The sequence below is a fragment of the Gossypium arboreum genome, chromosome 12 (genome assembly GCF_025698485.1).
Source record: "Gossypium arboreum isolate Shixiya-1 chromosome 12, ASM2569848v2, whole genome shotgun sequence".
Taxonomy (NCBI): Eukaryota; Viridiplantae; Streptophyta; class Magnoliopsida; order Malvales; family Malvaceae; genus Gossypium; species Gossypium arboreum.
The window spans coordinates 7365684-7437772 of record NC_069081.1 but is presented as its reverse complement, the minus strand read 5'-3'; the positions used below and the strand labels follow the sequence as shown (position 1 = coordinate 7437772).

Below are 72089 nucleotides of genomic sequence, written 5' to 3'. Positions count from 1 at the left end.
GAGTCTCTTGTGCCCATTGTTTCATACGCATATACAAGAATTATTGGCATTACCCCTAAAGGAGTTACTCAAGTTGATGAAGAAGCCTCTATCAATCTTGTCCCTTATGAAACCTCTAACAATACTAAGAAAATAGAGGATCTCGTTATCCAAGAAGATGAGGAAAAAGGGAAAAAATGCATTCATAAATACTGTTGAAAATTATTGACTTCCTACCAACCTTGTTTCAAATGTTCAACCATTTGAAAAGGTTACAAGTGTTGTGGAAAAAATTGATGATGTACTTGACGATACACCCTTTCAAGAGAGCATACCCATGCCTGTAGATTGATTGGAGACCCTAACTGATACAATAATCCAACAAAGTAATATCAAATCTACCACTAGTCATGAATCTATTATTGATGCTACTATTGATGTGATAGTCCATCAAATCTTTTTAATGATTTTGTAACTAATATTTTTGAACCTAGTGTTAATGTCTATATTTTTATTATTGCAATTGAGGGACCTAATGTCCCTGTTGAGGGTTTTTAAGGAGATAATAGTGAATTTGTCATTGTTGGAGTTGTCACTATGACCATCATTACTCTAGTTGAGAAGAGAAATGTTCACTCTTACTCTACTAAAGAAATATAAGAGATTTATTCCTCAGTAAATGGAAAATAAAGAACAAGAACAAAATTAGGGGGAAGATAAAGAAAATATCATTTGATCCCATCAAAACCAAAAAACAAGCGTAATGGATGAGGAATTGATTCATTTGCCACTGAGATGGATGAAAGCATAAAAGAGAATGTTCCCTTGAGAGAACTAGTCATTAGGAGAAAGTTGAGAACAAAATGACCAAATGTTCTATTGTCTATGAAGCAAAGAGAAAGAAAGAGAAGGAAGTTAGAGTTCTTTTCATGTTATAAGATGCTGCTAAGAAGGCTAGAGAAAATAGGGAGGAGCTTTCCAATATACAGAATCAAGCATTCCTCACATCTTCTTGTGCTAATAGATACAAGGATTTTGCCAAGAAAGCTTTTATTAAGGAGAAGAATATTTAGAGAAAGGGCTTCTATGGTCATGACATAGACGTTTTCCTTTAAAATAAGTGATTTGTTGGGATCAACTAAATTTATAAAGCCGTATGTCAGGTATGTGGTTTAGGAGTTTTTCACCAATCTTCTAAAGTCTATTGGTGATCACAAAAGCAAGTATTTTCAAAAATATTTTGTATGATGGAGATAATATGATTTCAATCCTACAAGAATTAGTGCCCTACTGAATTATCATTGTATGGATTATGTATAACTGATAGTATCTTCTGATGAAATTGTCAAAACCATCACTATGGAGTATGACCAACTTAGCCACAAGGTGTTAAGTTCAAGGAACCGACTTATGTAGCCCTGTTCACTATTGTTACACGGAACTGGATTCGTAATGATTAAAGGAATACAGTGATGAAGAAGTTGGTTGTATTACTTAGAAAGATTGTTTCCTTTGTTTAATTTAACCTTGGGGAGATCATATTTGAGGAGATCACCAAACATGTAGAGTTTCTACATACTAGACTATGTTTACCTTTTCCTTCATTAATGTTTTAGCTTTTGTTTAAACAAAATTCTAGAATTGTTAATGCTACTAAAATATATGAAAAATTGTCTCAAGAGTTAACATACTTACTCAAGTGGCATGAAGGAAAACATGCTTCAACTAATCTTCAAACCAAGAAAAGGATGATATAGATACACTTGGAACTATAGCTTGCACTACTAGTTCAAACTTAGCCTTTTATCAAAGATTGCTCAAACACTTGAGGCTGAGATAGTTGGGCATGGAAAAGCACTCATCCAACTAAATGCTCAAAAGAAGATTGTTCAGTTGTTGAATAATCGCGTTGGAAACCTTAAGCTTGATCTTCTTGCCAAGAAGAATCAATAGTCTTTTGACAAGACTTTTGAACAAAAAAGGGGTGTGATATGGATGCTTGATGTTGGTACTATTTGATGATGTTGATTTTCTTAAATTTTATTTTTCTATTTATTCTTTTTACATTTGGACTATAGAGAAATTTTTTTATGTTTTGGATTGTACATTTTGATTGGTTTTACATTCTGGTGTTTTATTGTTAATACATTCTTTTGCCAAAGCATTAATGGTTGAATTGTTTGATTTTGTTGTTAGCTAAGTTTGATGGTTTTTGGGGGAGATATTGAGTGATATCATTCGTTAACTTCTTTGTTGTATTTGTTTCCATGTATTAGTTTTGTTCAAAAATTGCAAAAGGGAAGAATTGTTAAGGCAATTTTAAGAACAGTACCACTAGCAGTTACAACTGCACTTGGCACTGCATAGATTACATAACTTACATTATTTAGAATTGGCTATCTTTTGATACAAAACATTTAGGTCATGACCTTTGTTATTTTTGGAACATTTTCAAAATATATATAGTGTTCTAATAATTGCAAATGAAAAGTTATAAATAACCCAAAGTTATGTCACTTAGTTATTAACCAAAAGTTGTTACTATTTATAATGATGAGTTATGTCTCTTAAATTCAAAAGTTATATCACTTGATTATTAACAAATAGTAATGATTATTCAAGTAGATATTTATTGAATAATTATGTTTATTTCTAGAGATATGACTATCTATCTGGGTAGTTATGTCCCTATGAAGATACATCAGACCTCCTATAAATAAGAGTGAACTTTCATTTGTATGACATACCTAAAAACATAGAAACAAAGTTTCTTTCTATTTCTCTCACTATCTTTTATATTCCTCAATTGTTTTAAAATTAATTATTGCAAAAAAAAAATTCTAGAAATTTGTATCTTGCTATGCTTCTCTCAATGCTCAATGGATTGTTTTCATCAATACAAAACGTGGACAACCATTAGGCTTCTTTATATCCTCAAGGTTCATTTGTCAGTAACTCTTTTGTACACCACAATATAAGTGGAGACAAATAGAACCTTAAAGAAAGTGACATTGATACATGCCTTGAAGCCTTTGTTAATTTCTCATAAGTTCACTTTTATCCCTTTTATCCCAATGCACCAAAAATTGTTACTTTGGACAGGTGTTGGCCCATCCTTGAAGATCAACCACTTGGAGCAATAAGTCATTGTATATTGGATTAAATCAATCAATTAGATCATCTACTTTAAAGAGATTGGATTAGATGTTTCGAAAGTCTTATCTTGGATATGTATGACTTATCTTAAGATTTATTAGGATATTCTCAATGTTGATTTACTATTTTGGTGGGATTGAAATTGTAATTGATCTAGTATGTTAACAAGTCAAAATAACATATATTCATAATACTTGTATAGGTTTTGTATAGAGAGTTTGGCACTTAACTTGTTCATTAGGAACTCATTATTGTCAATGCAATTTATAAGTAAGTAAGTGAATCACTTGATTTACAAACCAAGTTTTTGAAGGTTTAAACAAAGAAGATGAGGGAGAATAGAATTATTGGAGATAAGAAAGTTTTAATTTTTCTAGAGTGAAAAGATTGCAGGAATGAGTACTTAACTTTATTCAATATTCAGCTCTTTAAATAGCTGAAATACAAGCTAAATTTAAATAGTAACTACTTCCTAAACATTAGCAAAACTAATTAACAATTCCTTTTAGAATAGGGACATGTTTTAACTACCAAACAATTTATTGAATTTCAAAATAATGAACTAACATTCCTTAAAGCAAACATTTAACACTCCTCATTGCTTAAGGAACTACAAACTCCAATTCTTTGCCTTAGAATCTCAAACTTGCTGACTGGAAGTGGTTTTGTAAATAAATCTGCAACTTGTTCTTTAGACTTGCAGTAAACTAAAGTGACTTCTCCTTATTGTTGTACTTCCCTCAAGAAGTAGAGCTTAATGTTGAAATGTTTGGTCTTTCCATGAAACACTGGGTTGTTTGATATTGCAATAGTTACCTGATTGTCGACAAAAATCTCAGTGCTATTTTCCTGCTCCATATGTAAATCACGCATCATCTTTTTCAGCCATAAGGTTTGATTTGCTGCTGCAGTTACTGCTATGAACTCTGCTTCTGTAGTGGATTGTGCTACAATCTCCTACTTCTTAGAGGACCATGAGAAGATTCCTGAGCCTAAGCTGAAACAATATCCTGGCATACTTTTCATATCATCAATAGACCCAGCCCAGTCACTATCCGAAAAACCATACAGCTTTAAGTTTTGGTATATCTCAAACTTGACACCGTAATCAATAGTACCTTTGATGTACCTTAATAATCTTTTTGCTACTCTTAAATGCATTTCACTAGCACAGTGCATAAATTAAGATAAAAGGCTTACAGCAAACATGATGTCAAGCCTTGTTGCAGTAAGGTACATTAAACACCCAATCAAGCTTCTATAATAACCCTTATCAACTTTATCAATTCATCTTCTTTACTCAACTTTTCCTTTTGATTCATGGGTGTGCTCGTCGCTTTACATTCGTCTATCTGAAATTTCTTCAATATCTCCTTTATATATTTCTTCTGGCAGATGAGCATCTTGTTCTTGCTTTGCTTGATCTCCATTCCCAAAAAAAAATTCATAAGACTAAGATCTGTCATTTCAAATACTTGCATCATTTCTTGTTTAAATTCTTCAACCAACCTTGTATTATTTCCTGTCACCAGGAGATTATCAACATAGAGTGACACAATGAGAATATAATTATTTTTATGTTTCACATAAAGAGTGGATTCTGAAAGACTTTTAACAAATCCAAGGCTTAAAAAATGGGCATCTATCTTACTGTACCAAGCTCTTGGTGCTTGCTTTAGGCCATAGAGAGCCTTTTTGAGCAAATAAACTTTTCCTTCTTCGCCTTTCTTCACAAATCCCTCAGGTTGCTTTACATATATCTCCTCTTGCAATTCGTCATTTAAAAAAATTAATTTGACATCTAATTGAAACACTTTCCAGCCTTTTTGTGCTGATATTGTGAGCAGTAATCTGATTGTATCTAATCTTGCAACAGGAACAAAAGTGTCAGAATAATCAACACCATAAAATTGAGCATACCCTTTAACAATAAGTCTGGCCTTGTATTTGTTGATGGAACTGTCTGCATTAAGCTTTGTTTTGAACACCCATTTGACTCCAATAACTTTTCTTCCTTCAAGCTTTTCAACCAACTCCTAAGTCTTATTCTTTTTTATCATTGACATCTCCTCCTCCATTGCTTTCTTCTATTTTGGATCTTTTAATGCTTCTTCATGGTTAGCAGGTTCGCATATCGCTACATTACATCTTTGATAGATATCTGAAAGTAGCCTTGTACCTCTAACTTAAGGACCATCTTCCAACTCATTTAGCCATTCATCTGTTGTTTCAAAAAATTCACCTTTTGATTTTTGCAACATTCTTTTTTTCTGCGAAATCATCCAGTTCCACTGCTCATCCTCGTTGAATTGCACATCTCTACTGATGGTTATTTTTCCTGTTTGAGAATGGTACACCTTGTAAGCTTTGGAAACTAAACTATATCCCACGATGATACCTGGAATTGCTTTCGTATCGAGTTTTTCACGCTTAACCTATAGAACATGAGTAATACATACGCAACCAAATACTTTAAGAAAGCTAAGTGAAGGTTTATACCCATACCAAGCTTTAAATGGAGTCTTATCTTTCAAAACCTTGGTTGGAAGATGATTTTGCAAGAAAACTGTTGTGGTTATGTTTTAGCCAACTCCTTTTCATGCAACATACATCTAGCCATCTCTATTATTGATCCGTTTCTTCTCTCACTAATCCCATTTTGTTCTGGAGTGTGTGGAACAGTAAGCTGATGTTTAATGCCAGCTTCTTCACAAAATAAATCAAATTTTGTCGAAGTGTACTCCTTTCCATTATCGGATCTCAACACTTGAATTTTGCAGTTGTTTTGAATTTCTACCATGTTCTTGAACTTCCAAAACACCCCAGCCACTTCTGACTTGAATTTCAAGAAAAAAAATCTAGCACATTCTTGTAAAATCATCAATGAAAATGATATAATAAATGCTACCTTGTAGCGATGGCGTTCTTTGAGGTCCGGCTACATCTGTGTGAATTAGATGCAATTTTTGAGTAGCTCTCCAAGTTGAATTTGGAAATGGCAGTCTGTTTTGTTTACCAAAGTGACAGGCAACACAATTTGGAATATGAACGTCAAGCTCTGGGATTCCTCTTATCATGTCTATTTTCTTCATTTTCAGCATTCTTTGAAGATGACAATGGCCAAGCCTTTTGTGCCAAATTTCTGTGGTGCAAGCTTTGTTGAAAAAGGCTATTTGCTCCTCTTCCGTTGGATTATATGAGAAACTTTTGCCTCTCATTTTAGCTCGCAAAGTCTCTTTTCCAATAGCATCATAAATGAGACAATAGGAATCTTCAAAGATTGCTTTAAATCCCTTTTCTAACAACTGTCCAACACTTAATAAATTTTGATCAATTTCAAGTACATAAAGAACATCTGAGATTGATTTTGTACCTGAACTTGTTGTAATTGCCACTGTTCCTGATCCTTTTGCAGAGATATAATCACTGTTCCCTATTCTAACCTTTGTGACTTTATAAGACTTCAAATTCTTGTAGAGAGTTTTGTCCGGAGTCATGTGGTTTGTACAACCGCTATCAATTAACCAGCTTTCTGAAGAACTTTTAGTTGATAAACATGCTGCTACAAACATCCGATCTTCCTCGTCTTGATCAGCTATATGGACTTCTTCAAGCTTTTCCAAGTTTCTTCTGCAGATTACAGCTTCATGTCCAAGTTGATTGCATTTACTGTATTTTGCATCTAGTCTCTTCCAACATTTGAATGATGGATGACCTATTTTACCACAGTGCTAACAAGATGGACAGTTTTTCTTTGAATTTCTACCCTTACCTCGAGTGTGGTAGTTTGTAGAATTTGCTACAGATGTCACATGTTCTTTTCTATCAGTCTTCTTCTTATGCTTTCCAACTTTATGGTGCTTGGCTGGTAAAGCTCCTTCAACGACTTGCTCTTGCCTCATGAGGCTTCACTACTCTTCAGCTTGCAATGCATTTATCAATTCTGCCAAACTGATTCTAGACAAATCTTTTGTGTTTTCCAATGTGGTTATCGAAGCTTCATATCTTGCAGGCACTGTTACAAGAATCTTTTCAACAATTCTAGACTCTAAAAATTTAATGCCAAGTAACCTTACCTTGTTGACAATTTCAAACAATCTGTTTGAATATTCTTTGATTGTGTCTGATTCTTTCATTCTCTGCAACTCAAATTCTCTTATTAAATTTAGCACCTGCATGCCTTGTATCCTTTCATCTCCTTCGTATTCTTCTTTGAGATAGTCTCACACTTCTTTTGCTGATCGGAGAGACATAATTTTCATAAAAATTGTTGTTGAAACAATAGCGAACAGAGTTGCTTTTACCTTGGCCTTTCGAGTTTTCTTTTCCTTGTGAGTTTTGAGTTGGGCCATGGTAGGATTAGTTGGCAGTGGAAGAACTTCATAATCCTCTTCCACGGCCTCCCAAAGATCCAAAGCTTCAAGGTAAGCCTCCATTCTCACTGCCCAAAGTTGATAATTCTCACCATCAAAGATAGAAGGGGATATTTGAGAAAAACTGGTTTCAATCTCCATTACACTCACAGATCCCTTAAAAAAACTAAGCTCTAATACCAATTGAAGGTTTAAACAAAGAAGATGAGGGAGAATAGAATTACTAGAGATAAGAAAGTTTTAATTTTTCTAGAGAGGAAAGATTGCAGGAATAGGTACTTAACTTTATTCAATATTCAGCTCTTTAAATAGCTGAAATACAAGCTAAATTTAGATAGTAACTACTTCCTAAACATTAGCAAAACTAATTAACAATTCCCTTTAGAATAGGGATATGCTTTGACTACTAAAAAATTTATTGAATTTCAAAATAATGAACTAACGTTCCTTAAAGCAAACATTTAATAGTTTTCAAGGGGAAAACTTAGTAGGAAGATCTAAATCTTTGGTGCAAAAGTGAATTTGTTAAACTAGTGTGTGATAATACTTGCATCATTACTTGTATGTGGTTAAAAATAGTATATTATCTATTTGGGGAAGGCCTTGCAGATGTAAGAAAATCGAACTGTGTAATAATTGCATTATGTTCAATGTTGTTCTTTTGCAATTCTACTCGCAATTGTAACTTCTCCTTATGCTTGTAACCATCGACAATGTTATTTCAAAATGAAACATGAAAGGTGATGGTTATGTTTAGGAGAGTGAAGTAAGTGAATGCAGGTTATCTAGGAGTTGGGTTTTTGTTGGAATTATGATGATAAGAAAGAGAATTGTAGAGAAGAAACGAGAGATTTTGCAGCAAAATTGTCTGCAAAGTTTTATATATTTTCACTCTATTTTGAACAATGAAGAACAATGGTATTTATAACTAAAAAAAAAAGCTCCAAACTAAAGAAGGAAACAATAAAGATTTTATGCTAATAAATAACAAATATATTATACTAATAATTTCTAAATCTTTTAAAAAAGGAAAACATAATTTGTAAACTTAATTCACACACAAGCTCTTCAAATCCAGTTGCTTCATAGCTACATGGTTCTTCAAACAACTCGCATCTTTTCTCGTGACCATAATTCGCATTTGTCCTGCGACCCCAGTTCACCAAAAGAAGGAGCTCGCCACTTTGTGGTAGCTCACCAAGAGGATTTGCCAATATTGGTGTGTTCGCCATTCTGGGGAAGTTCGCCAATATTGGTGAGTTTGCCAATCATAGAGAGTTCGTCAACCTTAAAGGGCATGCCAACTTTGCATGCTACATGAATGGTCATCTCGCAACAGTCGTGCATTAATAACTAAGGAATAGGGTTGTTGATACTTTTAATAGAGTGGGCACTTGTGACACAAAAGACTTAATGATATTGACAAGGCCAAAAATAGATGGGACAGTTAATGATGGGACAATAAGTTGTGATAATGAACTCATACTTCAGAGAGTTCAGTAATAATCAAAATGTGGTTTTGATATCCGGTTCGTGACTAATACTAAGGTTTGAAGATATTAGAAGTAATATCTTAAAAGAGGAAGCTTGGGAAGCATCCATAGAAGATGATGTCAAGAGGGAGCTTGGGAAGCGTACATAGTTGAGAGTAGCTTAGATATCTTTCAGTTTAGTTCTCATAGATGACACCAATTGTTTGTCTCTTTGGTGGTAAAGTGAGCGCTTGAGAAAGGTCTCTTTATGTAGGTCAATTAGGTTAGGAAGTTGGATATTCCTATAAGATGAAAGTGAGATTTGGAGGCATTGGAGCTTTAAGTCTAAGGTGCACTTGGACATTTAAGTTAGTAAGAGGTGAAGTTGAGATAGGAACCCAAAGTGGTTTAAGGTGGTACAAGTAATCATATGTGGGTATTTGGACTGCTCGAAAGATTGTACCGGTGTTGGTGCGTTGGCCTCGTAGATATTAGTTAGTGCAAGCTCGATTTCTGAGACATAATATTTAGGAAGTTAAAAGATAATAGAATTGCGAAGGGTCAGTTGGTTTTATGCAGAAAAAAGAAAAGCAAGTGGCTCTCAAAAATCCGGGAGGCCGTGAATTTTTGAACGGCCTCTCCTCTCTCATGTCATGTTTTGTTCACGAGTAGCCGCATCCAAGCAATGTATTAGCCAAAGATTTAATATTAAGTATGAGTTAGTTAAAGTGATATGATAGAGTTGGGTGAAATCCTCCTGTGGTGATTCCATATCCCTTAAATCTCATTGCTTTAGCAAAAGAAGTAGGCCCTACCCTTGTTGCTTTTCAGGAAACAATCACATTTTTATTCTACCCACACTTCAGCTGCAACCTTAAATAATCAAAATTGGCAGGCTCCATTGATGACTTCATCTTCGATTTATATTATTTTTTCTTCCATTTTCCAACTTAGTTGCCCCTCCCCACTTTGTTTTTTAAATTACAATAATTAAATATTACAAACATCCATCTCATCATATATAGACACATGCTATATATCACATTATGATAATTTCATTTAATATCTTCTACAAAAATATAATTACGTTGAAATTTAATATTTAAAACATGAGTTTACAGAAATATCTTTTATTATTAATTATATTACTAAATTGACATTATAATAATATATATGAGTATTATTATGTGATAATAATAAAAATAATATTAATTAATATGATAATATATTAATGTGAAATTAATTAATTTGGTCATATCTTTTAATAGTTTCACTTAAAAATAACATAATATATTATTAATTAATAAAATTATAAATCTATAAAATTGGATAAATTAAAATAATAAAATCCAAAATTTTAATTAAATAAATATAATTTTTATACATATGATTTTATTTTGAATATGATAATAAATAAAGTAGATTTATTGTAAATTCTTTTACTCACTTATCATAATTTAAAACTTAATGTGTTGTTTGGTTACTAGTTTAATAATACGAGAAAAAATTTATTTATTACGATAGTTAAACATATAATAAAGAATAGTTACCATAAATTTTAACTTAAAATTAGAAATATGAGCAACAACTCTTGTAAAAAATAAGACTTCTTCAAAATAGAAAAAAATTCCTTTCTCTTTGCTAAAAATAAGTCGTGGGAGTGACAAAATTTTACCAATTGAATTAGTTTATTACTAACTCATATACTAAAACATGTGTAAAAAATAATACTCTTACAAAACATAGCATAATGTTTAATCATATTTGTATACTGAAAATGATTATGTTCTACCAACAAGTGTTGGATGCAATAATAAAGCGCACTACACTCCTAATGATAGATCTCAAGTTCAAATATTAGAAATGACATTATTGTGAAAGGCATCCACTAATCTTAAAAGGATTAGTTTTCATAGGTTGTGCAATGGACAAGGGTTTCTCTATTTAGCTTCTTTAAGATGCGCCCTTAAGCTCTCTTTAGAGCTAGGGGACAAAACCATGAGGATGAGTTGGTTCTTCAATAGCTTCTTAAGAGGACAATTGTTGATAACGCAAAGATATTATCTTTTTTGAGTGTCGTTGAAGAACCAACACACTCTCAAAGTTTTGTCTCTCAATTCTAAAAAGAGTCTAAGGGCGCCTTTAAAAATCGATGAAGAGCAAAAACCATGGCTATTGAAGGGTAAGAGTGCATGGTGCCTTAGTTGTAAAAAAGTTAACGCATGCCCGCTTTGGGTACTCTTGAAGAATTAACACATTATAAAAATTTTAGGCATAATGATAAATTTGGCCTTTAACTTTTTCTTATTTTGTCATTTTGGCCCTCCACCTTTAAATTTTAGTCAAATTGCATATTTTTTACTAAAAAATTGATTAAACTGTTAAAATTTTAATGGCATTGATGTGGCCACTAGCGTGGCAATCCATGTATAATTCATAAAATTTCAAACAAATTAATAAAAATATTTTAAAAATCAATAAATTTTAAAAAAAAAAAGTGTGTATAAAAACTTTTAGAAAATTCATCAATGTTATCAGAAAAGTATAAGTAAAGTATCACATGAGCTGCCATATCGTTGCCATTAAAATTATAACAGTTCAGTCAGTTTTTCCCCAAAAAAAAGCAATTAGGCTAAAATTTAAAGGTTGAAGGGAAAAATGACCCAAAGAAAATAATAAAGGCCAAAATGACAAAAACAAGTAAACGTTAAGGGCTAAACTGTAGGAAATAAACACGTGTATGCAATGAACAAGTAAATATAATAAAACCAAAAGGATCGAACACAAAAATTTTATATAAAAAAACTCTTCAAAATATGATAAAAAACTACAGACAAAAGGAGATTTCACTATAATAAAGGAGAGTACAAAAGATGGAGAGAATTAAAGAAAAGCCAGAAACCTCACAAGAAAAACCCTTCAAAAAAAGAACATAATTCTCTCAATATAAATATTTCTATTGTGTAAAACCTAGAGTAACTAAGTCCTATTTATAGGCTGAAATTCGTAACATATATGACTACAACAACTCTATGTTAGTCAAAGTTTAAATTGGAAACTAGAAATAGAGTTTAACTAGGAGAAGAAAGCCTAAAAACTTAAAGTGAATGTTGTGACATGGCATCGTGTCGTCGGGATGAAGGAGGATCGCGTCATTGGGACGAAAGCTTTCTTCTCATCGTGAAGTCTGTTGCTCGTCATGACAAAGAACATTTCCTCGTTGTGACATCACACACTGTTTATCCAAAATACGAGGCATAATTCCATAAATATCTAACTTGACTCATATTTGACTTAACTCCCTTGCCAAAACCCTATTATCGGCCTAATTTGATTTTCGTTGGATATTCACCAAGTCCAAGCAATGCTCAAACTTTCAAACTGGAAGACTTTTCATTAACATATAGGTTAGATTGTGTTTTGTGCCAATTTTAAGAATCTGAACATCCCCTTGAATGATCAACTCTTGAACAAAGTGGTAACGAATGTCTATGCGCTTCGTTCTCTCGTAATGCATTTGATCATTGGTGAGATGTATGACACTTTGACTATCACAATATACGACAATTGCCCCTTCTTCACTTACTAGCTCACTAAACATGCCCCTTAACCAAATTGTTTCTTTTACTGCTTCAGTAATTACCATGTATTCCACTTCAGTAGTCGACAAAGCTACTGTAGCTTGAAGTGTTGCCTTCCAACTAATGGCACAATTCCCAAAATCAAATAGGTAACCTGTAAGAGACCTTCTTTTATCTAAGTCTCTTGCATAATCAGAATCAACATATTTGACTAAACCCTTTTGAGTTCTTCCGAACTCTCAGCACATGTTAGAAGTACCTCACAAATATCTAAAATCCTACTTAACTGCACGTCAGTGTAACTTCCTAGGATTGACCATGTATTGACTAACAACACTAAAAACATGTGAAATATCGAGACGAGTACATACCATTACACACATCAAACTTTCAACTTTGCTTGAATAAGATATTTTTGACATGTACCTTTCATCTTCTTCATTCTGTGGGGAATTTAAAATTGAGAGTTTAAAAGGTGCAGCTAAATGATTACTTACCGATTTTGCATCTTGCATCTCAAACCACTCAAGGATTTTCTTGATGTACCTTTTTTGTTATAAAAATAATTTTCCAAAATATCTATCTCTCAAAATTTTCATCCCTAAAATTTTATTTGTCGTACCTAAATCCTTTATCTCAAACTTAACGTTAAGCATGGTTTTAAGATGATTAATTTCAGATGGATTCTTAACTGGAATCAACATATCATCAACATAAAGAAACAAATATATAAAAGAGTCATCATCAAGACATTGTACATAAACACAACTTGTTGGGAAAAAAATCAGTTTGAAAATTATTTTCTTGCACAGCGAAAAATTAAAATTTTGAAAACTGGCCCAGTTTGTGATATTTATAGCAATAAATCTTAACCAAATTAGTATATGTGTTTTTCGATAAGCGGATCCTTAATGTTTTTCGGCTTTCAACCAAACGATCTTCTACGCTATTCTTGTACCACTATCTGCTTCGAGTGTGGGTTTGAACCAATTGAATCAAAATATAAAACTAGAAAAAGTTTTCTTTTTGGGGTGAAAAAGGAAATTCTATCTTCTTTCAAAGAAACAGATAAAATTATTATTTTGGAAAAATGTATTTAAAAGTTGAGAATAAATTCTCTCTATTTTTCGATGGAATAACAATCTCTCAAAAGTTGTGTTAATAGTTCTATCTGTGCCATCTATTTATTGGAAGAGAAGGTAAAACTCTTGTAGAGTTATAGATGTTTATTTTAAATAGAAAAACAACATCCCACTTAGAGTAGGAGAGGGATGAAAGGTCACCCTTGTATTTCTAATAGGTTTTCACCCCATTCATGTTCTGTGAGGGGTTTGGGTCACTCTCACATTGAGTCCAATTACGAGTACTTCTTGGGCCTTTTTAACCTAATACTCTATAATGTGATCCAACTTGATTCAATTTTTCTATTTCCCAAAATAAAATTTAATATTTACATATTAAATAATTTTCTCATCTCAATTTTACTCCAATAAAATTTTGACGATTTTAGCCCTAGTAAAATTTCAAGAAAGTTCGTTCAATGTCTCACAACTCAACATGTTCACTATGACCGAATGGTTTATTTTCATTTTTGAGCTTCAAAACAGTCCAAAAATATAAACTCATTATTCCATCATTTTTTAAGTAATCATACATAGGATTGCAAATTTTCATTTCTATTTCCATTTACATTTCCATTTTTGGAAACTTATATTCATTTCTAAATGATTCAATTTCTCTATTTCGGAGAAAACGATAATCATTCCTGAATGTTTTCCATTTCTCTTTTTCTATTCATTATGTTCATTTTTATTCAAACACACAATTCATTTCTGGTTTCAATGAGCTAGCAAAGAGACAGATTGGACATATGAAGTTGAGGCTCAAATGATTTATAATTAAGCTCCGACTTTTCGCCTATTAATTATAAACTCATTTAGTCATGAAGTCTTTCCACTATAGTATTGAGACTGGGCTCTCCCCAACGACATACCATTACAAAAACAACTACTTAGTGCTCGTCCAATAACCTTGTCATTAGTGTGTTATCATCATGGGATATTATTGATCTTTTTGGGATTATATCCGTTCTCCCAATATGATCCTATTTTATCTCATGGTAACCGTTACATCTTCCTTCATGAAAAGTCAATCACTATCAATTAGTGATCAAGTCATCCATTACAAAGACAAACAACCCGTGGTCACGTTTACTTTTCATCAACCATGTAATACCAATGAGAGGATATCATTTACCCATGTTTTGAACTATGAATTCCGCTATTGTGAATGATGCTACATACTACAGAAGTTGTACACACAACACACCAGCTTTCGATTCCTTATCTATTTGAACTCAAGCTTTTACTTACATCAAAGTGTATGAATCACGCATACATAACCCACCATCCATTCGGGATTTAGGTATGCCACACTACGAACGCCACAAGTAAATAAATCCATATCTTAAATGTCATGAGTTCGATACATGCCTAGCATTCTTCAACATCATTGATTTTCATGATATGTCGGTTATATAAATATATATGATATAATATATGTTGCATATTTACGAATCAACATCAAGGGTGATAAGTAATACCCAAATATTTAGATAATACACCAATTATATATGAAAAATATGGTTGTATATATGAATGTTATAGCTTAATAACTGAGTTAAAAGTAATTAATTAGTGTTGTATGATTATTGCTGATATATTATTATTATGCATATATGAACAATTATATCAAAAGATGGTGCAAGGTTATATTATAATGGATGAGGGGATTTGCAGAATGCATCCATGAGACGTCTATGATTTATTGGTGTGAGGATTCGAATCAAGAAAACTGTGATGGTGAATTGAAGAAATGATAAATTATTTATTTATTTGTTAAATACATTAATGTGAAATTTAAGCTGGTTATGCAACATGAAAACGATGTTTAATATATTTTAATGACTTTGATTAGTCATCGAAAGTGAAATAAAATGTTAATCAAATATCCAACCTATGACTGCATCTAAAAGTATAATTGCTGATTCCAGTCACTACAGTATTTTGCTTTTGGGTTGCTTTCACCCATAATTTTATGTCACTTTGATATGGTGTAAACCTTTCACAATTCTAATTAATTTATCAATCAGTCAATCAAAATGGCGATTAGTATATTTGACGAGTACTGCTATTTTTAAGGGTTTTCTTACGTGCTTTCCATAATTTTCTTGTGAAAGGCAGATTATTCTTTACTTTTTTTTTCTTTTTTTATAAATGTATTAGTATATGTTTTAATTATGGATCTGTTGAGGCTGAACTCATCCCCCACTTGTTACTTCCTTCATGTTATTTAATCTTTGACTGGGGAAAAAAATAATCGTTTAAGTACATATAAATTCACTTTGTTATAACAGCAACAGTGCTAACTGAATTAAGTCTCGATTAATTTTTATTCTCGAGTTAAATTATAATTTTTATAGGATTTGAGATGGATTTTTGGGTTTGATTAAATCTAAATACAAGAGAAAGAAGAAATTGGAATAGGATGAAGAGTGAGTAATTGCGTGAGGTAATGGGAATGGGGATTCATAAGTCAGCTCAATTATTTGAAATATAGGTAGGCATGTGGAATTGAGGGGCGAATAGAATCAAAGCAGATACTGAAAGAGGATTCATGGTGGATATCCTCACCCCTTATTTTATTACTTGAATTGGAGATTCTTGTGTTTAATTTAATTACTACTCTTTATTTGTTTAATGTGTTGAACTGTTGATGATGATGAAAAGGTAGAGAGAGAGAGAGAGAGATAATGTGAAATGGGTTTGAGTTGCAGATGAAGATTCCCCATCGCAAATGTGTTTTTTTTTTAAACCATAGGCAGCAGTTGTTGGGGTTAGATGGAGGCAGCTGATTAGTTTGAATTCTTCCCTTTTAAAACATTCCACGTCACAGTTATGAAAACATATTGAGGTCTTGAAATCTGAAAGAATAAAATGAGAAATAAGTTTAGATGTAGTGTCAATGAAAGAATGGCTATTGGATTGAAATAAAGGGCAGATGGTAGTGGATACCAAGAATCACATGGAATACTGATTGGATCGAGGAAGGAGTGGGGAATCAGACAAGAATCATTGACCTCAACTTAAGCAAAAACTGGAAGAATTCCAAAGGATTAGATGATGAGCTTTGCACTTTGTTATTTATTTAAAAGCAGATTGTAGATGGACAGGTGGTGGATGAGTGACGACATGTCTCTTAATAAACAAAAGAATGGCGAATGATGTCAGAGTGAGCTTAGCTAAGTAAGATGCAACCCACAAGTATCCAATTACTATTTCACTGATGCTGCTTCATCAATAACTTGGAAATAATTATCAAGTCTTTCCTTTAATTAAAATCCTCCTAACCTTTCTGTCCTTTTTAAATTGATATGTTTTTGCAGGATGGTGTGGTGGATGCTGGCATCATCAGCATGCAGGTATAAAATAAGAGAATGAAAATTTTCCAAGGCAAGTGTACGTATAAAATATATTATACAGAAAGTGCAAAGCATTTGTTTATAGTAAACACCAACCGCCCATAAGAATATAAAAAAAAAGGAATTGAAAATTCAGTTTGGGTTATTTATATAATTAATGGTGGACATTTAATATTCTTTCACCTAAAAACATCCATTCACCCTTATTCAAATCAATATTTACTAATCCAAAAAACCTACATAATCCATCAAATTTCTCTGTGAATCAATAGGAAGATTGTGTTCAAGACTGTTTTATGTTGAAATTTTGATTGATCTGTATGCTTACGTAATGTGTGAGTTGATTATTTTAATTTGCTATAAAAGCTACAAATTAATGTGGTCCTCCCATATTAAACTGTTTTAGAGAGGATGTTTAGATTAGGAGGGGTTAATCTCTATCTTCTAGATCCTAAATCAATTAAATAGAGTTTTGCAAACAGATTAGCCAATGTCACTTTGCCTTAAAAGTCGATTTGCCGCATATATTCATGCTCTGCTTCCACCAAAAAGAGGGGACCATCTTCCCACATATTCTAATCATGGAAGCCATCGAATTGCCCTCGCGCACATGACTTCACCACATTGCTAATAATTCGGTTTATTGTCGGATCATAATCAATGTTCATTCCTTCTCAGAAAACAAAACATTAGTAAAGAGTTAAGTGGAGGGGTAAGCGTAAAAAATGGTGGATGATTTGCATTGGGCAGCTCTTTTGATGGTGGTTATCTTGGCCTTACCCATCACGCTTATGATGCTTTCATTGAATGTAACCTGCAATGCATGGACACAGTTGAATAGCCAAATTCCTACTTAAATCATGTACTTGTAAAATTTCCATAAAATTGAAAAACAACCAAGGAAACAAGCCACATTGCCACGAGCATCCTTTTTAAGCTTAAAATTGGAAAGCAATAATCCAAAGTGTATGTACATAAGCAAGTGCGTGGGTGAAATATGGGATGATCCAAGTATTGCATAAGCCTATATCAACACGGTCTCGGGTATATCATCGTGTTTAGTAACTTATTAAACACGCCCAAAAAAGGAATCAGCATGTATACCCCATAATCTGTGGTTTTGCTAAGGCACCAGGCCACTCATCTTACATGTCTTACATGAGAGCTCTTTGCTAAAAGTTTAAAAGCATCAAGTTGTGATGAATTACTGCCCAGAATTTCCCAGGAGTCTCTCAACTGCAGCATGGACGTTTCCCGCAGTAGCACGAAGTGCTCTGATATTCTCTTGTGTATCATAGAAGCCCATTTCTTGCAGTTGTGATAATTGCGTGGCATACAGTTCTTCTGGGGGAACTGGGAAAACAATCAACATGAAATTAGTAGTGAACCACAAGAAAGCAAAGTCTTCATATAATAGATGTGGAAACATTAAAGAATGCTAACCATCAGGTTGGTTGGGAACACTGAGGCCGCCAGCACCTAGACCACCAAACATATTCATCAACAAATCCAGACTAGCAGTAGGGGGTGCTCCTGAAACCGCAATTAAACAAAATGTAAGTGCAAAATATAAAGATGGATGAAAGAAGAGCTGCTAAAGGGAGGTGGCAAAGCAATTTAGAGTTCAATGTTAGCGCCCTTGACAGTTCAAGTACTTTTGATGCGGCTCCTAGAGAATATTCATAACTATAGTTTGGACTGGTTTTTATTCCGTACCTGTAGTACCACTTGTCTGTGTTGAATCTCTGCAAGAAAAGCCATTTATGGTTTTAAAAACTAAGCAATGAATCATAAAGGCCCGTTTAATATCCATGAATATTTTTAGAAAAATGCCAAGACTAATCAAATCTAGTTACAAATAATTATATAATACAGTTGTACATAGGCACAAAAAGATCTATGTTTGACAGATCTAAATTTTACCATGGTCACATTTTCAGTTGCGGTTGCAGTCATGAAATCTTTTTCCCCAAATTTGCAGAATCTCTTACAGGAAATAATAAATGTTCTAAGAATAAATTTTATTTTTAATGATTTTTAAAGTGTTTATAACATCCTATGATATTGTATTTTTATGGAAAATATATATTCACAATCTTTCATCATTAAAAATCAAATCTACATTAAATTTAGTGAGTTTTATTTTATAATTAATTAATATCTTTATCACAAATTCCTTTTAATTATTATATGATAGATCACATTTTTAACTGCAAAACTTTAATTATTTTCTTTGAATTATACAAATTTCATCTGTAACTTATTAATTTTGCCCTTACTAAAGTTTTATACAGAAGTATCTATAAAAATTTCCTAAAATTTCTTCTAAGAATTTGTGTAAAAGAATACTTGGGTCTGGTCCATTCGAATGACTTGACCATCACTCAAATGAAAACCCACCTCCCAAACAAATCTCACTCACCCAACCATAAGTTACAATTTCCTTGACCCTGCCATGCCATTCTCTCTTCTTCAAAATCATCCAAAGTAAAAACACCCTAACCCAGTCTGAACAGTAGAAAGTGTCATTAAAAAAAAAAAGTAAAGCGACTTGATTGAATCTAAATGAGACATGTTCAAGCCAGGACGATCAAAGACTTATTGTTAAACAAAAGAGAGAAGCTGTAAGTGTAGAGAGAGAGAACAAAAACCAGAGGTTTGTTTCCTTTCTCTTGTTTGTTTAGTTACTTTTCCTTTTATTCTTTAATTTTTTACTTTCCTTTCTCACATCTGATCTCTAGTCCACACCTCCCTTCTCTCCCTGTCTCATCTCTCTCTCTTTGTTTAACCAATGAATTCTTTCAAAATGTAACGGGGTAGTGGGAATAACAGGTTACAGCCACTATTTGCCATTAGACTGCTTTTCATGGGCAACTAATTGCATGTTATTGGCGTGAAATTTTTTCACAACACTATTTAAGGTTTTATTGTTGGCAGATGGTGTTGCAACCACAACATAGTGGCTGCAACACTGTGACGCCATTGCTATTTGAAACCCTGATGTTTGATCAAGAAATCAGACATTAATTAACTTCAGAAAATTATTCTGATATTTGGAACAGCAGCATGCACACTTAGGACAACCTTAAAAGCATGAAGAGAAAAAGGCAACTGAGATTTTAGTCACCAGTTAGGTACTATCACTTACTGGGATGTTTGCTGTCGATTGAGCTGAGACATAAGAGACTGCTGTAAAGATAGCATTTGCTGCAAGAAATAAAAGAAGAAAACTAGGTAAAGTAGAACATAGGTGACTTTTTTGTCAAAACATTCCTTGAAAAATATCAAATAATCTGATATTACCCAGTGGGGTAGCATTAACTTCCCAATAAGACCATATCAGCTAGGATCCCATATAAAAGAAAGAAAGATACAAAACCATAAAGTCATGTAAGCATTTTAAGAGAACTCAGAGATGTATATATATGGAGAAGAATATACCTGCATTGTATCAGGGGAAAACAACTGACGAAGTACTTCTGGGTTTTGCATCATTTCTCTCAATTGAGGATTCAAATCAAACATTTCACGAAGTTGGGGGTTGAGGTTCATAATCTAAAAAGTAGAAACGGATTATAAACATATGGAAATCAGCAAATAAAAATTCCTTGACAGAAGTGATTCTTCAATGACCTGATTCATATATTGGGGATTAGACATTATGCTCTGCATCATCTGTGATATAGCTGGATTTTGCAACAATTGAGTCAACTGAGAAGCATCTGGCATTCCATTCAACATGGGTGGCATGTCTGGAAGCCCGGGACCTCCCAGACCACCAATACCTGGTGTCCTAGCATCCCCAGCAGGATTTGACCTCGCAGTAGTATTGGTCTGGGTTACACCTGACAATTTGCAGCATGCAGCATTTCATCAGGAAATCTGGATTTAAAACAAATACACAACAGTAGTAAATTGCATTTAAAGAAAACAAAAGATTTAGATATTCTAGTTCACTCTATTAGTTTTCACGCCACAACTCTGGTAAGACATTATTTTTCTTTTCTTAAATATAAATGAATCCCATATGTTGGAAAACACCAAAACATAAGATATAATAAATTCATAATCATGCAACAGTAAACATGGACAACAAGCTACGATTAGGTTAGTCTCAAACAATCATTCATCCCACAAGTGCACAAACCTAGTATAATATTCCATTTTGAACATTTAAGATATTCTAGTTTTACGGAGCAACTGTAGTAAAATATTCTAGGTCACATCACTTTAGCTTACTGTGAAACTTTTATATATGTGAAAGAACCCCACTCATATTGCAAACCGTCAAAAGAAAAGGTTATATAATTCATAATCATGAAAAATTAAACATTGCATCAATATATACTTGGAGAATCTAAATCAAATCATTCAACCCACAATAATATGAACTTAGTTTAAAGGTTTATTTGTCCATTGATCAAATAGATATAACAAAATTACTTAGACCATCAGCTTTCAGCATCATTCTTTTTTCCAGCAAACACAATTGTGTTATTGTTAATCAGTAACATTCTGGATTCAAGGAGCCTACCTTTCTTATCTGCAATAGGACTAGCATGCACACAGTTAAAAAAATATGCATGTTTTACCAAAGAGTATGGCTAGACAGAGAAAATGTATTAATGAAATTCCCACCTCTAACAGTGTTGTTCCAAGGGTTAGGAAGAGGATTTGTGTTTGGGGAAGTTTGTCCTTGAATGCTTTCAGAACCAGTTACAGAAATGTTACTAGGTGAATCCCTAGCTTGAGAACCGCCTTGATTGCCCAAAAGAGCTGCGAATGGGTTTGAACCTGGAGTATTTCCATTATTTCCAGCCATAGTTGTAGCATTCAAAAATGGCTCCTGAACATTTTCATACATACGCCTGAGCATGTTAAATCCCTCAGGAGAGGATTCAATATTACTCATAGCCCTGTCAGTGTTTCGCATCATTTCACGCATGAGTTCAGGATTCCTAGCAGCTTCCAAAGTCTGTCGCAGAATGCTAGGATCATTAAGTATATGCCCAAGCTCTGGATTCCGGTCAATAATCTCACGCATTTGGGGATTGCTCATAATCAAAGTGCGCATTAACTCTGGGTTATTCACCAAACTTTGAATAGCAGGTGTATTCATTATTTCCCTCATCATGTTGGGATTTTGAGTTAGTTGTTGCTGTACTTGTTCAAATTCAGGAAGTCCTGATCCAAACAAACCAAAACTACCTCCGTTACCACCAAGCGGATTAAGTCCAGGGAAAATTGATGCTCCCAGACCAGCACCCTCATTAGAACCAACACCACGAGTGACCCCTGGTGTAGTATTAGGAGTTCCAACATTTGTAGTAGCAACAGGAGGAGGGGCTGATGAAGATGGGGCAAAACTACGGACCATATGAACAGTATGATCAGCTTGCAAACCTTCAATAAATGTGAAGAAAGTAAAATGATCAAGTGATCATTAAGTACTAGTGCATAAATTAAGCACGTATTACAAAGATACTTTAACCCTCCCCTGAAGTAGATTTATCTTCAAAAGTAAGCATTACATACACCACATATATAACTGTAAGCCTTAAGGTCTCACAATATTGATGACTGAGCTACTGACACATATTACATTGCATCATCAAGTTTTCAAAGTTGTTTAAACTGATCAAGGTGTTCAGATTGGCACTCATACAAATGTCTGTGTTGTATGCATGTACTGAACAACCATTAATCAATCATTAAGACAATGGTGGATGAACAGAAAGAGTTGGGCAGTAAGTGCTACATACATGTGAGATAAATTGCTTGGCTAAAAGAAACATTGATTTAGCAAAGCACATGGATGGCACAATCTTCATCAGCCATCAAAGAGTTCCTCATGTCAAATTATTAATTCATTAACCAAATAAAACTATATCATCAGTCCCCAAATGACTCCCAATTAGAGGTAGTAGTGATGCCTCCCAGTTTATTTTCTTCTAAATACATGGATATAGCTAACCAACAAAAAGATTTGTGATCATGAAACAATCCTCAGTGAATCCTATTTAGACAATCAAATACACGGCCATCTAAACGAGCTCAATATCATTAAAAACAGCTCAACAAAATCAATATTAACCTATTTTCCTGAACTTGCTTAATACTATCGAAACTTATATAATTCAGTAACCTGTTTTTACAGAAATTGAACCGTTTCCAATTACATTTCCGTGTTTTCGTCAAATGGAAAACCCCAAAAATTGAAAACGGCTCCTTTTTTTTTTAAATATTCCAATGCCAATTAAAACTTACCGTAACTTTGAAGGGTTTGGTCGTCTTTTAAGATTCGGCCTTTATAAATCAATCGTTGCTGATCAGCTGGGATATCGCAACTCTGAGCTAAAACAACTTTGAAAGATCCAATGGTTGATTCGAGTTTGGTCCTAACCGTAAATTTTGAACCATTAGAGCATCGGATATTAACCATTACTCCCTCTTCTTCTCCTCCTCCATTGTCACCGAGTCCTGACTCACTCGAATCGCCATCCCCACCCATAATCTGACTCTCTCAGATCGATTAAAAACCCTAACCCCCAGAAAATTAGACAAACACGAAAAACAATTTCCTTTCCCTTACCTTTGGTATAGCAAGTTTGTATTTCCTTTTCCTTTTTTATTTTATTCAGGGAGTAAAAGTATTTTCTTTAAAAAAAATTCTGAAAAATTAAAGAATTGGATGAAATTTATAATAATAAAAAAATCGTGAAAAAGAGAAGAGAAAAGAAAAGGATTTCTTTTTGTTTTTTTGGAGAAAAATGGGGATTTTCTAAATTCTAACAGAACAAAGCCTTGCCTTTGTGAAACAAACAAAGGGGAGAGAGAAAGGAGTGGAAAATAAAATCCGGATATTCTTTCCTTTTTCCTTTTCACTTAAAAACAAAGGATTTGGCATATAAACCAATAGGGCTATGCCATGTATATACCCTAGAAAATGGAAGGCCTTTTATTTTGGTCTTGAAAATGGGCTCAGGGTTGGCATGCATTTTGTCCACCCCTATATATTTATTGCCCACTTAAATCTAATCAATCGTACGCTACCACGTGCTAGTCGACGATGTTATTTTAATATTGATATGCGAAAAATCTTAAAATTATTTTAAAATTACACAAAATTCAATAATAAAAAATTCAAAAATATTGAATTAAAATATATATACTAAAATCATTTAAAAATAGAAAAAAATTATAAAATTACAAAACAATATAAAAATCTAAAATTTAGAAAAATATTAGAAAATTTAATATTTTTAAAATTTTATTAATCACATTACTTAAAACTTGAACATGAGATCATTACCTCTTGGAAGAATATTACCTATTATAATTGTTTTATAATTCAATCCATTGGAATTGATAATCGATAGAAATAAAACTATTTTAATTATTTAAATAATTTAAAAAAGTATTCAAATTTATCGCCTAAAAATCTACCAATGGGCAATTTCGGTGGATTGAATTATAAAATAATTATTATTGGTGGTATCCTTTCAAGAGACAATGATTTTATGTTCAAGCTTTACTACATGTGATTTATAAAATTTTAAAAATATTAAATTTTCTATTTTTAAAAAGTTAGTAAATTTTAATACTTTTTTTGTTTATACTAATTTTAGTAATTTTTAAAAATATTTTTGTATTTTTTCACTTTTAAAGTTTTTTCGGATAATGGCATCATAATGATGTCATTGCATGACACATGGAAACATATTATTGGCTCGAAATCTCAATGACCTTATTTTAATGTGCAAAGGTATAAACCGACGATGTCTGATAACATTAAGGGCTAAACTAGACTAAAAAAAAGAAAGAAAAAATTTTAAAGACCAAAGTGGATAAGTGATATACTTCATAGACTAAAACAAAATTAAGCCTTCTTTTTTTCTTTTTTCTTTTTTCTTTGTTTTTTTTTTGTCTTATTAACGAAATTAAGAGATTTTTATCTAAGCATTTTGAGATGAAAGATCTTGGGTATACTTTTTTTATTTTAGGAATTCAGATACATTAAGACCGATCTCAGGGTATTATTAGATTGTTACAAAAGAGTTATATTGATAAAGTATTCAAAGGGTTAGGCATGCAAAGTTATAGACCAAGTGACACCCCATTTGCTAAAAAGAAAAATTTAGTCTTGTTCGATGCCTTAAAAAATAACCTTGAAATGCAAAAGGTTTCGTATGCAAAAAAAATAATACTATTTGAAAAATTATATAAATTTACTTTAATCAAAGTTATTAAATGTGTCTCTACTTAAAAATATATTTTAAGTTTAACTGTAAAATAATTTTAATATTTTCGACATTAAAAGTTAATTTTAAAAATATACTTTTATATTTGTGTCAATTTATTTTATAGTTTGTATTTATTATAATTCATTTAACTTATATTTTTGGGAAGCTTCGATTGATGGGCCGGGTCATGTCGTTAAAGGAGTATGAACAATGCTCTGGATATTTCAATATATCAACATTTAATCTAAATATCACATGAAAATATTGATGTGAAAATTAAGTATATTTATATATGCATAATCTTATATTCATACAAAATTATTGATTTTATTTTATAATAATATATTTGAAAATAAAATAAGTCTATATGCATCAATATTGTAAACAATAAATATAAATATTTTTAAAACCGATTAATGAATTAAATATACGTATTATTATAATTATTAAATATATATATAGTTTTATTTTTAGATTTTATATTTAACAAAATTAAATTTTAATTTGGAAATTTTTATTCCTACCAAATATAGTCTAATATTTTTATTATATAATGAGGGTGTCGGATATATTAACAAAATATGCAAAAAAATTTATTCTAAAATTGTTGCTATATTCTTATAAGGAATTTATCTTGAATTATTTTTAAAATATATTCATTAGTTACATATGACAGGTTATTATCGTGACATATTTCAAATTATAAGTTATGTCAGATAGAATAGTTTTTTTTCCTATTATTGTTATAGTGTATATATATATATAATATTTTGTTAATAAATAAACTTTTATTAATTGTTATAAAATGTAATTAATGAAAATTTTATTTTTATATGTAGGTTTTTTGGTGATATGAATTTTAATATATTAAGTTAGAGTGTATCTAACAATTTATTGAAATTTTCCATTTTATTAGAAAATAAAATTTTAAATTTAATGCTTTAAATGTGTTCGATAATCATAATGAATTTTCAATAAAAAATGTTGAATAGAATAAGTACGTAGATAGTGCTTTTAACTTAATGTTGAAAATTAAGTTATTTTGTTTTAAAAAAACTGCATTTAAAATAATTTTTTAATTTTTAAAATAAATGAAATATTCAAATTGGTATATTTAAATATTAAAATTATTCAAATAATATAAAACATTATGTTAATAAAATTAGAATTATGAATTAATCAATTTTTAAAGTTGAAGATATTTTATTATTAAACAACATAAATATAACTAACATAACAAAAAAAATCCATCATTTATAAAATTTTATATTGGAATTTTTATACATAAATTTTAACACTTAATTTTTTAGTTTATCAAATCACAAATTAGTTATCTTATGATTTTATACAAATTTAAATAAATAAAATCTTTTATGCATTGAACTAAGCACTAAACTAGTACAAAAAATTACATTTTAAAAATCTTTACAATATTTAAGTGTTTTATTGAGTTGATGTATCATAAAATTATTAAAATTTGTTATTTTATAAATAAAAACATTATTTTATCTATATTTATTTTTTATAAAAATACATGTGCTAAAACCTCACCCCTAGAAGAGGCCCTCAAAATGGCTTCATATAAATAGAAATGAAAAAAACAAGTGTACAAGTAGAAAACCAGATTCTTATTTCACCTAATGCCAAAGTTTTACAATCATCTTAAAATTTTAAAAACGAAGAAATTTATTCAACACTCAATTTTCATTACAAATTGGTTATTTGGATAAAAAAGAATATAATGCTGGAAATCTAAGAATAGCAAATATAAAATGAGAAAAGCAACAAAATTTAAGACTTGAGGGAGAACCCAACCTTACCTTCCCCAAGTAATCACCCAATCTTAGCAATGACAGCATCAACAACTTGTTGTGTGGTGCTATCTCCACCAAGGTCTTTAGTCCTGTACTTTCCCTCTAAGATTACATTTTTCACCGCTTCCTCAAGTCGATTAGCAAATGCTGGAAACTGGAGGTGCCTCAACATCATGGCAGAAGACAGAAGCAAAGCCAATGGATTTGCCGTTTTTTGCTCCACCATCTTTTTTTTTCCCACATTCCCTGCCGAAGCACCTTGCTCAAATACAGCATGTTCAGCTCCTACATTGCCTATAAATTCCCACAGGATAACTTATATAAATTTAAGTAAACAATATTAATATGAATCCAGATCAATATTAAGTAATTGATACCTCCAGGCATGACACCAGTACCTCCAGCAATGCCGGCGGCTGTATTTGCCACCAAATTTCCATAAAGATTAGGAGTAATCTAATAATGACACAGACGAAATTCAGAAAGTGAAAATTTGTCAGAAGGTTAAAGCACCTAAGTTGCAAAAAGTGGCAGACAAAGTCTATGTTCCTATCCCATGTCAAGAAAATTTGGAATTTATGGCCAATCATTATTTTTACGTTGAACTAGTTTTAAGAGTCCTTGTGTATATCACAAGAATGTACTTAAAAAATCATGATGCTAGGTAATCTCGCACTCGGAAAGACCTTTCAAAGGATCATTTTCCTCTAAATATCTTAAAAGATTTTCCAAGTGTCATATATACCACGTTACCCATACTACTACTGCAGGTGTACTCAATTCTAAGTGTTTCAATAATTCAAGAATAATGTGTTAGACATATATTTTGGATATTGGTACTTAAAACAAAAGAAAGAGTCCCTCAATGGATACTTCAAGAGAAAGTTCAATACAGCAACTGGTAATTACATATACACTAGCACACAATGCATAAACATCATTACTTACCAAGATGGACTATGACAAGAACCAAAATTAAAGAACTCACATACCATCACATCAAATTGTTCTGGTTTTGAAACAAGTTGCATGCAACAGTTGTCAACGATGATTTCGTCATACTTGATAGTTGGATATCTAGCTGCAACTTCCCGGCAAGACTCTAAAAACAGGCCATCAGCCAGTTTCATGATGTTGGCCTTATGAACAGCGGTAACCTTTTTTCGATTGTTTAAATAAGCATATTCAAATGCATATTTTGCAATCCGCTCTGAACAAAACTTGGTTATCACCTGATCCAAAAAAACAGATAAAATAAATTACCCAATTAAGAAAATGTTTAGATTTTTTTAATAAAAGAAAACAACTCAAATTGACCTTAAGGCTCTCAACCACGCCAGGCACCACCTCGTGTTCGAGACCCGAGTATTCCCCTTCGGTGTTCTCCCTGATTACTACGATATCCACGTTTTCATGTCTGGTTGGCAATCCTGGTAAATTACAACAATCCACCAATGAAGCGTACAAATCCAATTCTCTTCTCAAATGGAGGTTCAGCGAGCTAACTCCACCCCCCTTGGGTGTTCTCAACCCTCCTTTAAGGCAAACTTTGTTCTTCCTTATGGAATCTATGACTTCCTGCGGTATCTGCTTCATGTCGCCGTGAACTTGGTACTTCTCGAAGTAAACCGGTGCGTGCATTGCTTCCATCACTTGTTCCACCGCGTTGGTCACCAATGGACCGATTCCGTCCCCTGGGATTAGGGTTACGGGTCTCGGGGATCCGTCTCCTGGACGAGGCATATAGGTGACGGCTCGAGTTTGGGTTTTGTAGGGAACAAGGTTTCTCAGAAGAGAGAGGGATGTACGTGAGGCGGACATTCTGGAATGATTCGAAGGTGTATGAATGATAATAATATTTGTAAGTTATTGGCGATCGTTTTCAAGGTTGGAGAGATAGTGTAGGCGGTCTGTTACAACTTACAAGTTTTATTATTAAGTTTGGGCTGACTAGTTCATTGGGTTGTGTAGTTTTGGCCCACCATTGGGCCTCCATCTCATGTAATCTTAATTTATCAAACTTAGCAAATTAAAGTAAAAATAAGGAGATTCAGATTCCAATCTGATCTACCAAAAGTGTTTTATGGTAAAATACATTTTACTCTCAAACAGAAACCTATATATTGTATTCTCAAAGGAAAAATATAAATATAAATATAAATTTTGAAAATAACATTATTGATAATGTTCACAAATTCAAACATTGAGGATAATATTATTGAAAGAAATAATTACAAACCTCAACAAAGAAAACGTATATTTGAACTTTTGATTGTTGGAAAGAACAACTGCAGGTTTGAACCTTTGAATGTTGGAAAAAACAATCACAAACAAACTAATACGAAAAATAACATAAAAAAAAAAAAAGTTCCATCTTAAAATTCAGGGCATTGTCTTTCCAGGTAATACATGAAGTGTTTTCTAGTTGTTTTTATCATCTCCGGTTAGTAGAATGTTTATATACACCAACAAACAGCAAAGGCATATATAGGCACAAGGACAAGTCATTTCTGACAATTTTCCAACAAACCACAAATGAATCTGAATAGCATTCATATATCAGATGAAATTATGGAGTAGAATGAAATCCATGTCAAACTTTTTAGTACAACTAAGAAGGGGAAAGAGGAGGAAGAAAAAAACGAGAGAATAGGGTCTTGACATTGATGACAACCCCAACTGCAGAAACCTATTAGGAAATAGAAATGCTTGCTATCCATTGTAAAAATTTTTGGACACCGTACTAAATATTCAAAGGTTTCGAGTCTCGATTAAAACCAGCATGGGGATTTAATATCAAGAAAAGACTGCAAGGCCCAACTAAGTGCTTACGGGCTCAGATAACCAGCTCACATCTGTATTTTTACTTGGTCATATATATGGTATCTCCCATTCGGATCATGATGACTCCATGCACTTGACTGGCGAATAGCAGGCTCTGCAAAGTATTCGAAAAGCAGTTTAATGGGTTGCTGAAGCAGCAGCAGCAGCAGAACTGCCCAATCCCATCTTCTGCCCCAACAGTGAGAGTTGCTCAACAAATTCCATTCCAGTTAAAATTTCTGTTGTTCCATATATGACTTGTTTGGCTGGCTGCTGATGTTGGGCAAGGTCTTGCAAGCTCCCGTACTCAACGTAATTTCCACCTCCGATCATGAAAACAATAGCTTCTTTAAAGGGTCCTTTCAGATGACTGCTACTTGTGCCAGAGCTCGACTTTGGGGCACGAGGATCAAACACAAGGTAAGAATCAATTTCAGGGTTTGGCTTCCCCTCCATCAAAGCTTCCACAGTCCTTGTCAATGCTAGCTGCTTATCACCAGACAATAGGTTCTTCATACCTGCAGTGACAGCACTGATTGACTGACCATAGAGCTTCTCAGCCCAATCAACAATGTTACTTCTACTAGCGGAATTTGCTGATGCCAATGAAACATTCAATGACTTGATCTTCTTCACATACTGAAATGCACTTGTATCAACCTCAGATTCTCTCAGTGCTGCTTCGACTGCTTCTGCTTCTGATGGATTAATGGTTTCTGAAGAGATAATATACATTATGGCAAAACGCAGCTTATCAATCTTGGTACCTTTTCCCTTAAGTACACTCATCAACTCATTTCGATCAATGCCACCCCTCACCATCATGTCATTCTCCTTCTTTACGTAGGCGTCAAGAGACCTCTCCTTTATTTCACCCAAAAGCACTGTTGCAATGTTTGTGTGTTTATCAATGACCTGCTTCCGCTCTGTCAGCTCAGGCAGGGAGTTCACTGCATTCATTAAGTGCTTTGTGTTCCCAATCAAGTCTGTCCCATCAAACTCAGCTCCTGCAGTACCACCAGTCCTTTTATTCACCTCATCAACATCCTTCTTATATTTGTTCAACTGGGTCTCAATCTCAACAGCAACTTCAGGGAATTCCAACGATCCATTTGCCATCCAAAATGTGTCGGAGCTATCCAATTCAAACGATTTCATTCCACCTTTCTCCCCTGGCACACTCAACCTATTAAGCTTCAATCCAAGAATATCATGTACGAGTGGACGGTACCTAAAATCATGTTGTATTCCGGCTGATAACTCGAAATTCCTATCAAAGATGCACAAAATTGGACGCTGAAATGAGCTTACAAAACCCCCGCCTTCAGAAAACAAATTGTTCTTTGACAATAAATGATCCCTCAACTTCTGATCCAATGCTGAAGCAACCATCTCAGCTGGTCCACCACGCGGGCATCTTATTATGGGCACGACTGCAAGTGTAGCTAAAACACAAAATAATCCATTAACAACCCTCTCTATAATATCCTCAATCTCTTTGTCCCCAGCGGATGGATCATTCAATTGCACATAAGTAGACTTCTGGGATAAAGAGAACAAATTATCCTCCAATGTCACAAACTCCAAATACTGATCATGAACCTTTGAGATCCTATGGATTGCATCGGAATTCAAAGTCCCAGAAGCAAGATCCTCCAAAAGCGGCCTTGGTATAGACGAAGAAAAATTCAGATGGAAACTATCGTATAGAGAACGGGATGCATCAGCTACTATTCTTTGGATATTGGGATTATTAGGCTGAACAAAATACACAGCAGGCACATCGTGGACAGGCTTTCGGTCCTTGTCAATAAGAAAGTACAAGGTAACACCATGTTTTCGTAGATCCTTAACATGGATCAAGGGGGACAGTATATTTTGACAAAATTTGTCATAAATCAAGATCTTGTAAACCTCTTCATTAGCAGTTCCAGAGGGATTCACAGGCTGGTTCAGATTCAACATTCGAATTATACATTCTGACAAAATAAACAGAGGGAAAACACCCAATAAGATCAAGGATCGAAAATGACAGATCAAATTCAAATTCAACAACCCCGTAAAGCAAAACTAGATCCAAAGTTATAAACTTTAACGAAACAATGGCGGGTCTGCTCTAGATTTTAAGGATTTCGATTCAAAGAATAATAGATCAAATTTAACATAATCTTAAAAGAGTCAAAACTAGAAAAGGGAATTTGTTCCAATTGCATCGATATCAAAATCTACAAAGGGAAATTAAATGGTAATTGGGGGAAAGGGAGAGATCTAAAGAGAGAAATTACCTGTTTGTTTCTGGCGAAGATTGAGAGCCATAGGAGAGTTGGAAAGCTGAAAGCTAAGCTCTTTGTATCGTTGATTTAGTGGTAATAACAAAAAGCTTCCGGAATTGAGAAAGCTCTCTTCTCTCTGTCTCTTTGTTGAAATTTCGAGGGAGTTAAATGAAATCCACCATTAAAACTTCAATAGTAGGTTCCTCTGCGGTGAGCTTATTGTACCATTCTACACTTGGTTATTGATATCTCGCCACGTCATTCAAGTGATTCAATCTAATTTATAAACATGTTAAATAGGATTTCAATGTTAAAACGGATTTGGCATTGCCATCTATTTTGAAGAAATAATATTAAATAAAGCATAACTTGTACAAATTTTTATTTATTTTCCTAGCAATAATAAAATGCAATTAAATTGATGAAAGTGATCCAATAAAAATTATTAATCTATAATATAATAATATGTATCGAATCACGACTTTAGAAAATTTTTGAAATAACAACAATAATATTAATAAATTCACATATAAAAATAATTATAATATATAATTTAAAATTTTAGTTAAAAAATTGAAGTAAAAAAAGTGGTTGTAATGTTTGAGAATCCAAATCAAGTAGATGTTTTTCTCTCTCTCCCGATTAAAGTTAGCGTTGAACATCAAGTAGCATCCTGTAGTTATACGTCAATTAAAATTTTAAATATCTTAATTATTATTTAATTAATATTAGAGTTATATACCAATTAAAATTTATGTTTAGCATTATAAATAGTATCCCATAATTATATTTCATTAAGTAGCGTCTAAGAAAAATTATCAATAAAAATTTAGAGATGGTTAGCATTAATAAATTAGAATTATATATATAAAGAAATTTTTTTATATATAAATAGAAAAGCGATGATTTTTCAAAAGACAATATTAAATCGATTCAAATTACAATGGCACCTAAGAAAAATTAAAGATTATTTTAATTAATGGCAAGGTAATATAATATAATGATTTTTTATAGTTACGTTGTATGTTGTTTATACTATGTGAAACAAACACTCTTCAAATCGTTATTTTTGTATTTATCTGTTATTTGTTTGGTATATGTGAAAAGTGTTTTGTAAGTTTGTTTTGAAAATAAAGTCAAATTTTAAAAAAATAATCATCATTATTACTATAACTGAAACCACATGCAATGCATGTGACTTTAAAAACTAGTAATAAAAACTAAACACGTTTAATTGGCAAAGGTCACACTAAGAGCTAGTTTTCCAGTAGTTCAAAAGTGCTTTCTAGAAATGCTTTTTAGAAAAATTACTTTTGAAAAATGTGGTAGAAAAGTATTGTGAAAAAGGTGTTTTGTCTCATTTTAATGTTCTCTTTTGCTACTAAAAATTGTGGTTGAAGGTTCAATAGTAGAAAGTTAAAAATTAATTAAGTTATATGATATTTAAATTATTTAATATAATGGTACATGAAGTATAAATTTTAAATATTTTTAAATAATTAATATAAATTATTTGTAAAATTAATGATATATAAAATATTTAAATAACTTAATATAATGATACATAAAATATAAATTAACTAATTTTTATATATTTTAAATAGTTAATATAGATAAGAATATTTTGATAATTTTTGCTTTCAAACGCAAAAGTCAAAAGCATCTAAATCCCAACTTTTGCGTTTGGGTGGAAAAGCATTTGTCCATTACAATTTTGACCCCATAAGCTGGTACTTCCATTGCTTCTGCAATGAAAAAGCACTTTTAACTCCCAAACACAACGAATAACTGGCTTAAGAGAGTTGGTAAAGGCTCAACTCCTTAAAATGATAAATCATGTTTTCCACTCTTGGCCTTTTAAAGTTTATGAATTTCGAAGTCGTTTTTTTTTTTCGTACAATGATAATTTGAACTTAAACTATTCTTAAGATAAATCAACACCCGATTAAAATGTCACAATTTGGGTTTATGAATTTTTAAGTTAGTACATGATAAAATTGTACTTTGACTTCTCCAAAATAATAAAATTTCGATTTAATCATTTAAAAATTAAAAAGATATAAATTATTAAAATGATAAAATTAAATTTTAACTTACATAAAAATATAGAATTTAATTCTACCCTAAAAAAAATTCTAGCTTCTCTCCTATTAACTAGAAACAACTACAATCGTTTTGTAAGTAATATAATTTTGAGTTCTCAATTATGTCAATAATTAATCCATAATGACATGGTAATCTCTTCTCTAATCTAAGTCATATAAGTTGTTTACGACGTATCAAATGTAATATACTGATTGTCTGAATCAGAAAAAGTTACTTTTGTGTCATCAAATTCTTACATATTTCCTCTTTCACTCACTTCAAACAATTCACCCTTCTCGGCTTCTAACCTAATGACATTATGCACAATACGACATATTTTTTTATATATATAAAGTTATTTTCTAAAAAGGATAATTAGACATATCTCTTAATATAGCACTCCAATATTTCATTCAATCATATTTCCAATAGAAGAATGTCTCATTAAATAATTCTTTTCCCTCTTGGTTGATGTCTGCTTATAAAATCACATGTGTGATACATTTGCCCACAAAAAGGAGCTAAAAATCCTAACGTATTTGGATATCCAGCATCCACCCTGTAATATTTACCTACAATACCTATATGAACAAATTATAAATAAAATTATTTATAATACACAAATTAAGTTAATTTTTCTTTTTACTTTCATGAAAAAAAATTAAATAATTAAAACATTCTAGTACTTTGAACCACAACTGTAATACCCCATACTTAACCTGGTCATTAGGTTCAAGCTACAAGATGTCACATCTGTTTTTGAAGTAACTACGATTAATTATACACAAGTTTGATCTTTATAATTTTAGAATTACATGTGTTGAATGCGTTATATAATCATTTTTTTAGTCATATACGAGCTTACGAAAGCTCAATACTATTCCAGAGTCGAACAATGACTAAACTGCAAAGTTTCCAAAACATCTCAAATGGGTGTCATGGCTTCCATGGATCGATTTCGTGACCTTGAAGATAGTGAATAAGCTTCTCAACCTAAGGACTAAATTGTAAAGTATTTAAAATATTATAGAGTCGATGTTGCTATGAGGAGGGCTGGTGTCGCAACATCCAAGGGGTAGAGTTGCGACTTTCTTGACAAACCACTATGTTTTCAATGTTTATCCATTTCCAACTAGCATATGACAACTATAACTAGTTTTAAGGGCCTAATTGGCCATCCAACAGAATTAAAACATTATCAATATACAATTTCCAAATCATCAACACCTTTTCCATATATGAACCATTATCACATTCATTCATTCATTACATTATCACTCAAAATGGACTATATACAACTTGAAACTAGGTAATCTCAAGTACATGCCATTTGACAAAATAAAAGGAGCTATACAAACTTAATATAGTTGAAGGTTGCAGTCCGGATGCTGAACTCACCTCTTAAGGCTTCGAGAATTACCTATACTTGTGCATGAAATAAACAAACCATATGCTAAGCGATAATGTTCAGTGGTATTTTCATGATTCAAGACAATAATACATTAACCATAACAATTAATCAAAATGAGCACAAGCACAATGTCTATCCACTTATATCTTATCATACCAAGCAATTCTACTATCATATGTATATATGAGTGTACATATAACAAATGGTAAAACAATCCATTCAACATTGTAATAGCATTGACTAATTCATACTAATTTGTCATTTGTCAATCTTTATGCCAATTGTACATTCAATACCATTCAATAATCAACAATATACTTTTAACTTCAAACTATCCAAATATCATATTCAATCAACATCAACAAATCATTTAACTTATCAACCAAATCTCTTTTCGAAGTCTACTCACTCATTCGTATTCGTTTTGGTCCTCAGGGCTCGTTTTCAATTAGTTCACATGGTAGTTTACATGCCTTCTCTATCATAAACTACATATATATACATAATATACTAATTTCATCAACATCCCATAACCTATTATTCCACTTTCATCATCCCGAGTTTCTCGGCAACAATGACATTTACAATATACACAATTCACCATCCTGGGTGGCTCAGCTATGATGGTTTGCACTATTACAATATTCTACCATCCCGGATTACCTAACAATGATAACTTTTACTATTTTTATATTTTACCATCCCGGGTCGCTCGAAAATGATGGTTTTCTCAATATATACATCCTACCATCTTAGATAACCTGACAACAATAGTTTGCAATGTAACGATTCGATAGTCAAGGGTGCCAGAAAATGCATTCCCAAGACTTTGTTCCCGTAAATCGGACTAGTAAATATTTTTAATAAATATTTACGAAGCTAGTTGTGTAGTTAAATAGGTTTCAGTTAAGTGAATTTACTTGAATTAAAAGTAATTAGGTATAAAGACTAAATTGCATATAGGGTAAAAGTTAAATTATAGATCAAAGAATAATTAAAGGGACTAAAGAAGAAATTACACCATTTTTTTAGGTAGGACGATTAGTGAATTATATATATTATATGTAAATTTATTTTATATATTAAAATAATTAAAGATAAAATAATTAAAGATAAAATATGTTATCTTAATTATTAAGTAAGTATATATATTATATAATATTATATTAAATTAAAGTATAATAAAACAAAAACAAATTAAAAGAAAGGGCATGCAAATTAAAGTAAAAAAGAAAAGAAAGAAAAAGAAAGAAAGGGAGAAAGGACAGAACGCACGGCCAAAGGCTTCAAAATTTCAAAGTTCAATTGGTTAGTCAATTTAGTCGATTTTTCTTATAATTTTTATGTTTTTAGAATCTCGGTACCTAGGGTTAACCGATCCATGTTGAAATTTTAACATTGATTGAGTTTTTAAAGGTTGTTAATGTTGAATAATTTTAGTATTAGGGATTAAATTGATAGATTTTTAAGCTGGAAATGAAAAAGGATTAAATTGTAGAATAAATTGTAAAATTTGAATAATAGGACTGAATTGTGAAAATTTTTAAATTTAAGGGTTTAAGTGAAAATAAGGAGTTAAAATTAGTTTAAAGTGGAATTTGTATAAAAATATTGAGTAAAAATTTAAATATTCAATATGAAATTGAACTGTGTTGTATTGATAAATTTTAATTGTTTTAATTACGTAGCTAATGTCGTACCGGAATCCACGACTAAAAAAGGAAAAGATAAAATCGATGTGGAATAGCTCGGAATTCACGGTTTATATTTCTATAATCTGAACTCAGTTGTTAATTGTTATAATTTAATTTAATGCATATGGTAAGTGTTGAGGTCAATAAGTGACATTTTGATAATTGATTGAAATGGATTGAATTGGTAGATACATATTGAATGTATTGATTATTGAATTGAAAGGTGTATATATGTGATTATATGAAAAATTAGTATTGGATATTGGTTGTATTTGGAAAGTGAATTGGAACCTTATTAACTGTATCAGGCTAAGTCGAATATAGACTACATGCCATAGGATAGGATGAGTTCAGGGATTTATTTGACTTCGAGTCGATGAGGCTTGGGTGCCAATTTACTTCGGTTTAACCAAGGAAACACTAGGTGTCAAATTTATATAGCGCTGGGTGCAGGCATTACTTCGAATTTATCCGATGAGGCACTGGGTGCCAAACTGGTGTGTTGGTTGGATCCGTATATCCGTCTAAGTCCGAGTTGTGTTAATAGGAGTAATTAAATAAAACGGTACTATGATTGATATTGGATGATATTGTATGTGAATTGAAAATGGGATAGTGGTTTGAAACATGAAAATGAGATACATGAGTTATGAACTCATGAATTGGATATGGAATGGATAAAGTTATTGTTTAAATGATATGTGGATCAAATTGTGAAAAGCTATTATATAGCAAGTGATGAGAATTGAGTAAGGTATGAAATGATGTATTCATGAGTTGAGTATTGAATGACTAATGCCATTGTACAAATAAATGTGGTTTGATATGTGAATAACTATTTATATAGCAATTGTGTGAATTGAGACGTTGTTTAACAAATGAAATATGATAGTATATGATAGTCATGATACTAGACATTAATATGTGCTTATAATTTAATTGTGCATATTATATTATCTTGTTTTTAATATTCGAATTATAGAAATACCACTGAGTTTTACTTAGCGTACGGTTTTGTTTTCCATACGCAAGTTAGGTACTTAACTTTTGATCGCCGATTCAGTATCCAACAACGATCCCAAATTCAAATGTGGTGATGTTTATCTTTTGTTTCGGCATGTACCTAGGATGTCTAAATGATAATTATTTTGTGGATGGATTGTAAATAAGGTTGTAAGAGTGATGTTAGTTTGGTATATACATATATACATGTGTTTGTGTTTGAAGCCATATTATGGCATGGTAAATTGAACCAAATCTATATAGGTGCATGTGAATTTAGGTTGATGTTTAAGTGCTCATGAACTAGGAAATGTGGTATGTTTATAATTTGGATTTGAATGATGCTTTGATGGTATGAATTGAGGGTATAAATGTGATGCCAATGAGGGTACATTGGTTAGGCACCTAGGATGAGTGTTTTGACATGTTTTGAATATATTTGATCGTGTTTTGAACTGGTTAAATGAATGGTTTTTGAGTTGTTTAATGTCCAAGCTTGTAGGGAATGGTAAATTGTTGTTTAAGGCACATTTTAGGTCCACACAGCCAGACGCACGGGCATGTGACTTGGCCGTATGAGACACACAGCTAGCACACAGGCTCGCAAGGCCGTTTCAAATGGTACACGACTTGACACACGGGAGTGTGACTTGGCCGTGTGACCCAAGTCAGAGAGTTACACGAGCACAGGCACAGGCTGGGACACGACTATGTGTCTCTACTTGGAATGCCCACAAGGCCAGACACACAGGCATTTGACTTGGTCGTGTGAGTCACATAGCCTGACCACACGGCCGTGTGAACCCTGCAGTTAAAAAATTTCTAACTTTTTCCAAAACTTTTCAGATGTTCTCAATTTAGTCTCAAACCGTTTCGAAAGTGTTTTCAAACTCTTAAAGGCTTCTTAAGGGACTTTATGCATATTAATGTTGAATCATTTTATTATCTTTGAAATGATTGAAATGAATTATTAGATTACTATTACTCGGTAATGTCCCAAAACTCTATTCTGGCGACGGATACGGGTTAGGGGTGTTACTACACCTAAGGCATGCCAACTAATTCGACGGTACTCAGAACAATTAATAGGGTAACATTGGATCAATATGCATTATAACCACATATAACATTCCAATCTCATCATCAAATCATTCCATACCTTATATATAATTTAGCAAATCATATTGTACTCATTTTTACTAAACTCAAACCAATTCTCAATTTCGGCATTCCAGATGGTCACACAATTCAATTCAATCCATTATTTCACTATTCAATATTAACCGCAACAGTTCAACTCACATGATCATTATATGCACTTTGATATTTAATCATGCAATTAACATGTATATGCAAAAAATTAAATCAATCTCGAATCATAAAAGTACAAATCGGGGTCTTGCATAACTCGTTGACAACTCTCGCTTTTCCTTTCCCTCTCGACAACTTAGAGTCATATTTAATTGTTAAATTGGCCAAATGTTTAGGGGTTTAAAGCTTTTCTTTCTTTCTTATAGTTCAATTAATTACTAATTAACCTTAATTAATTTAATTAAACATGTTTCTACATTTAATTAACCTTAATTTAATAATAGTTTAATCTTTAATGGATATCATCATCAAAATCCACTAACCATTCTTATAAATTGGTTTATGAACCATTTTGAGCCCCTTTGATAACTACTATTTAGGTCCCCAAGTTTTTTCTTAATTAAAACTCTATAGCAATTAATTTTTTACTATTTAGTCTTTGGGCTTAATTAATTATTTTTCGACTAAATTACTTAACTGAATTTCAATATATTTTTATAATACCTTTGTAAATATTCCACTTTAATATTTATGGACTTAGTTTACAAAAACGAAATTTCAAAATTGCAACTTCTGACACCACTAGAAAATGAGTCATTACAACCACCATCATTGTATCACACAACTCATGTCCTGAGCTCCATCTTCTTACATATCAACCTAAACCACTCATCCCCACGCCTTCGAACTCATGCAAAGCCATTTAGCTTCCCCTCCACCATAGCAATCACCATCACTACTACCTAATAAAACCACCACCCACAAACCCAAAACGTACCGAACTTGAACCAAACAAGATTACAACTAAAACAACAATAAAAGGAATTCATTATTGGCAAACCACAAACTTGGAAACATCTGGAGAAAATAACATATCACAAACTAGTAAAGATTCATCGATAGAACTACGAGATCAGAGAGGAAGAAGATGAGGAAAATATGAGGCTTTTAACAGTTTGAGTTGTTGGAGAGATAATCAACGATAAGCAACGACAATTAAGATTTCATTTGGGAGAAAGGAGGAGGAAAAAGAAGAAAAGAAAAGAAAGACAAAAGAGAAAAAGAAGGGGGAACAAAAATAAAAAATGGAAAAAAAAGCTTGCATGGTCATTTAAGAAAAAACAATGATGTTTCTTAAATATGTGATATATTTAATGTGCTACATCAAATAAACTTTACACTATAAACAGCACTTAACATTAAGTGATTATTTTGTAACACATTAATAATGTAAGTGATAATTTTGTAAGATTTAAAAGTTAGATGACCAAAACATAATTTTATAAATAAAGATTAGGCATGTTTAGTAAATTTCATAAAATAAACAACACTTTGTAACATATAAAGTGAAACCAAAACTCCTCTCTATCCAAACGCGGCCTTAAAAAGATATTGGCTTCAATGGAGGATACAGTCGCAGTTTGGCTTTAAAAGGGAAGAAGAAGAAGAAGAAGAAACAGCAAGAGAGATGGCAACATCGTCGTTTCTGCGTAACAGATACTGGATCCTGAGGCATGGCAAAAGCATCCCAAACGAGAAAGGTCTTATTGTTTCTTCATTGGTTAGTCAATCCCTTCACCTCTAACGTTCTCTGTCTTTTGATTATGGTTCATTTTACACTTCTTTATTGCCTTGCCTGTCTGGTTTCTTGTTTTGTTAAACAATGGTTCATCCATCTTTTCTGAGTCTACCCACAGTGAAATTTATCTATGTTTCTATCAAGTTCAGGATTTATGTTTTTGAGATGCCAAGTGATGCTATGCTCCATTTTAGCTATAATTTCTTTTTCATGGAGTTTGCCAAACCATAAAATTCGAACCCGGTTTTATCTTTAGCTGATTCGTACAGCTATTTTCATGAGGTGACATACAATAGGTTTAGATTTGAATCTGTTGATGGGAAAATACGGGTTTGGCAGTTGATGGCTATTTACCCAAAGGCCGAGAGCCACAGCTGGTCTTCTAAGTCATAAAGGGTGGCTTATATAGTCCTGAAGTTACATGGGATTAGTGTGGGGTGCATAAGGCCACGTATAAATAGCGTATAGTCCAGTGTCTGTAGTTATGTAATGTTTTGACGAGGTCATCTCTGAGATTGACCGAGCAAGGTCTCCATTCGTGATGGTTATGGTGAGATGTACAACAGAATCCAACAACCCTTCCCTTTGCAAAAGAAACCATAAAATTTGTCACTCTAGATTGTAATTTGTATCCTTCTGTATTTGTTAGTTTCCGATTTTGCTACTTGGTGCCGGTTATTAACCATTGGTTAGAACTCACCAGGAAAATGGCATTCGCCTTGAATACCAATTAGCATCTGAAGGTGTTGAGCAGGCTGAGTTGGCTGGAAAATTATTCCTTAAGGTATCTGCTTTCTTACTTTAAACCGGTAGTTGCTGAAGTTTTTCTGAGATATCAACACTGAGTAATGAAACTAAACAAGTTCCTTGTATCTAGTTCTAATGGAACTAAACAAGTTGCTTCAGGGCTTTCTTTTGTTCCTCTTTTTCTTCACTTAGCCCTGCCGTATGCATACAGTCATTCCTTTCCCCTTTAATAGGAAGGAAAAAAGAAAAGCTGCTTTATTTACGGATGGATTGCATTCCAAGTGCAGGAACTGAAGGAAAATGACATACCACTTGAAAATGTGCGCATGTGTTACTCACCATTTGCAAGGACAAGACATACGGCAGAGGTTGTTGCATCCACTTTGAATCTTCCATTTGAGGGCCCTCAATGCAAGGTGAGCTATTTTATTATCTCTAAATACTCACAAATTACAATATTCCATTGGAGAAGAGAAGCAGTGAGGGGATCAAAACAAAGCTCATCATTGAGATGCTAATCATGTCTCTTCTTTTGATTCAGATCTTTTCTTGGCAAGATTAAAACATATTTATATGTTAGATGAAGATTTCTGTTTCTACTTTCCTACTCATTGGAATTAAATAAAAACTATTGACTGGTTGGACAGGTCATGGAAGATCTTCGAGAACGTTACTTTGGTCCTTCGTTTGAACTTCTGTCTCATGACAAAGTAAGTAAAATATAAGCAGGACTCTGATTTACATTTTGCCAAGCAAATGTTACAGCTGAAGGATTATGAGGTCTACCATTTAAGAAATGAATTATTGGATTTTGGAGATATTTTCGGCTGCTTAAGCAACAGCCAGAGAGTTGTGCTATTGGGCCTTTTGTCTTTACTAACTTTTGTTCTACATCCTAAACAGTATACAGAAATATGGGCAATGGATGAAAAAGATCCATTCACAAGGCCAGAAGGTGGAGAAAGTGTCGATGATGTGGCTTCTAGACTTGCAAGTGCTATGGCTACCATGGAATCAGAATACCAAGGGTAAATTTTCTGCCTTTTCTTTTTGTGACTTTGGAGCGAACACTACCAATAAAATAGTTCCATATCAATGGTAATTTCCGTTTTACCACACAAAATGTTTAGCAAACATCTCAAATTGTTAGAATGTCAAATTCCAGGAAATATATTTATAACATGAATAGCTCTGGACACTGGTGACTGTTGAATTATTCATTGTGAGCAGAGCCATATGACAATATGCATGGAGCATTTTTGACTGAAATCCTAAAACTCCTCCAAGAGTAGAAATTTGCTCAAGTTTTATGGCATCAAAAGTAGAATTGCTTACCAAATTGGTTCTTCCAAACATGCTATATCAATAACATGGTATGCAACATCATGATAACATGCTGATATTGATCTGATCTCAGATTGCCAAATTAGTTCAAGTTAATATACTCTTTAATTTCTGAAGCAGATGTACGATCTTGGTTGTCAGCCATGGCGATCCCTTGCAAATCTTGCAAACCATACTCAATGCAGCTTCAAAACAGATGGAACCAAGCTGCAATGACCTAGCATCTAGAATTCAAGCAGTTAGAATCCCTTCTATTCTTTCACAGCATCGAAACTTCGCATTGCTTACAGGAGAACTCAGAGCTGTTCGATGATGAGCTGTTTCCCATAATATTATTTCTCGTGTGAAGTAATAATGTGGAAAAAATTAGCCCTGTGTTTCATGACTGAATGATGTACTTGACATTCCTTTGATCAAATTTTCATGTATTGTTGACGTTAACTTTAAAGAATAATTTTGAAGTGCGTCAGAGAGATTGCTTGGTCACAAATGGTAAAGACTAACTTGTAAGCTATTCAGGATGTTTCATGAATAGCTAATTACCAGATAAGGGCTTGATATGGGAATTCAACATTTTCAGCATTCCTGTATTTATAAAATATTGAGAACCACGAAATTAAAACGTACCATGCCTTATTTATTACGTTATCAACATATGAATAAACATTACGTCATTTCATAGCACAAAGCCACATATATGTTCCAAATTACATTAAAGATAAAGCAAAAATGCTTTCAAATGTCGTGCATTTCACATCAAGGATATAAAATGCTATTTATCTGTTCAAAACTTTAGCCGGAAATGATTTATGGACATTAGTCAAGCTTTGATTCTGCCGGAATACCTTAGGCCGGAAAAAAACTTGCCGCGAGGACATCTCTCCCAAACAAAAAAAAGCAATACTTGATTCATTTTATGCAATGGCCATGCCCTGAATAAACTACCCCATTGATGAGAATATTAACAGCAAGAAATTTGAAACAAATCTTCAGCCGCCTCATGCAGAGATAATGTTCAGCAGCATATCTGCCAAAGCAATCACACCAGCCAGCATATCTTGTGTTCATGCAACCACAATTTTTCATTTAAGGTTTAGTCCTTTGTAACCCATCTGCTACCCCTGATCTGATATCCACCATAGCTCTGATCACTGCTGCTTTCTCCTCCGCTTTCCGCACTAGTATATCCCGATCTTCTACGATGTTTCTTTTCCCTTCCAATACCACTATCACTAATGCTCCCATGTAAGAGGGGATCATCTATGCCGCGAATTACCCTTCTAGCTGTTGTTGTAATGCAACTATCATCCTTTGTCTTTCTCCTGTCTTTATCATGCCTCTTGATGTTTTGTGAGATCTTATGCAGTTTCTCATTGAACTTAGTAATCCCCTTCTCAACAGGCTCAACTGCTTGGTTTACAGTAAATTTTACGTCATTAACAATCTGCACAGGGAAAAGAGCAAGATTCAGCAGTAGTAATGTTATATAAAAACAATTTGGTCTCTGAAATATTTGACATTATAGGAACCTAAATGTAAACAAAGCAAAAAAAAAAAAAAAAGAAGGTTTTATGGTCTAGAAAGCCCCCGACAAATATAGTGGGAGAATGTGTACCATACTTTCAGGTTTTCTATTATCAACTTAATCCCTATCCTCCTGAAAAGATGCTATTATGGAGAACCAACAATAAAGGTTCACCCTTGAGGTATTTACAGTATACTGTTATTATTTTGTCGCTAATTGTTAACCACTAATCTCTATGTACAATATGGAATCTAAAATTGCACTATTAGTATAAACATAAGACTTACATATCCACCGCCACCAATAAATACATCCTTCACACTTTCTTTGATGGTCATTCCACTTCGAGCCTCTATATCAGGCTGAGGTAGGCGTAGCTTTATGGGTCGCTCACTGTCCCTAACCTCATCAGGATCAAGAGGGCAATCAACAGATGCATAGTCTCCAAGGACTGATACACTTCCAGGTATGCGATCTCCCATAAGCTCATAAGGTTTGGAAGGGAAAACATATAGGTGAACTACAGAAGCAATGCCCATCTGCGCTGGAGGAATACCATGACATGTCAAACTTTCATACTAGAAAAAGACTTGTAGAATTTACAAGCTTTTTTAATTTAGATTAACTAACAAGCATAATGTTCCAGTTTACATACACAGGTTAATTCTAGCATCCTTATTACATAACTGCAAACCAATATTAAATAAGAGTGTTGAAGACATCTACCTCTATACAAATGATAAAGTCTTGGACACTTGACTTCAACTCCAAGCCTTCAGCAATTTTGCTTCTGAACAGACCAAGAGCATAAAAAAGGGCAATAGCTACACCTTGCCACCAAGTCAAAAACACAATCGATTTAAAAGTCAAAAACTTGGCCAATGGTTTTATGTGTGCCAGTTCATCATTTGTGACAGTATAAAATTGAACTAGACAGTATAAAGCCCATGATTGACTGAAATTGAGAACCACTGCCATATAAGGATACCTGAAAAAAGAGGAAAATTTGACAAGACAATGAGAAATTCATTAAGAAAGCCAATTCACTTTTCACTAATGATTATTCATCACTTTACTGCAACAACAGAGTACCAGAATGTTTCAAACAAACACTTTTGCTCTGCTCACAAGTGAAACAACATCATAAATTCAGGTTTAAGGTGGCTTATTGCTTAGTAGGTGAAGAACTAAAACAGGCATCAATACAATTCACAATCATTCAAAATTACATTGTTCTACCCAGAAAAGGTTTGCCTACAGACAACTCATACAAAATCCACATTATCACCAGCAGCATTCTACATTAATATTATCTTACCCACATCCCCATTTGAATTCTCCTTCACAATATACACCAAAAGCTTCAAGAATTAGTGACAAAAGAGCAGTCAATAACTTGATTATCATCTGCAGACAGAAAATACAACTACATTAAAAAACGAAACAATGAAAGAAACAAAAATAATATTTTATTTCTTCCAGCTAAAAGCCCTTACATATTGGACAATGCCAAACTTGACAACTTGGTAAAACCATTGGCCAAGTTTCCATGGTCTTAGGATATAATTCACGGGAAAGGGGTGTTTAACGGTTCCCTTTTCACAATCGAGTCCCAATAGTGGAGTTTTAGAACTTGCATGTCCTAGTCTCTCCATGAATTCAATAGTCCGCTCTTCCCCACCTTAAAAGCAGAAATTGAAAGAAATATTCCAATAAAATGATTTTCTCAACATGAGCCACAAATGTAAAAGTCGTTCAACTCTGAAAAAGGAAGACTATCATAAAATTAAAGGGAGAAGACAAAAGTAAAATGAAATATTTAACAAATAGCCTCTATGATGGATCTTTGGAAACTCCACAAATGCATGTCTATCACAAGCTTCAATTTCTGAATATTTTGATAGTAATTATTATTAGAATTTTAGGCCCATAGTATGAAATACAAGAAAAAACTAGCCTGTACATCAGGTAGACAGAAGTATTGAACAGTCCAATTCCAATCTTCTTTTGTACCTCTTTCTTTAATGAAATATTTACAGTAAGCTTTTCATTTTATTTCATGTGTCATCGATAGCTCAATGCATGAGATTCTTTGAACAAACAACTTCAAATTAATACCAGTTATTGGCTAGTAACTGGGAAAAAAAGCCTAGAGCCACCATGTAAAATGTTTACTGTTAAGCCTTCAGAGCAAGTCATCATTGCTAAAGGTGAGGGGTACAAATAATCACGACCTAGACCTTGCTTGAGTAAAACAAAAAAAGTAGAGCACATTTTCTTTTAGAATTTAACTAGAGTGACTTGGAGGCATTATGAGTCAGCATGGTTTGTTAGACATCAGAAGATTACATACATTGTTAAACAGTGAGAAATGAAGAAGAAAAGCATTGAAATTCTGTTCAAAGACATGGAAAAAAATATCAGGGTGCCCAAAGTTCAGATTCAAGGTTTTATTAAAAGCAAATAACAAGATGATGCCACCACAGAAACTGTAATCTCAATGAAATAAAAGGCAAAGCTGATACAGAAATAAGAAATAAATCTTTATTAGAACTTCAAGGCTCTAGAAATGGACATACCCAAGCAAGCAACAAGGTATCTTCCAAAGCAATACATGGCAAATGATTCATAGCAATCACGTAGAATCGAACAATAGACACTAATCGATGGATCCACCAATGATACAAACTGTTAACATAATCCATGTTAGCAAGACAAAATATAGCATATTATTGCACTGGATGCATGGTGCAAAGAAAAGCATGTTTAAAGCACCTTGCCCAAACCATACCTAAGACTAAACGGCACAAGAAACTTAAAATAGTAACCTAAGCTTAATACGGATCAAATTTCATCCAAACACAAAATTAAGTAAATTCAACCAACCACACCTTTCAAATCAAGTATGTTAGCAATTCTGCACTGGTGAAGATCATGCCAATGAATTTTACTTAAATGTCTTAATGTACATATCCAGATCAATGAATTTTACATATATAAAAGATGTATATTCAGCAATCTCGAAAATTTACTTCAAATTTTGAAAATAATCGAGCATGATATTTCAATTTCAGGAGTCTTACCTACAGAAATTTAAGCGGCATGAAATTTCCAGAGTTGATCATAAACATTTAGCTAGTGGTTTTACCAAGTACATTCCATAATCACTAAAATACCAACTTCCACCAAACAAATCAAAATTGAATTAGGAACAAAGGACAACAAATTATGAGCATTTTTTAATTCATCAAAACTCAAGATACATGCTGATGATTTTAACATTACATTATTAAACATTAATGCAAAAGACTAAGATGAACTACATAAAACATCTAGCTCTAGCTTCAAAAGATCCCACTAAACTAAGAAAATAAGTGAAAATCCAATGAAAAGAAACTCACTGATTCTACAGAATAGCAAGGAACCATAAGAATAACCCCGATCAAGAACTTCTGCTCCTGCTAGTCCAAGATCACACAAGAAAAAGTCAACAAAAGCAATATAGAATAAGCCAAAAATTAAAATGACTAAGAAAACAAAAGCTTGCCTCAGGATGCTTGTATGAAGAGAGGTGCTGGAAGATAAGATACACTGAAAGCGTAAGTGCAATGACTAAAAACACTCCAGCTATCAAAGTCGCCCAAATAGGAGGCGAATAACCCAATAGATAATCTGTAATCTTCATCAGCTTTTAAACTTTCTTTTACTTTGATGACGATCAGCGTAACTTATTTTCCATTTACAAAAGCCAAGAAGAAAAAGTAGTTAAAAAATCAAAGGGTTGAAAATTTTAAAACCCTAGAAAAAACTTTGACTTTGATCGATAGGTGAGGGGAAGCAGGCACGGACGCTGCACGTGTATCTGCTTTATCCCCTATTGCTGGGCATCTTTCAATCTGGTTCTTCTTGTGGCATATTTTTAGAGGGTTGATGTTGGGTTACTTGCTTGGCTCGAAATTTGAAATAGATTTTTGGCAAAACATTACGCAGTAAAAAAATAGTTGTATTTAAAATATAAATTAGCTTATTCAAGGCTCGGGTTTATAATACATGAAAAATAAATTTATACTAAATATATAATATATCTTTAATCTAAATAAATATTTAAATAATGTTAAGGTAAATATATAAAAAATTTAATAAATAGAAAATATTTAAAATTATTAAATATTAAATTAAAATAATATAAATATTTAAAAAAATAATATGGGTGAGTCTAAAATAAACTTAGGTTAATTTTTTGCAAATATGGTAGACTTGAATAAAATTTTAAACTCATATTTTCAAGTTAAGTCAAGCTTGAAAAATCTTAAAACATGTTAATATCATGTTTAAGCCGATTCGACTCATAAATACATCTACGTGTGTTATGTTTTTTAAGGATACCTATTCAATTTTGCTTATAAAATAGATTTGTTTAATGTATTCAACAAATAGTGAATTATGATGGAAGGAGTTGACTTATCATGCAGCTGGTCATACTTAAAATTTTAGAGTAAATAAAATTTTATAATTCAAAGAAAAATCTAAAAATATGAGCCGGAAAATTAACTGAAAATGTATGATATGTAATAATAAAATAAATGAAAATTTTGGACTTTAACAATTACTTATCTTGATAAAATCACATTTATTTATTAAGTAAACTTTAACTAAAAATAATTATATTTATTTTAGTCATTTTTCTATTTTTAATTATAAATTAATAAAAATTTAATTATTATAAATTTTATTTTATTTCAATTTTAATTAATAATTTTAAGTTAAATATTATAATTATTTAGTAATATAATAAAAATAAAATGTATTCTCCTCAGTTTAAAATTTTTCTAAACTCGTACTTATATATATATATTAATTATGGATTATAAATAAGGTGAAATTTTTTAAAATAAGGATAACAATATAAAATAGAATTTTCATAATTTAAAATTTACATTTATTAAATTGACAACTTAATTTTTCTAAAATTTTAATATTTAATTTTTAATCTAACAAACAATACCTTAATATTTCTTTAAAAAACCCTATTATTATCAAGTGGATGTGATTGAAATTGGTGTAAGAAATTAAAAATATAATTCAATTATAAAATTTCGTAAAAGAAAATAAATTATAAAACCGGCACATTTCAGTATTTTAATTTTAATATGAACAATTAAAATGTTATCCATATTTTTTAGTATTTTCAATTTAAAAATAATTAGTAAATAGAAAATAACTCATTAATTAATGGATGAGTATTTGATATACTTATAGTGTACTTTTTTTTTATTCTACAAGTAGTCTCAAAAAATTAGCATGTGCCTTTTTTTTAAAAAATATTTTACTATATTTCTATAAGACATTTGTCAAATAGTAATTCTACTTTTGACATTTAAAAACTCTATTAATACTGACGGTGTACTAGACCTGCTCATGGGTTGGGTCACTTGCCTATGCCTGAAGACCCGCTTGAAATATAAGAGGTTTGAACAAAAATATGAGGTCTGAAAAATAGACTTAAGTAAAATTTAAGGCTCATTTTTTATACATGTCAAGTTTTGGGTAAAATTTTTTGGCCCAACCCAAATGTATATTGTTATGAAAAAATAATTATATTAAATTACTAACTCAATAACAATTAAATCAATTACCCAAAACCTGAAAAAAGTTTATCCAACTAAATAACCCAACTCAAAATATAAAATTATATTTAATACAATAAAATATTTATTATATTTATGGTAGTGTTTTTTTAATATAAATGCTCTTTAATGTGTTAGAAAAATTTATTTTAGTCTTTTTAATGCATTTAATGTATTATATTTTAAAAAATATTTTTAAATAAAAATTAATTAAAAATTAAATATGAGTAGACTGAGTCAGACTCGAATTTACCTTTCTTAAATTAGATCAGGTTAGACAGAAAATAAACTCGTGTTTTGAGCCGAGCCCATAATTAAAAAATTAAGTTGGATAACTTGCATAGCCAGCATGAACCGATTTACCCTAGCTCGTGATCACCGCTACACCCTCTTAAGTACAGAAAAGCACTAGCAAGGGAAAGGTTGAGAACAACAAATGCATCAAAATTAAAATAAAGCTTCCGAGTATGGACCATTAGAGAAAGTAGCCGGAGATATAAATTGTTTCAGCCATATTTATCAACTAAAAAACTTTAGAATGAACTATTTTTATTTGAAATAGTTTTGAAGCTCTGGAGATGACATTTTCAGTGAGCTTGTGAATGAGTTTATTCACTCAATTCAACAATTTCTGATATCCGTATATCATCAAAAATAAAATTCCTTTACATTGCAATAATCTAATCATGATGTTGATCAACATAGGACTTCAATGGCAGCACTAACATTTCACTGGAATAAATGGAAACCAAGCAAGACCAAGATGAAAAGACAGTCCCAATTCGAATTGATTCTTGAGACATCATTGCTTGGAGGGGATGCTGTTCCTTCAAAACAGAGAAACATTGTGAGTTCTGGGTTCGAGGAGATTAGGCAACACTTGAGAATATAATGGACACTGTCTGCAATTTAAGACACAGGCTTAGAGACTTATATTTTACTTACTTGAACAAGATGAGGAGTCTTGAACAAGGGTTGTCATGATGGTTGAGTTGTTAAAGCCCGCGTAGGAACATGTTGATCGATTGCAACCTGCAGCGGTGCTATTTCCAATAGACAAACCTTCGGCACCTTGGCATTTCATGGATGGGCATGTATCCCACTTGGATGGTTTATTCTGGGATGGTTCACAATGTAATCTGACCAAGACAGCATAGTTATATATAATGAGAAAATTAGCAGATTGAAAGGCCAAAATTCCTGAAATAGTAAGGGGTTTGAAAGTATAAACTTACGTCCAGTTGTTAGCAGCATCACACATGCATTTCACACAACCATTTGCAGTGAAAAGGTATGTGCCATTAGCAACAAGTAAAGGGAAGTCGAAGGAGTCACCGCTTATGGATGAGTTGCAGGCTGTTGAGAAGGATGGACAACATCAAAGATTACGACAATGACACAAGGTTATAAATGAAATATCAGTAATTTTTCACCACCTAGACCTAATGATAAAGCCCAAACACCCTGCACAGGAATGGAATGGAAAATAATACATAATAACACCCAAATCATAGGATTATTTTGGTGGAACAAAACAGAGGAATGGAATCATTCATATGTATGACAAATAACAGCTACCCAACAACTAAAATTGTATTTTTATTATTCCCATTCCAAAAGAATCATCATAGTCAAAGTTATTGCTTGACACAACCATACCACGGAATTAAACATTTGCTAGTGGAAATCAGAAGTGGGAAGGAAAAATAATTCAAGTGGTAGCCATATCATAGTAACATTTGAAAAGAACGGACTGTTCACACTATCGAATCAGTCTTAACCAAGTATAATTGTTATCTTTAATGAATTTAATGAAAAAGATTGACCAGAACTTGCAGGAAAAAAATGGAAGTAACAAGTCCATCTACATATATCAAGAGATTCAAGACCCAAAATACAGTAACTTGCCTAGTTTAACGACAACTTGTAGAGCGGAGGGATAAACAAAAGTTATATACCTTTGAGAGGAACATCAATTGGTTGGTCAGCTTTTAAGTCACTGTCGGCTTTGATCCCATTAATCCTAGCCAAAGTCTCCTCATTAGTTCCAAACTCTTGAGCGATCTCCCCCAAAGAACTCCCTGACTTCACCATATGTGCGTAATGCACCACTTTCTGGCCGTCCACTTCATCGCAGCTACAGGGCAAGGGGATTTTGAGCTTGTCCCCAATCGTTATCAAATTCGCATCCCTAATATTATTGGCTGCTGCAATTTGCGGGTAAAGCAGTAACCGCGAGAACACCTCAGCTGCAATGTGGTAGAGGCCGTCACCTGGTTGAACGGTGTAGATAGGAACACCGCTGGAAGTTCCAGTGTTGTTGTTGCACAAACAATTGATGGGGACTTTGATGACCTGTTGTGCGGGTATGGCATAGCTGCGCGTGGTGTTGAGAGGTAAGTTGTTGGCTCCAAGGAGACTCCTGAGGTTCTTGACGCTAAAAAGGGATTGAATGGCGCCGAGGTTGGTGTTGTTAACAGTGATGTAGCCGACCAATGCATGACATGTACTCGGGTCGCTCGAGCTACAATTGAAGCTTTGAGCTGCGGCGTACTGAATGGTGAGAACTGAGACCAAAACTGGAAGGAGAGCAAAACCCATGTTTCTGGTCTTGGCAAGATATTTCCTTTGACAGTGGGTGGGGTTTTAAATGAGAAATACTGCAGTGGGGTCAGTTAGGCAGGGTTACTTTTCATCCGAGACTTCTAAATCTGAGTTTTTCCTGCACATGGAGCCTTGTTCTACACTTCTACAACAGTGTTTTCAATTTTGAAAAGTCATGGTTCCAATCCCACCATTTTCTTTGTTCGTTTTGAAGTTCAATCCCAACATTATTTGAAGCACTAATGACCAGGAATTCCTCATTAATAATCCAACCATATATCAGTGCTCCAAGGAAACTTTCCAATTGACTTGCGACTTTCGGTAGTTCCATATTTTAAATGAACAAACACGCCAAACACTTTCCTTACTTTTGGTCGTATAGCGGAAAAATATATAACTGGTCATTTTGATTAATAATTTTATATACATATTTCAAGGGTATTAATAATTATATAATAATTATTTAATTAGTGTTACATAAAATAATTCTAAATTTAAAAACAAAAATAATGCTAAAATTCTAATAATTTGTACAATATGATATTCTGTATATTTTATATCAAAGTAAACAATACCATATTGGAGGATTACAATTTTTCTACTGATATTAGTATGTACTAGTACTAGTCTGTCTCGATATACCATTTTAGATTTATCGCTATTTAAAAAAATTGATATATATATATATATATATAAAGTATTTGTTAATATCAAATATTGAGATTAAATAAATCTCAAATATGAAATATTTATAAAAAATAAAGCTTGGATTAGAGCGGTAAAAAATAATTTTAAAATGTTGGTGGCATGTGCTCGAATCTCACCATATGTAAATTTTAAAATATAAAAAAATACCCATCAATTATTTAAATTAAAGCTTCACAACTGCAATCTATCATTAAACAAGCAAAAAATATATCTTATAAATTAAACAATAAGATTTCTATATTATGCATGTAACATTTAATAAATCAAAATAAATAATAAAAAATTTAAATTATTTTTGGTACAAATAAATAGTAAAATATTTTAAAATATTTTTGTACAAATAAAATTTTTAAATATAAATTTAAAATACATTTTAAAATAAATTTATTGGTATCGACCAATACGCCATATTTCAATCGGTATGGGAGAAATCAACTGGTACGCACCGACACTTGGTATAGAGTGTTTCGCTTGGTACATGTGGTAGCGGAACGTTATCAACTACCATACTTTATATCCTTATCTTTAGTATTTTGTTTGATCCTTAAATAAAATGTTGTATACTAGTTCTTGATACATGTTTTTTTTTTGTCACATTTTCATTTTATTTATCTTTTTAATGATTTCATTTTATTTTCATGCGTTTTTAAATAATTGAATTTTAATCGAGTGTCTTCAGACTTAAAATAGGTTTACAGAAGCTTGAGGTTTGGGCTTGAAGTCCATTTTGGAGTTTAAATAAGAAACTGAGAAGCTTGGAGCCCCGACGCAGTAACTTGGCACCCTAGTGTGCAAACAACAGTGCCCCAGCCTCGCTGCGGTGCCCCAGCGCCACCCTTCACGTTCCCTTGCGTCGTTTTTGTTATTCCAACACAAAGTTTCGCGTTTTGGCCGAGTTATAAAGGCATTTTGGTCTTTTGAGAGATTTATAACTTCAAACAAGTTTTTATACCCTAATTTAGGTTAGCCAAACAACATAAATATTATATTTTTAGAGGAAGCTAAGGCTTTTAGGCGAGTTATCTAACTTTCTAACTATTTTTTTATTGCACTCTTTGACTTCTATGACCTTCTAAACTTCTATTCTAGTCAAAGTAATTTTCGAAGTACTCACATTTTTTGATCTCTTGACTTATAAAATAGCAAGAATTTGTTCAAGAATCTAAACAAGGTGAATATAACTATCGATGAAGAGATGAACATATCAAAATCATAACTTGATCCAACGACTGAAAAAGGTAGATTGAAGTTGACTGATTTGGGCTTTTATTTAATGATTCATACTTTTCACATCATTTCATAGAGATCCAAGTTGTCGGCTGAGAAAGGGGCTTCAATTCAATGTTGGGATCAATTGAAGAAAGCCGTGGATGACGGTAACTTGTGGTGGCAACTACTGTTATGAAGGGAAGGAAAAGAAGAGAAACTAGTAGATATTTTATAATTGAAATGGAATCAATGAAAATTTTTATAATTGAATTATAAATGTGATTAGAATTTAATTATGTAAAATTTGAAATTTAGATAAATTTTAAATTTATTAATTTTGATTTTGTGAAATTATATCATGTATCATAATTTTTGATTTTTAATTTCAATTTTAAATTATATTATTTCATGTATATTTATTAATTTTGAATACTTATTTTGTATATTTTAATTTTATCATATTTAAATTGTTAAAGAAATTAGGAGAAATATAACATTGTCAAGTGGCATAAAGATAAACTGTCCATGTGTCACTAAAATAAGTAATTCTATCAATTTTTTAATCTTAGATCTGATAATATATATATATATATATATATATATATATATATATGATGATGATGATGAGGAATATTAATATCTACAGAAGTAGCAAAAATGTTGACTATGATCCACTTGGGTTGGTCCACGGTAGTAGCAGAAAACACTTTACAACATAACTCGTTTTGCAACTAAGTTATTGTACAGCATCTTTCTTATCGAAATATCTTGGATTTTCTTGTACATATTTTTCAGAATTTTTAGCAGTATTTTATTATATTCGACCATGTTGAATTTAAGGCAAGGAATCATCATTGAAAACTTTTATTGTAATTGAGTTCTCTTAATTAAAAGATCAGGTTTATTCTTATAAGATTTATGGTATTTATTTTCTTTTAAATACCTATTCAAATTAGTTTTAAGTACTTTGAAGTTTACGTTAATTGAAGATTTGTCAAGTTGAAATATGTTTATTTAATAGAAGTCTATCTTATTCATTGCGAGTAACATATTTTAGTGCAATTTTTATAAATAAATTGTTCTTTTTATTTAGTTTGTAATTAATGTTTTTAAAATTAGATAGGTGGTCGAATTAGTCAAACCACCAATTTTTAATTCAAAAAGTACCTCACATAGTCCAATAATAAATAAACAATTAAAAAAACATAAAAATTTTAAAATATATTTAAAAATTTGTAAAATCGATTCAACCATTATTATTTTTTATCTCAATTTCTTTTGTATTGATTTCGAGTAAATTCAATTCCTTTATCCAAACTAATATCCTAGCCGATTACCGATCTAACCAGCCTTTCCAATCCGGTTTCCTACAACATTGCTTTTAAGGAAAAAGTATAAAAGTAACAACTTAATGAGAGTCCAAATGCAATTCAACATGCAAATAAATTCCACGAATCCTGGGTAAGTAGTTTTCTATCATGTATTGGGCCTCATATCTGTGATTTTAGAGAATGAATAATGCTGTACAATCATTTATTCTAGGATTGTTTATAAGTTGTTTGTGATGAAATATGTGAAAGCAGCCAGATCTGCATCAAAGTTCAAAAAATGGTATGGAACTCAAACATAAACATATGTATATATGCCATTAGAATTCCCCATTCAAGCACTTGCAATCAAACCCAGAGTTATATGCCTAAAGAGTTAAAAACTGAAAAAGAAGAAAAAGAGAGAAATGGAGAAAAAGAGAAGGGTTAGATTCAGGTCAGGGGTTTGAGATACTCCAACAACTTTTTTATCGATTCTAATAGTTAGGAAGGAGGTAATGGTGAGGAGGAGCACATATAAAAAAATCGAGCCAACCTAATGGCCGATGATGGAGATTCGATATTGGGTAGTCCAAAAGTTGGAGATTTTTTAAGATGTTTTCGAAAGGAAGTCATGGTAGTGGTGAAGGTGTTAGTGGATGAAATGAAGATGTTGGATGGTGGTGGAGGGTTTAGATAGTTAGCAATGGTATGGGTTTATGGGTTTTGGTTATAGACAATGATGGCTTTCAACTTCTTGCTCCTTTTTCAACTGTCAATTCAACTTCCTATACATTAAAAAAAAAAGGAGAAAGTAGGAAAATATTAGGAAAAGCAGAAGAGAATAGAAAAAAAAAAGAATATTTATGTCTTAAATATTCTTTTGTAATTTACCCAAATTTTATGTCTTAAAATTTTATAACTTTTATGTATTCTTTTGAACTTTTATTTTGTTTTTGAATATTTTTGGTATAACCATAAGTGATTTAGTTTATAGTCTAAGTTTAGTTCAGTTCAAATTGAGGTAGTATTTAGGTAAAATCCTTCCAACAATGTAAATATATATTTTAATAAATTTTAGAATTAAGATTAAATTGATAAAATGTGTAAACTTTGAAAGTTATTTTTTTAAATAAGGACCAAATTGATAAAATATGTAAATCTGAGAGCTAAAGTTATCATTATATCAATTAAAAAATATTGCATTATTTTTACTTGAGTAATTTAATGAAGGGTGACAAAAAAATTGATGTGAATAAAGCTCATAATAAAATTGGAAATTTTATAATTAGGTGATCAAACAAAAACATTAATGCGATCAAATGTGTAATTTAGTCTAAATTACAATGTTTTCATATATTTCAACCATTATCATAATATATTTTTGGCATTATCAAGACCAAGCTAAAGTGTTGTAACACTCATACCCGACTTAGAAGTTAAGACCAAGTTTGAAGGCTACATCAATCCATATCAGAATGAACCAACCTTTTAGTACTTGAAATTCAATAGTCAAAAATCATGTAATTAGTTCAATCAAACATAGAAATTCAAACCTTCAAGGCGTAATCCAAAATAACACACAATAGCATAAGTTTATAAGAATAGTAAAATAACTACAGAGAATTGACTGAGCTATTACCACGCTAACCCGCCTAAGTCTGTAGGTTACCTGTATCTAAACAAACAGACTAAATGAGTTTACACTCAGTGTGTAACTTATATTCTCAATTAAATAGTAATATAACAGATGTGATTTTAGTTCGTCTTTAATTAGTCAAATTCTCAGATTCGAATATAGAAACAAACACAGAGTATCTTAGATGCAGATGCAGACGCAGATGCAGAACATATAAGATGTAGATGCAGATTCTTACCCCCTCAAGTACCCTTCCATCCCTACACACCGCGTAGTAACTGTATATTACATTTTAGAATGATTACAACCTAGCTGCCAGATCAGAATGTAAGAGATCTCCAGAATATGGAATGTATGTGGCTTAGCCTCTAGATTTGGCAGATTATTACACTGCCCATACTTCTTTCTTTATATAGTCCCAATCCCAATACAGATTTAACATATATTAGATATAAGGATACAATAATACAATTTTAGATCATACTCATGTAATGCTATCACATTTATTTATCAAATCTCATAACAAATGTATTTACCAAAATAACATATTATTTAGTAAAAGATTGTCAGATAACAATTTCAATGTCTATTACAGATCATACGAACCTTAGGATAGGCCTATGTTTGATTCGAACGATGATTATGGCCTTGGGAAAACATCTTAATTTTTGGCCCACACGTCTATGTGGATTCACACAGCCTAGGTGGTTGGCCTGTGTGGTCCACACGACTAAGCACATACTCGTGTGACTCACAACCCAAAATTTCCCTCACACGGCCTGAACACACGCCTGTGTGACCCTAAATCCAAAACAGTAAGTTACATGGCCTAGACACATGCCCATATCCCTAGCTCGTTTGCCTCCAATTCGAAAATAGTGAGTTACACAGCCTGACACACGACCGTGTGGTATCGATAACCATGTTTTTCAGCTTTTAAAAATCATAGAAATTAGGGTTTTTGTTACACATCTGATACAGATTCAACGTGAAAGCAACATGAGTGATTCCAAAACCTAAAAAAAACAATCAAAGGTTCAATCAATGACTTAAACGAAGCAATTCCTACAAGAACAACAATTATTTATATGGCGTAGTGGATCGTGTAACTGATTGACTTCGAATTTGAGACACACGGATAAGCTACACGGGCGTGTGGTAGGCCGTGTGTGAGATATTAAGGTGTAATGGTCACACGAGATGACATATAGATGTGTGTCCAGATTGTGTGACTCATTATTTATGTATCAATGATACACGGACAGGGGACACGAGCGTGTGCCTGATCGTGTGAGGTATACAGGCAGCACACGGGTGTGTGCCCAGGCTGTGTAACTCACTAACTTGGTGAATAAGGGCACACGAGCAACCACACGGCCGTGTGCCAGACCGTGTAGAGTCACATGACACGTGCATGTATTGGCAATCATCCATACTTTGAAAAGTCAAAGATTACAAAGATATAGGTATCAAAATGTTGGCACTAGAAATCTGAGATTTATGGCACCAAAAGTGGGATTGAGATTTGGCATGAGATATTTGTAAGATTTTTGGTCCCTAATTGTATAGTGACTTTGCAAGTTGATCCTTGAACCTCAACTATAAATAGGCCTAACCATTTCTCATTTGAATCATCCCATATTTTTTATTCTCCACCTAAGGCATTGTTCTCTCTCCCTATTTGTAAATTTTCACTTGTATTTTGGAGTGAAATATATTTGGTAGTGTCCGAGGATGTAGGCAAAATTTGCTGAACCTCGTTAAAATTCTGGTGTTCTTTATTGTTTATTTTGCATATTTTGTGAGTGTGATTGTAGTGATTTATTGTGCTATTAAAGTACGATAGAGGGATTTTCTGGCTAGGAAAGACCTGGTACTTAAGCGATCTTTGTGATCCACCTTTCTTTTCTGGGAATTGAACTTAGTGTGATTTTTTAGTACAATAATTTTACTCTTTTACACGTTTCCGCACAACAGCATGTGAGCCTGAATCGCCAAATTTCTGTTAACACCATAATTGCTATACAAGGCGATTGTAAGCTGTCTGTAAGATATGTATGAATTAAATTGAACTATATGATCTGCTTTATCATTATTATAAACTGGTTTAACATACCTGTATAAGATTCATAAGAACTTCAACCCTCTATTATATTGGAACTGTATGATTGTATCAACATAAGAATATATATATTAGTCATCTGTTCTCTGCATTTGCATTGGGCGTGAATTATGAATTGAAAGAAGTGTTCTGTATTGATTTCGTGGTCAAATCACTTGTAATTATATAGGATCTGGCTGTGAGACTGTAAACACTGCAATGTGTCATACCGACACTATGAGGTGTGTTGGCTTCTCCCTCTATTTTCCTCCCTTCTCCGTCTCTTTTAATGTAGTTTTTCTATATTTTTCATTTGTTAAAACTAGTCCTTACAATTTACTTTTTTCCTTTTATTTCTTTATTTTCTTTTTCTTCTTCCCCTTTAGTTTTAACAAATGGAAAACATAAAAAAACTACATTAAAATAGACCGAGAATGGAGAAAAATAGAGGAGAAGCAAAAGAGAATGAAAAATAAAGGAAAAAGGGAATGCTAAAAGAACATAAAAGAAAAAATTAAATTACTCAAAATGAAAAAATATGAGGACTAATTATATAATTTAACTTAAAATTTTTATTTGAAATGATAATTTAACGTGACATTTTAACTTATTGTTATACCGTTAACAACAATTAATAGCTCAATAACTAAAATATTACAACATGTTAACGTAAATGATTAAAATATAATATTTTAAAAAATATATTTTAATAATTTACCTTAATTAAATCTGAAAATTGATAGGGGTGGTTGAGAAACCTCTCATCTTGTGTATGGTAAGTTAAAAATGAGAAGAATGATTGAATTCTTTTTTCCTTTTTAATAACAGTAGGAAGTCATTTCAATCAACCTCAAGCAGTCTATATTATCAATTTGGCGCTTCATTGAAGCATCGAGTTGTACATATATTTTCGACTTTCCTTGTTCCAATAAAATTTCCAAGACACTCAAGAGGGGAGAAGGGTAGAAAACCCAACCAAAAATTTTATTTGAACATATGATGATGTGATTGCTTTTTTAATTTGGTAATATTTGAGTTTTGTCAAGTTGAAGTGAAGGGGCCACTAACGAATGGCTAATGCTAAAAAGAGAGAGTGAAGACAAGAGGACCCATAGTAAAAGTAATGTGGCAATCTATTTGTCCATCACAATCAAAATTAGTATGCTTCCAATATTATTCAAATCTGCTTTCCTTTTGGATTTGAAAATATAGGGATAGTAAAAAGCTATAATGTTTTCAAATAATTGTAAAATTACTTTTATTAAGTTAAAATATTTTTAAAAATAAATCTTACCCTATGATTGGATTGAGGTGATGCAGAGTAAAAGAAAGAAAGACCCATTCATTCATTTGGATAAAAGAAAAATTATTTAGGTAATAGAAACTAATTAGAGTATTATTTGCTCTCCTTTAAAATGATAATTTTCAAATAATAGGTAAAGCTCGGAAAAGGAAAGTAAATATATTTTGAAAATGTGAAATATTTTTACCCTCCTTTTTACACAGTTATATTATAAAAAAATTATGATGGTAAAAATCACTATATTTACTTTTTTCATTTCCATTTCATAGTCTAACCAAACAAAAATGATTAATTTACTTAAAACTTCTTTCTTTTATTAATTTTAACAATCCAAATAAAATAAGATATAATCATAACCATATCCTTTCCTGTCCTTTCCTTTCCTTTACAATTATTAATCCAAACATAACGTTAGAGTCTGTTTGAACATGAAAAAATAATTAAATGAAAATATAATTACTAAGGTTATAATTACACCCTCAAGGTAAAGAACATGTATTTAAGAAATTACGAATAGGGTCGAAGCCAAAATAGAGTTGTAATAGGTGATTTCTCTTATTTGGTGGCAAAAAATTATTTATGAAAGCTATTTTGCATTCTTGAACATCATATTCCATGTTATGCTTTTTGATGCCTAGTACATTATGCTATGAAATTACTAGAATTATTAGGAGATATTGGGGGGAAATGTTATAGAAAAAGAGGAATGACATGGTTATATTAAGTTAAGGTGTGTAAACTAAAGGCAATGGGTGGTATTGCGTTTCAAAATTCACTTCTCTTTAACAAGGCTCTCTTTGAGAAACAAGCTTGATGCTTACTACAAAATCCGAAATCATTTTATTACAGTCTTTAAGAGTAAAATTAAGGTGTGGGTTTTATCCAGTAAACTTGAGTGTTTAAATTATATTTCTAGTGGTTAAATTAATGTTTACACTTGTTGGTCGGGCTTAGTTAAATGGCAAAGTAAGTGATTTTAAGGTGGCCGAATTAGGTACATTCTGATTATTTGTAGGTGTGGTGTTGGTATGCAATGACATGGATGATTTGAATATAAAATGAATGTTATTTTGTATGCACAACATGTGTTAATGTGAAATTAACGATTGAATGCATGAATTGTATGCTCGAGTGAAATGCTATGAAATGTAGTGTTTGAAAGCTTGCTATATGCACTGGAAAATTGTTCTTGTAGCATGTTAAATTGCCTTTGAAATAATTATGAAGCTGAGGCATGTTAGAATGTCACCAAATTGATTATGAAATGGAACATTTGATAAGTGCCACCACTTATTGGAAACGAATGATAATGAAGGTGCGTAAATCATGCCACTGAAATGTGAATGTAATGAAAACATGTTCCTGTTTGTATCTTGTATGTCACAATGCATATGCATGGGGTGGGATATTGTGGATGACGAAGGAGTTCTGTGACGTAATGACGACAAATTAAGTTCGCATTAATGTTGTTAGTGTACTACACTGGGAGTAATGGGGAGATTGGTGATTATATCGCATAATGAATTGCGGTTTAATTTGCATTTATTGAACTGGTGGCTTGCCCACAAAATTGGTAGCTTGTCTGCATATTGATTGGCAGTATAACTACATTGTTTATAATGTAACCTTATCGAGCTCTACTCGTATTGTTTGGAGTTTGGCAGACGGGTTCTGGGAACTCATGGTGTGTAGTGGATGGATGGGTAGGAACCTTTTTGCATTGCATCATGCTTACAAAATACTCGAATGACATTAATTTATGCTATGTCTTGTATTGTGTTGCATCGAATGATATTGAATTAATGATTGTTTGTTGTATGAATGTTTGTGTGATTATACTGTTATAGACTTACACTAAGCTAATTTAGCTCAGCCCATAGTGTCAAACGTCTTAGGTAATGCTCGAGATTGGGATCAAACCCGACATATGAAGTATCACCTTGGACACCAGAATGTTTTTAAATAAGTATTTTTAATAAGTTCTTTATTGGTTTTAGATTGTTAATTTTTAATGTCTTGGGTCTGTGGCTTGATTATTATTGTTTTGGGGATTTTGTGCATGCATGGATCATTGAAGCTTAATAACTAGTAATTGCATATTATTTGGCTTAAGTAAAATTGACATTGTTAATCAATTTTCCACTGCGTTATAAATAAACCATTTTCGAAAAACAAATTGATAAAGCAATTAGATTTCTAAAAGGACATGAATAATGGTTTTCCGCTACATTTTAAAGATTCGTTTTTTGGTAAAACAAACTGTCAAATCAATTAGTCTTCTAAAATCTGACAACGATAATAAAATGGACTCTAAGTAAAGATGACCTAATTAAATGAATGCTTTAACGTTATTTAATTTCAAGAGTGATGACTTTTCTTAAGTTAGAAAAATCAGGGTTTTTCGTAAGATTACTAATAAACGAATGTTTTATCTAGCTTGAATCACCAATAACAGTTTTCTTAAAATTAGTCATGTTAAGGAGTTTTAAAGGTCAAATGGTCTGCTTAGTCATTTCAGTGGCTAATGTAGCCTTCTCAATCTGGCCATAACGTCTAGACCAGGTTAGAGAGGTTACAAGCATACTGCTATCCCCATATCTTTCATGTCAAACTTGGAAGTAAGAAATTTTTTTCTTAAGTACTAACTCATAATTTGTACTAAAAATTAACATGCCACCAACAAATAAACAAATAATCACACAATTACCATTAAATTGCTTCAAAATAAGTTAATAGATCTTTTTCCATCAAATAATTATGAAAATCATGTCCAATAAACTTTTTAGTTCTAGGTCTTTTAGACCTTCCCGAATCCTCATATCCACAACCATTTTGTATAACAAGTGTATGATAAATATTATCGATATTTAAAGGAAAAATATGCTAAAAAAATTCATTATTTTTGTCTCAAGTATAATAATATGATCAAGTGCATCACTATTCACAATAAGAATTCTAAAGGCAACACTATGTTCCGTGTAATCGATGAACATACAAGCATAACTCATATTCTTTTTCTTAAAATCAAAGGACGTAATTTTTAGAAACCCTCACATTTTCATAAATTTAACTTAGAAATAATAATATTCAAAACATAAGGTGTCTTATTATTTTAAATAAGGAATCTAACACACATAAATGATATGCAAATATTTTTCAAGTATATATTAAACCATAATTTTGTTTTACTTATACGATGACATATATTCACAAATTCTATTATTAACATGTCACATTCAATCAAATGATAGACTAGGCATTGTTATTAATAATTTTAAATAAAAACAAATAATATATGGTTACAAAAGTATATTTTCAGTCATTATGACCTTGTCACATTCGAACGAAACTTTCACTTCAACTTTTCTTAATAATCCAGTGGAGATCAAGTTGGTTCAAACATTAAGATTATGAAGCACCTTATTTAGGCTAGGTCTTTCTAAATGTAAGTTTGAACAGAACCTTGTCTTTTCTGAACACGTGGAGTTTCAAGAATCTCTAAGACAAATAGCCTTTTTGCTTCTTCCACTTGGGAGTATGACACAAAGGTATTTTAATTACCACAAATGTGCTTAGTGACACCTCTGTCTATCACCTACTCTTTCATATTAGTCACAATATTTACTTGAGAAAAAACCACAAAAATTATATCATCTACTTCGACCAAATTAACATTTGGTTTAATAGGATTTTCATTTCCCTATTCTTGATTTCCAATTTGTCATCACAATTGGATAAGCACCAAGTAGATTCCAAAGAAAGAGAGGTGTTGTACATGACACTCTTAAGTACCAAGTCTTTCCTAACCAGAACTATTCCTAGACATGCACTTTCGCATGATCACACTTATTTCCAGCAACCAACTATGGATTTACAACACAATAAAATTTTTTCCTTCTTTTCTCAATTTTTTAAAGCTTGTAACCAATCCAAAGAAAGAGAGGTGTTGTACATGACACTTTTAAGTACCAAGTCTTTCCTAACCAGAACTATTCCTAGACATGCACTTTCGCATGATCACACTTATTTCCAGCAACCAACTATGGATTTACAACACAATAAAATTTTTTCCTTCTTTTCTCAATTTTTTAAAGCTTGTAACCAATCCAAAAAATATATAAAGTCATCATAAATCATGTTTAAAATAAATTCAACTCATATATATATACATATATAAACATGCAATTCAAAGGAAATAACTTAAACTTACATAATTAAACAAATCCGATAATGTGGTAAAAATAAATTTCTCATCATAGTTACAATTTAATATCTTATTATTAAATCCTCAAGTTCTTTTAAACTCAAGTTTTAGTCTAACCTATATTAAAGGTAAAATTAATATTAACCAAGTCCCGAGTAAATTCACATTATTATTACATTAAGAATTTCACTTTATTAAACTCCAATTTAAGACCCACAAGTTTTCAATGATAATAAATGAACTCATGCAACATAAAATCATGGATTCATGTTTCATTCAAACAATTAATCATAGAAATAACATACTTACATGCGATCAATATTTTATTCTTTTCAAAATTAAATCAATTTTAGCCTTTTGGAAATATTTAGATCTCACCCCTTTTGTATTCTTATTATTGATGCACGGAAACCTCGAATGCTAAGAATACTGATATCATTGGAATACATGTAGCAAGACGACAATAAAAGCAAACACGTGGTATGTTTATGGAAACATGACATAACCAACATTAGGATAATAATGGCAACAACGAACATGGGCATCAACAATGCAGACAACATCCAAGTACTAAAATATCCCTAAGATTGTTGGCAAATATTACACCAAGTCGACGAATTGGGAATGGGATGAATAGCTTGAGGGGGGTTGGACACCGTCCTTAAGGATATTTCATCGTATAGTGAAGTGTGTACAAGCCCATTTTGGCTCGGGTTGAACTAAACCAATCCCAAAGCCTAATATACCCAATTCAAGCCCAAAAGTCTAACCTAACCATAACCCAAATCAATATTCAGAAATAAAAATAGAAAAAAAACCCTAGCCCCTATTTCTTTTCGGTGTCGAACCTAGCCCCGAGACCTCTGTCACCGCCACTGGCAATTACCTGCTCCACCGCCAACTGCTCCTACAAAGAAAAGACAAAATTAAATGCAAAGAACAGTGAAGAAAACAGAGATAATATTGTAAAAATGGCTCTATAAAAGCCAAGCAAAAACAATGTAATCTCTCTGGACACTTTTGAATACAAAAAAAAAAAAACAGATTCAAATACAAAAACAAATCAAAAACAGATAGCAGTTGAAGAAGAAAATGATTCGTTGTTAAGGTTTCCTCTTTTATTTTATTTATTTTCCTATTTTCGAATCTATTTCCTCGCATATATACGTCTATTACAAACATAAAAAAATACAAAAAAAATAAAATAAGTACCTTTCGGAGTTCCAGCCACCGCACGCGGTGATCGGCGACGGTGGCCGGCGACGACCCTACGGCGGTTTCCTCGCTGGATTTTGGCTTTGGCCAGAGAGAAATGAGAGAGCCGCCCTCTTTTTTTTTTCAAAAACAAGGGAAAATAAATTTTTTATAAAAAATTTTGCTTTTATAACACCAAAGAAACGACATCGTTTTCATTGGCCTCCCCAAACCTCAAAACGACGTCGTTTTGGGGAGGCCGACCCTATCCGACCCGCCCCTGTTAAAGATCCGCGTGTTTTTTTACGGAAGGGTTAATTGCACTTTTAGCCCTTCCGCTTTTTATTACTTTGCAATTAAGCTTTTTTCTTTATTTTAATCTCGCCCTAAACTTGTGCTTGGAGTTCAATTGGGTCCTTCTTGGTGCTGTGCGTTTTGAAAGGATGGGATATTGCCCATTTTGGTCCTCCCTTGTTATCCGCGCGCCCAAATTGGTCCTTTTCTTTGTACTTTTATTCCAAATTTTCCCCGAACTCCTATTTTAAGTTCAATTTAGTCCTTTTAGTTATTTTTGCTATTTTACCATTATTATTATCATTATTATTATTTGTATCCTTATTAATATATTATTATTATTATTATTATTATTATTATTATTATTATTATTATTATTTCCTCCTATTATTATTAACCTATTATTATTCTTATTAGTATATTATTATTTCCTATTCTTTATATTATTATTATTATTCATGTATATATTATTATTGTTATTATTGTTATTATTAATATTCTTATCGTTACTATTATTTTTATTCCTTTTATTAGTTATTATCAATATATTATTATTATTACCACCTTATTTTATCATTATTAACATTTTTTTACTGTCACCATTATATTTTTTATTTTATTATTATTACTAATTTTTATTATCATTATTACTATAGTATTATTATTACTACTATATTTTCATCTACATAGATTTTCTTATTACTTACCTATTTATATTTCTATATATTTATATTTTGATATTATTGTATTTTAAGCATTATACCTATATTATCATTTCACTATTGTTATATGTTTCATATTATTATTATCACTACTATTACTATCATTTTCTAAATAGTTTTACATAATATTTATTTACTACTAGTTCTTTTTAATTTCAAATATTTTTTAGCTTATTTATTATTTCTTTTTTATTTTAGCTTATTCATTTTACCCATTTGTTTTATCTTTTCTCTTATCATTATTATCGTTCACATTCGTGTTTATGTTTATTATGTTATGCCTGTCAATACCGAATTTTTTATTTGTTTATGCATTCTCTATTATCTCGTTTTATTAAGAATTTATGTTTTATCCGACCCAAAATTAATTCTTTTATAAAGGCAATGATCTGTATTTGGAATTTCGAGAAAATCGTGCCCTAACTTACTGGGTTTCGATTTTTCTCATTTAATCTAAATAACGGAATATACTTTTAAAATCACAACACGAATTTTGAATAAAATGCTTATTCTTGGAGATACGAGGTGTTGTGTCCTAACTTACTGGATATGACATCTTGTTACCTCGAGATAAGATTTTTGCAAACAAAGGCAATATTTGGTATTTAGAAGTTCGAGATATCGTGCCCTAACTTACTGGGTTTCGATTTTTCTTGTTTACTCTAAATAATCGAATACCCTTTTAAAAAAGTTAAAATACACGAATTTTAAATAAAAGGCAAGTTCGTTCTCGAAAATTCAAGATGTTGTGTCTTAACTTACTGGATGTGACATTTTATTATTTCAAGACGAGAAGGTCTTTAACATTCAAGTGTTTCTACAAAAAGAGGGATCGTATTTTAAAGTCTTTCGAGTTTTAATTCAAAGTTTCGACACTAAGACAATAATTAATCAACTAGGTACCAATTTTTGGGCGTCACGAGGGTGCTAATCCTTCCTTGTACGTAACCGACTCCCGAACTCATTTTCTGATTTTTGTAGACCAAAGAATTATCGTTTTAGTGAATCTTAACTTTTATTAAGATGATTAATTTAAGGTGACCCGATCACACCTCATCAAAAAGGATTGGTGGCGACTCCCTTTTTTTCGTTTTCATTTTCAAAATCTAAAGTCGAGCCGTTTTCCAAAAAATAGTTTCGACAAAGTGCATCACCTTGGATTCAACAAGCTCTTCCATTATAAAACGAGATCATGAATTCATAATAGATCTCAACAGAAAATACTCAAGCAAACTCGAAAGGATGGAGAGGATGAGTGAGTGAGGAAGAATAGTGATCTTAAGGTGTGTTTAGAGTGAATGAATAGATTGACTTAGCTAAAAGTAGTTTAAAATGATTCAACAAATTTGCACTAATTTTTTAGGCACAATACACATTTCCATCCTCTCAACCTAGTTGTTATTAATTTCATGAAAAAGAATGGCTTATAAACAAAAATCTCAAGGGTTTTTTTTAAGGAATGTTGGAGTTGGTTATTTTGAAATATCTTAATTTCCAACATTACCTACTAATGCAAATTGGGCTAGATGCATACAGAAAAATGCCAAACTTGCTTGCGATGCGGCAATGGAAAGGATTCATGCTTTTAAAGTTCGAATGGTATTGAAGGGAGCTTGAAACTAGTTGTGGCAGGAATCCCTTCGATGGGAGAAATATTGTTGGTTAGATAGAACCAATGAGTAAGTCTTTGTCAAACACTCACTTTGATAAATCCCTATTGATATTGTAGGTTTTGTGGATTAATGCAATGAATTCCTAGGTGCATCGACGACAATACAACAAGAAGGTGTGAGGCACTTGGCAGAAAGTTGCAACCTAAGACAACTAGAGTACAACATGGCTAACTTAAGACTAAGGAGGTTGGTCATAGCGATCAATACCTTTAAATGGACAACACAACAACAATCTTGGTTGAAGGTTAAATTTGATAGAGCAATAGATAATCAAGTGAAGGAGCTAGGGAGTTAGTGTGATCACCTAAGACTTTGAGGGTTATGTGTTAGGAGAAGCTATCATGTCATTGACACAATGCAGCGGTCCATGTCTAGCTAAATTGGCTGCAACGAAAGCACTGGAAACCATTATTTAGATGGGTGTCAAATAATTATTTTGTGCGTATTTAATCCTGAAAAAGCTAGGGGAAATACCAACGATTTATCATTTGATGGACCACTGATAGATGAGGGAAGAGGACTACTTAAAATTTCACTAGATGTCAGGTGAATCATGTCGAGCAAGGTGGCAGTGAAGCTACCTATTGTCAAGTAAAATTTGGGTCTAAACTGAATGATCCTATGCATTTGGTTCTAAAATTTTTGATTATATTTTGCATCCAACATGTAGTTGCTGATTTAATTACATGCAAAATGATGATTTCACTGAGAATCTGCTCAACCTTGCTTTTGGATTTTTGAGTTGAATTTATAGACAAGTTAAAATAGTAAAAATATGGAAGCTGAAAATTGCAGATGGAGAGAATCCAAGGTTGAGAACAGTGAAGAATCACAAGTGGAGACAGATTTGGTAATTCCTAATATACAATTGTCATATATATATATATATATATATATAAATAATAAGTATTTATTTTATTATGTTCTGACTTTTCTATGTCATCTAATATACAATTCAACCTTAATTACAGTAGATAAAAAATTAAAAGAAGTAATTTTTTAGAAGTGTCAATTACCATAGGAAAAAGTATTTTTTTTAAGGATGAAAACATTTTCTAATTATATTAATAAAAATAAGCTTTTTTTTTAAGTGTTGGCCCTTAGCTTTTTTATTTTCTTACTTTTCTTTTTTTTTTTTTGCCAAAGTTTCCTTATTTTACTTAATCACTTTAATTTTTTTGCTAAAATTTAAATTTTGGAAACAAAGTGATATATTACTCAATATTGATAGGATTTTTTCATTTGAATAAATACGAAATGTTACATATGTAACACCCTTCACTTGTCTCGACATATGGTATGAATGGAAGATACTATCAAAACCTATATGGAACCAAAAACTTTGGCTTGCTTAAAATTATGAGTTTTAAATTTTTTTAATAAAATCATAAAAAACAATAAAAATAATTTAAATGCTTTAGAAACAATTTAAAATTATTTAGGAATGATTCAATAAAGATTAGAAGCGTTTAGGACTCAAAATAGACAATATAGTGTAATACAAATGAAGTGGTGAAAAAAAATGTTGGAATAGTGCTTAAGGGCATGACGTGAATCAAGTTACGCTGTGACGTCAATTTTTAGTTGCGCAATGTGACAATGTTGTAAAGGCAAGGTCCCAACGTCACGGGCAAATGTTATGATGTTGCAAAGCCGAGGTCACATCATCACCCTTTGTAAATTCCAAAAATACTCCAAAAACATCCCCAAACACTACCAAAACATATCACTAGGTTTCAAAGCATTACAGATCAATTTCTAAACTCATGTAAACTCAAATACAAGATATAAATACGTTCAAATCAAGTAACGGGGTAAATCTTGATTAAAACACCAAAAATCACTTTAATTACATTTCAAATTTTGCAAATACAATATCCAAACTAGTCTTTATGTACATGTCAAAGTTTAATTATCAAAGTAACCCAATAAAATTTTAAGCTCGAGTATTGTAAATTAGAAAAAAATAAGTTTTATTGGGTTATTTTGATACCAATATAGAGTCTCTTACCATTTGTTTTATTGGAAAAGTTTTTTTTTTCTTTTTTGGGTTTTACAAATTTATAGAAGTAGAATGCCTCTGTTTTAAAAGCTGAAAGATTTGGTTAGGAAGTTTGATAATCAAATTGATAGAATTTGTAAATGTGAAGGGTTAAATTTATTGAATTATTTAAAATTAGGATAAAATTGATAGAATATATGAGTATTAAGGATTAAATTGTTATTATAGTAGGTAGAAAAAGACTTTATGTTATCAATTTAACGGCGGTGATTAAAATAAGAATGAATTCAAACATTAGCGCCTAAATAAAAAAAATTTTAAAGTTAAGTAACCAAAACAGGAATGTGAATATAGTTCAATGACCATTTATATAGTTTACCCTAACACTTTTAAAACTCAATTAAAAAAAACTTAAAATTAATTGAAAATATAAGTTTTATTTTTAGAATTAAAATCTGAGTTATATTTTGAAATCATAGTGAAAAAAAAAAAACCAGGAAAGTTTGTAATCTTTTATAAGATTGTCAAATTAAGGGGACTCACCTTATTGGTTTGATCTCGTGAATCACCATTTTTGACCATTTAAATGCTACTACTTTTTCAACAATTT

The 72089-nt window shown here is 31.9% G+C and overlaps 6 protein-coding genes across 10 annotated transcripts; 1 reads left to right on the top strand and 5 right to left on the bottom strand.

Moving 5' to 3' along the window:
• Positions 1–17955: 17955 nt before the first annotated feature.
• On the bottom strand, positions 17956–23999 carry LOC108479709 (ubiquitin domain-containing protein DSK2a-like). Of its 2 annotated transcripts, XM_017782451.2 has the most exons (8): positions 23309–23990; positions 21680–22444; positions 20675–20886; positions 20483–20596; positions 20190–20248; positions 18758–18786; positions 18485–18574; positions 17956–18394 (listed from the first exon to the last, which is right to left on the bottom strand). In XM_017782451.2, the coding sequence occupies exons 1-8, from the start codon at positions 23550–23552 to the stop codon at positions 18246–18248; spliced, it is 1662 nt and encodes a 553-aa protein (XP_017637940.1). In that variant the 5' UTR covers positions 23553–23990; the 3' UTR covers positions 17956–18245. The 2 variants fall into 2 exon arrangements, 1 of the variants encoding a protein (XP_017637940.1); XR_008276031.1 differs by lacking the exon at positions 18758–18786 and having other exon boundaries at positions 18255–18394; positions 23309–23999.
• Positions 24000–26952: 2953 nt separating this feature from the next.
• On the bottom strand, positions 26953–29047 carry LOC108478319 (isocitrate dehydrogenase [NAD] regulatory subunit 1, mitochondrial-like). The gene is made up of 4 exons (XM_017780769.2): positions 28416–29047; positions 28091–28330; positions 27476–27554; positions 26953–27392 (listed from the first exon to the last, which is right to left on the bottom strand). Exons 1-4 carry the CDS (start codon positions 28917–28919, stop codon positions 27118–27120), a joined length of 1098 nt encoding a protein of 365 aa, XP_017636258.1. The 5' UTR covers positions 28920–29047; the 3' UTR covers positions 26953–27117.
• Positions 29048–29615: 568 nt separating this feature from the next.
• On the bottom strand, positions 29616–32446 carry LOC108479421 (SEC1 family transport protein SLY1-like). Its single transcript, XM_017782003.2, has 2 exons — positions 32207–32446; positions 29616–31900 (listed from the first exon to the last, which is right to left on the bottom strand). Exons 1-2 carry the CDS (start codon positions 32235–32237, stop codon positions 30060–30062), a joined length of 1872 nt encoding a protein of 623 aa, XP_017637492.1. The 5' UTR covers positions 32238–32446; the 3' UTR covers positions 29616–30059.
• An 8572-nt stretch (positions 32447–41018) lies between these two features.
• LOC108479763 (metal-independent phosphoserine phosphatase) lies at positions 41019–43857 on the top strand. Of its 2 annotated transcripts, XM_017782538.2 has the most exons (6): positions 41020–41258; positions 41980–42060; positions 42311–42439; positions 42671–42733; positions 42927–43051; positions 43488–43857. In XM_017782538.2, exons 1-6 carry the CDS (start codon positions 41166–41168, stop codon positions 43678–43680), a joined length of 684 nt encoding a protein of 227 aa, XP_017638027.1. In that variant the 5' UTR covers positions 41020–41165; the 3' UTR covers positions 43681–43857. The 2 variants fall into 2 exon arrangements, with proteins under 2 accessions (XP_052879107.1, XP_017638027.1); XM_053023147.1 differs by lacking the exon at positions 41980–42060 and having other exon boundaries at positions 41019–41258.
• Positions 43858–43983: 126 nt separating this feature from the next.
• LOC108479762 (protein LAZ1) lies at positions 43984–48917 on the bottom strand. 2 transcript variants are annotated; one of them, XM_017782536.2, is made up of 8 exons: positions 48440–48884; positions 48294–48350; positions 47472–47580; positions 46389–46573; positions 46211–46299; positions 45619–45880; positions 45180–45431; positions 43984–44811 (listed from the first exon to the last, which is right to left on the bottom strand). In XM_017782536.2, exons 1-8 carry the CDS (start codon positions 48575–48577, stop codon positions 44461–44463), a joined length of 1443 nt encoding a protein of 480 aa, XP_017638025.1. In that variant the 5' UTR covers positions 48578–48884; the 3' UTR covers positions 43984–44460. The 2 variants fall into 2 exon arrangements, with proteins under 2 accessions (XP_017638025.1, XP_017638026.1); XM_017782537.2 differs by lacking the exon at positions 43984–44811 and having other exon boundaries at positions 45265–45436; positions 48440–48917.
• A 2117-nt stretch (positions 48918–51034) lies between these two features.
• LOC108478523 (lysM domain-containing GPI-anchored protein 2) lies at positions 51035–53353 on the bottom strand. 2 transcript variants are annotated; one of them, XM_017780985.2, is made up of 4 exons: positions 52478–53353; positions 51755–51875; positions 51465–51658; positions 51035–51340 (listed from the first exon to the last, which is right to left on the bottom strand). In XM_017780985.2, exons 1-4 carry the CDS (start codon positions 53118–53120, stop codon positions 51249–51251), a joined length of 1050 nt encoding a protein of 349 aa, XP_017636474.1. In that variant the 5' UTR covers positions 53121–53353; the 3' UTR covers positions 51035–51248. The 2 variants fall into 2 exon arrangements, with proteins under 2 accessions (XP_017636474.1, XP_017636472.1); XM_017780983.2 differs by having other exon boundaries at positions 51035–51346; positions 52478–53348.
• Between the last annotated feature and the right edge of the window lie 18736 nt (positions 53354–72089).

Coding starts and splice junctions, on each gene's coding strand:
- LOC108479709 (XM_017782451.2), bottom strand. CDS start 23,552: ATGGGTGGGGATGGCGATTCGAGTGAGTCAGGACTCGGTGACAATGGA. Junction 20,597..20,674: donor ATCCCCAATATATGAATCAG/GTCATTGAAGAA, acceptor TCTACTTTTTAG/ATTATGAACCTCAACCCCCA. Junction 18,787..20,189: donor AATCGACAGCAAACATCCCA/GTAAGTGATAGT, acceptor CTTTTCTTGCAG/AGATTCAACACAGACAAGTG.
- LOC108478319 (XM_017780769.2), bottom strand. CDS start 28,919: ATGTCCGCCTCACGTACATCCCTCTCTCTTCTGAGAAACCTTGTTCCC. Junction 28,331..28,415: donor GCGTGGTTGAGAGCCTTAAG/GTCAATTTGAGT, acceptor TTTTTGGATCAG/GTGATAACCAAGTTTTGTTC. Junction 27,555..28,090: donor CAGAACAATTTGATGTGATG/GTATGTGAGTTC, acceptor TGTCATTATTAG/ATTACTCCTAATCTTTATGG.
- LOC108479421 (XM_017782003.2), bottom strand. CDS start 32,237: ATGGCTCTCAATCTTCGCCAGAAACAAACAG. Junction 31,901..32,206: donor TCTTCGCCAGAAACAAACAG/GTAATTTCTCTC, acceptor TTATTTTGTCAG/AATGTATAATTCGAATGTTG.
- LOC108479763 (XM_017782538.2), top strand. CDS start 41,166: ATGGCAACATCGTCGTTTCTGCGTAACAGATACTGGATCCTGAGGCAT. Junction 41,259..41,979: donor GTCTTATTGTTTCTTCATTG/GTTAGTCAATCC, acceptor AGAACTCACCAG/GAAAATGGCATTCGCCTTGA. Junction 42,061..42,310: donor CTGGAAAATTATTCCTTAAG/GTATCTGCTTTC, acceptor TTCCAAGTGCAG/GAACTGAAGGAAAATGACAT.
- LOC108479762 (XM_017782536.2), bottom strand. CDS start 48,577: ATGAAGATTACAGATTATCTATTGGGTTATTCGCCTCCTATTTGGGCG. Junction 48,351..48,439: donor CTTCATACAAGCATCCTGAG/GCAAGCTTTTGT, acceptor TTGGACTAGCAG/GAGCAGAAGTTCTTGATCGG. Junction 47,581..48,293: donor CTTGCTATTCTGTAGAATCA/GTGAGTTTCTTT, acceptor TTATGTTAACAG/TTTGTATCATTGGTGGATCC.
- LOC108478523 (XM_017780983.2), bottom strand. CDS start 53,120: ATGGGTTTTGCTCTCCTTCCAGTTTTGGTCTCAGTTCTCACCATTCAG. Junction 51,876..52,477: donor AATTGATGTTCCTCTCAAAG/GTATATAACTTT, acceptor CCTTCTCAACAG/CCTGCAACTCATCCATAAGC. Junction 51,659..51,754: donor GATGCTGCTAACAACTGGAC/GTAAGTTTATAC, acceptor TGTCTTGGTCAG/ATTACATTGTGAACCATCCC.